Source organism: Euprymna scolopes, chromosome 8 (assembly GCF_053919585.1).
Source record: "Euprymna scolopes isolate OS-2025 chromosome 8, ASM5391958v1, whole genome shotgun sequence".
NCBI lineage: Eukaryota > Metazoa > Mollusca > Cephalopoda > Sepiida > Sepiolidae > Euprymna > Euprymna scolopes.
Window position 1 is genome coordinate 169,615,430 of NC_136489.1, and position 61,628 is coordinate 169,677,057.

Here is a 61,628-nt window from a genome sequence, read left to right on the forward strand (position 1 = left end):
TGGACTTAGAAATTTTTCAATTGAATACAATCTGAGAAGGCTTGGTCTATAGGATTCTCACCTACGTACATCCCCTCTTGTTTGGACTTAGAAATTTTTCAATTGAATACAATCTGCGAAGGCTTGGTCTATAGGATTCTCACCTATCTATACCTACATCCCCTCTTGTTTGGACTTAGAAATTTTTCAATTGAATACACGTTGAGAAGGCTTGGTCTATAGGATTCTCACCTATCTATACCTACATCCCCTCTTGTTTGGACTTAGAATTTTTCAATTGAATACACGTTGAGAAGGCTTGGTCTATAGGATTCTCACCTATCTATACCTACATCCCCTCTTGTTTGGACTTCGAATTTTTCAATTGAATACAATCTGAGAAGGCTTGGTCTATAGGATTCTCACCTATCTATACCTACATCCCCTCTTGTTTGGACTTAGAAATTTTTCAATTGAATACACGTTGAGAAGGCTTGGTCTATAGGATTCTCACCTATCTATACGTACATCCCCTCTTGTTTGGAATTGGAAATTTTTCAATTGAATACAATCTGAGAAGGCTTGGTCTATAGGATTCTCACCTATCTATACGTACATCCCCTCTTGTTTGGACTTAGAAATTTTTCAATTGAATACAATCCGAGAAGGCTTGGTCTATATGATTCTCATCTATCTATACCTACATCCCCTCTTGTTTGGACTTAGAAATTTTTCAATTGAATACAATCATAGAAGGCTTGGTCTATAGGATTCTCACCTATCTATACGTACATCCCCTCTTGTTTGGACTTAGAAATTTTTCAATTGAATACACGTTGAGAAGGCTTGGTCTATAGGATTCTCACCTATCTATACCTACATCCCCTCTTGTTTGGACTTAGAAATTTTTCAATTGAATACAATCTGAGAAGGCTGGGTCTATAGGATTCTCACCTACGTACATCCCCTCTTGTGTGGACTTAGAAATTTTTCAATTGAATACAATCTGAGAATGCTTGGTCTATAGGATTCTCACCTATCTATACGTACATCCCCTCTTGTTTGGACTTAGAAATTTTTACAATTGAATACACGTTGAGAAGGCTTCGTCTATAGGATTGTCACCTATCTATACCTACATCCCCTCTTGTTTGGACTTAGAAATTTTTCAATTGAATACAATCTGAGAAGGCTTGGTCTATAGGATTGTCACCTATCTATACCTACATCCCCTCTTGTTTGGACTTAGAAATTTTTCAATTGAATACACGTTGAGAAGGCTTGGTCTATAGGATTGTCACCTATCTATACCTACATCCCCTCTTGTTTGGACTTAGAAATTTTTCAATTGAATACAATCTGAGAAGGCTTGGTCTATAGGATTATCACCTACGTACATCCCCTCTTGTTTGGACTTAGAAATTTTTCAATTGAATACAATCTGAGAAGGCTTGGTCTATAGGATTCTCACCTATCTATACCTACATCCCCTCTTGTTTGGACTTAGAAATTTTTCAATTGAATACACGTTGAGAAGGCTTGGTCTATAGGATTCTCACCTATCTATACCTACATCCCCTCTTGTTTGGACTTAGAATTTTTCAATTGAATACACGTTGAGAAGGCTTGGTCTATAGGATTCTCACCTATCTATACCTACATCCCCTCTTGTTTGGACTTCGAATTTTTCAATTGAATACAATCTGAGAAGGCTTGGTCTATAGGATTCTCACCTATCTATACCTACATCCCCTCTTGTTTGGACTTAGAAATTTTTCAATTGAATACACGTTGAGAAGGCTTGGTATATAGGATTCTCACCTATCTATACGTACATCCCCTCTTGTTTGGAATTGGAAATTTTTCAATTGAATACAATCTGAGAAGGCTTGGTCTATAGGATTCTCACCTATCTATACGTACATCCCCTCTTGTTTGGACTTAGAAATTTTTCAATTGAATACAATCTGAGAAGGCTTGGTCTATAGGATTCTCACCTATCTATACCTACATCCCCTCTTGTTTGGACTTAGAAATTTTTCAATTGAATACACGTTGAGAAGGCTTGGTCTATAGGATTGTCACCTATCTATACCTACATCCCCTCTTGTTTGGACTTAGAATTTTTCAATTGAATACACGTTGAGAAGGCTTGGTCTATAGGATTCTCACCTATCTATACCTACATCCCCTCTTGTTTGGACTTAGAAATTTTTCAATTGAATACAATCTGAGAAGGCTTGGTCTATAGGATTCTCACCTATCTATACCTACATCCCCTCTTGTTTGGACTTAGAAATTTTTCAATTGAATACAATCTGAGAAGGCTTGGTCTATAGGATTCTCACCTATCTATACGTACATCCCCTCTTGTTTGGACTTAGAATTTTTTCAATTGAATACACGTTGAGAAGGCTTGGTCTATAGGATTCTCACCTATCTATACGTACATCCCCTCTTGTTTGGACTTACAATTTTCAATTGAATACACGTTGAGAAGGCTTGGTCTATAGGATTGTCACCTATCTATACCTACATCCCCTCTTGTTTGGACTTAGAAATTTTTCAATTGAATACAATCTGAGAAGGCTTGGTCTATAGGATTCTCACCTATCTATACGTACATCCCCTCTTGTTTGGACTTAGAAATTTTTCAATTGAATACAATCTGAGAAGGCTTGGTCTATAGGATTCTCACCTATCTATACCTACATCCCCTCTTGTTTGGACTTAGAAATTTTTCAATTGAATACACGTTGAGAAGGCTTGGTCTATAGGATTCTCACCTATCTATACCTACATCCCCTCTTGTTTGGACTTAGAAATTTTTCAATTGAATACAATCTGAGAAGGCTTGGTCTATAGGATTCTACCCTACGTACATCCCCTCTTGTTTGGACTTAGAAATTTTTCAATTGAATACAATCTGAGAAGGCTTGGTCTATAGGATTCTCACCTATCTATACGTACATCCCCTCTTGTTTGGACTTAGAAATTTTTACAATTGAATACACGTTGAGAAGGCTTCGTCTATAGGATTGTCACCTATCTATACCTACATCCCCTCTTGTTTGGACTTAGAAATTTTTCAATTGAATACAATCTGAGAAGGCTTGGTCTATAGGATTCTCACCTATCTATACGTACATCCCCTCTTGTTTGGACTTAGAAATTTTTCAATTGAATACACGTTGAGAAGGCTTGGTCTATAGGATTCTCACCTATCTATACCTACATCCCCTCTTGTTTGGACTTAGAAATTTTTCAATTGAATACAATCTGAGAAGGCTTGGTCTATAGGATTCTCACCTACGTACATCCCCTCTTGTTTGGACTTAGAAATTTTTCAATTGAATACAATCTGAGAAGGCTTGGTCTATAGGATTGTCACCTATCTATACCTACATCCCCTCTTGTTTGGACTTAGAAATTTTTCAATTGAATACAATCTGAGAAGGCTTGGTCTATAGGATTCTCACCTATCTATACCTACATCCCCTCTTGTTTGGACTTAGAAATTTTTCAATTGAATACACGTTGAGAAGGCTTGGTCTATAGGATTCTCATCTATCTATACCTACATCCCCTCTTGTTTGGCCTTAGAATTGTTTCAATTGAATACACGTTGAGAAGGCTTGGTCTATAGGATTCTCACCTATCTATACCTAACTCCCCTCTTGTTTGGACTTAGAAATTTTTCAATTGAATACACGTTGAGAAGGCTTGGTCTATAGGATTGTCACCTATCTATACCTACATCCCTTCTCACCTATCTATACGTACATCCCCTCTTGTTTGGACTTAGAAATTCTTCAATTGAATACACGTTGAGAAGGCTTGGTCTATAGGATTGTCACCTATCTATACCTACATCCCCTCTTGTTTGGACTTAGAAATTTTTCAATTGAATACAATCTGAGAAGGCTTGGTCTATAGGATTCTCACCTATCTATACGTACATCCCCTCTTGTTTGGACTTAGAAATTTTTCAATTGAATACAATCTGAGAAGGCTTGGTCTATAGGATTCTCACCTATCTATACGTACATCCCCTCTTGTTTGGACTTAGAAATTTTTCAATTGAATACAATCTGAGAAGGCTTGGTCTATAGGATTCTCACCTATCTATACGTACATCCCCTCTTGTTTGGACTTAGAAATTTTTCAATTGAATACACGTTGAGAAGGCTTGGTCTATAGGATTCTCACCTATCTATACCTACATCCCCTCTTGTTTGGACTTAGAAATTTTTCAATTGAATACAATCTGAGAAGGCTTGGTCTATAGGATTCTCACCTATCTATACCTACATCCCCTCTTGTTTGGACTTAGAAATTTTTCAATTGAATACACGTTGAGAAGGCTTGGTCTATAGGATTCTCACCTATCTATACGTACATCCCCTCTTGTTTGGACTTAGAATTTTTTCAATTGAATACACGTTGAGAAGGCTTGGTCTATAGGATTCTCACCTATCTATACGTACATCCCCTCTTGTTTGGACTTACAATTTTCAATTGAATACACGTTGAGAAGGCTTGGTCTATAGGATTGTCACCTATCTATACCTACATCCCCTCTTGTTTGGACTTAGAAATTTTTCAATTGAATACAATCTGAGAAGGCTTGGTCTATAGGATTCTCACCTATCTATACCTACATCCCCTCTTGTTTGGACTTAGAAATTTTTCAATTGCATACAATCTGAGAAGGCTTGGTCTATAGGATTCTCACCTATCTATACGTACATCCCCTCTTGTTTGGACTTAGAAATTTTTCAATTGAATACAATCTGAGAAGGCTTGGTCTATAGGAGTGTAATCTATCTATACCTACATCCCCTCTTGTTTCGACTTAGAATTTTTCAATTGAATACAATCCGAGAAGGCTTGGTCTATAGGATTGTCATCTATCTATACCTACATCTCGTCTTGTTTTGACTTAGAAATTTTTCAATTGAATACACGTTGAGAAGGCTTGGTCTATAGGATTCTCACCTATCTATACCTACATCCCCTCTTGTTTGGACTTAGAAATTTTTCAATTGAATACAATCTGAGAAGGCTTGGTCTATAGGATTCTCACCTATCTATACGTACATCCCCTCTTGTTTGGACTTAGAAATTTTTCAATTGAATACAATCTGAGAAGGCTTGGTCTATAGGATTCTCACCGTCACTAGTTTATATATTTACAAAAAATTTTAATAAACCTATTTAAACAAAAATTTGGATTTTTATTTTCATAAGAAATAAAAATTGCAATAAGTTTACCAAGGTAATCAAAATGGTAAACTTAAAATATATTATAAATATTAAAGCGTTAATATTTACAAGTGAAGTAGTCTCAACCAGATGTAAAAGCTCAATAAAACCGAAAAGGAAATAGAGCTTATGATATGAACAAATGATTAATAAAACATGTTAAAAAACATCTTGAAAAAGAGTTAAAAACATATTTAGTTTTAAAAAGGAAGCACAAGATAAGTGGATACGCGATTCCTTTGGGACTTACTTGTTGGATTGGAAGTTTTTAATTCGACCGTGTTTGGATTTTACCATTTTTGGATTTTTTACCCTTCACCGGACTATCCATTCATGTGAAATCTTTTTATCATTTTTTCTTTTACCTCCTATTCCCCTATCCTCACCTTTTTTTTAACCAAGTAAGATCTGTGACTTACTTGTGGTTTCATTAAATACTTTTACATGCAAAATCCGATCCCGCATTTTGCTAATTCCTGCCTGCTGATGAGGAGGAGAGTATTTCTTCGAAACTCCGCGGATTAAGAACTATCCACTTATCTTGTGCTTCCTTTTTAAAAATAAATATGTTTTTAACTCTTTTTCAAGATGTTTTAACATGTTTTATCAATCATTTGTTCTCGTATATATATATATATATATATATATATATATATATATATATATATAAATACAACAGTAATAATAATAATAATAATAATAATAATAATAATAAAAAAGCAAATTAGTTATTTGTGGCTTGGTAGACCAAATGAAGACTTACAATTAAAAAAAAATTGATTTTTATGTGTATTTGGATCTGTTTTGAACGAATATCACATTTAAAATTTTCAGCAAGTAATTTACAAGAAAGAGGAAAAAGTCAACCCGGTTTCATTTTTGATTTTCCCAAATTTTATTTTTGGAGGACGGGGAGAGAAATCGCCATTGGAGGTATCATCAGTGCAAGAAAAGTTTTTTTTTTTTTTTTTTTTTTTTTTTTTTTTTTTATGCTCTCGTTTATAATTTATTCGGGAGGGAGGGGGCACATAGACCGTAAGAGGCTATTTGGAACTATACCTATATTTACAGACGAGCAAGATGTTTGTTTACATTACATTTAAATTTCTGCATGTCAGGGAAGCAAGTAAAGCTGATTAGAAAAAAGTCCATTTTTATGATGATGCACGACTAAGTTTATTCAGATTTTATCAAAGAATGGGACAATAATTTTATCAAAGAATGGGACAATAATTTTATCAAAGAATGGGACAATAATTTTATCAAAGAATGGGACAATAATTTTATCAAAGAATGGGACAATAATTTTATCAAAGAATGGGACAATAATTTTATCAAAGAATGGGGCAATAATTTTATCAAAGAATGGGACAATAATTTTATCAAAGAATGGGACAATAATTTTATCAAAGAATGGGACAATAATTTTATCAAAGAATGGGAGAATAATTTTATCAAAGAATGGGAGAATAATTTTATCAAAGAATGGGACAATAATTTTATCAAAGAATGGGACAATAATTTTATCAAAGAATGGGAGAATAATTTTATCAAAGAATGGGAGAATAATTTTATCAAAGAATGGGAGAATAATTTTATCAAAGAATGGGACAATAATTTTATCAAAGAATGGGACAATAATTTTATCAAAGAATGGGACAATAATTTTATCAAAGAATGGGACAATAATTTTATCAAAGAATGGGACAAGACTTATGAGGCAATAATTTTGCAGGTAAGTTCTTTCTCCAAAGTTCTTGAAAACTGGTACCAAATGAAGGGAATTGAAATTTCTGAAGGATTTTCTATCAACACATTAGAAATATCTTGTTTTGAGTAATAACACTTCAGTTTGAGAGGGGGTAGATGGTTGTCTAGAGGTTGACGACATGAAATGACCACCTGGGTGTTCCAAGTTCAAATCCAGTTCATTCCACAAAAATCACTTTCACTTACGATGTTGGCAACCTTCATGCGGTACTTCCCATAATCCCTGATGTCTTTGTAGAAAGAATTCTACATACTTAATACATGCCTTGTGTCCTATCGGTTCTAAGAACCAAGCTCGACTCTTTAAATCTGTCAAATGTAAAAAAATGTTGGAACAACCGAGAGAGAAAGAGAGCAAAAATGTTGAGAGTTGCTGCTGTGGTATGGTTTACGTAAAGACGATTTTTGCGAATTGGTCAGCGGTTCAGACTTTTTTTTTTTTTTTTTTAATGTGTGTAACATGGCCATAACGTTCAAACTTTGTTCATTAGAGTTTAAACCTCTCTTGGACCTCAGCACCATTGAAAAGGACCAAGCAAAAATAAATTTAATTCTGCTTTTCTCCCTGATTTAGCAAAAGGCATTTATTACCAGTACTTTCCAAACAATGCCTGCTTCTTGTTTTTTCTCACTGTTTATTTCGTCTGTCATGAAATTAAAACTCCACCAGTTTAAGTCATTGCCACTGCAGAGCCAAATGTCCACCTCACGTGGCCGTGTTTTTCTTTCTCTCCAACCGCACACCAACCATTTCTCGTCTTCGACTTTATACGTCCATCTTGTTCAACGTGCACTTCAATTCTCTCTACCATGTGGTGTCCTTTATTTTCTTTTTGTCATGCAAGTCCGTGCACACTTTCTAATTTGCATATGTGCTTTTTTGGCTACTGCTAATATCTTCATAAGTCAGCCGTCTTACAGCTCCTGCTGATATTTTCTCATGCACTCTGTTACATGTCATTTCATTCACGGTGAGTTTACGGTCTGTTGGGGGAGAGGAAAAGAAGACCGCTGCTGCTGCTGTATAAAACCCAAAATCCGACTCTTGTTTGCGATTTGTCGACTCAAATGAGCTTAGGTGAATGAAATGAGAATTAATTCCTTAAAAATATGATTCAATCATGGAAAACTTTGTAGCTTCGTGAGGGATGCCCTTATCTCTTCCCTGCAACTTCTTTCCCACAGAAGAGACGTTGCGAGCCTGTCTCTGCTTTATCATTATTTTCATGGCAAACGCTCATCTGAGCTTCAATCCCCCCTCATCAAACTTTCACGGAAAACACTTGTCTGGCCAAAAAACCACTATCAATAATTTCCCATACTCCTTGTCTGTGCATAGACCTAAATGTAGATTCCACGAACAAAGCTTCTTTGTGGAATTCTCTTCTGATTGCCTGCTTCCCAGCTGACTACAATTTGATTGTCTTCAAGTCCAACATAAACAAGTTCTTGATGAACCGTCCCCTAAAGTAATCCAATTTACAAAGTTCACACTACTTATGTTTACTACACTATAATCACATTGACTAATGTATAGTATACCCATTAACCCTTATCCTCGAGTGGCCTCTGGGTCTTGATAAGTGGTGATTCCTGTGTTAAAAAAAACACTAGACAATCTTTCAATATTTGTAAAAATGTTTTGTTTCTTATGCTTGAAATTTTTTCATACACAACAACCGTTTTTATCGTTTATTTTATTTTTTTTTGTCCATTTCAACTTGTTTTACATTTTAATTGTTCCTGTGAGTCATTAAAACCAAGATCCATTTAAGCAAGTACCAAGGTGAATTTAGCACTTAAATGGTTACCCGTGCTAATCACTTCAGCATAAGTAGATTTTATTTTCTTAATTTTATTTATTTATTTTTTTCAGAAGTCTCCCAAGATTAAAAAAATTGAAAACTCTCCTCCTGCTTCTCCTCCTCCTTCTCCAGTGCAGTTAGCCAGGGCAGAAGAGAATCGTATAATCGCTCTTGCAAAGTTGCATCAGTCGCGTACGCAAGGTTTGTTTGTTAATGTTGGGCCATCATGGATGAAGGTACTTGAACCAGAAATCAAAAAGGAATATTTTCAATCTGTAAGTATCACAACCCCCCCACGCCTCCTTTTTTTTTTTTTTTTTACATAATGGACATAAGTTTTTATACTGTTCACTTTTGGCTTTTTATATATTCTATTTCTCTGCTCCCTTTCCTTTAGGAAGTATTGTTGGTGAACGGTGTCATAAATCCAGACTTTTCCAAAATCCTTTGAAAGTTTTTTTACACTTTCATAAGATTTTAAGTTATAGTCAACTAACATATTTCCTAACTTCCGGTGTAGCATTACCGGAAGCAGTGACAGGCAAATCAGTTCCTTCACTTTTTTAGGTACTCATGCACTTATTGATCCATGCTGAAATAATAACGTTAATATTTAAATAGCCATTCTTAACATGGAGAAGGGAGGGTGTTTTGTACCTATTCTGTACTTTAACCTTACAATTGAATAAAAAAAACATAAAACTTTAATTAAACTTGGAAATACGATTTAAAAAATAGTGCAGATCAGTAAGTGCATTAGCATCTTTTTTTTCTCACGCCTATATCTCCCCATGTGCATGTACTTTTCTTTCTTTTTTTTTTTTTTTTTTTACTTTTTTCCATTCTTTGATATATTTTTGAAAAAAAATTTATTTATTTATTTTTTTTTTTTCCAGTCTTCTTTTAATTAAGAATTATTGAAATTAGTTTTATTTTATTTTTTAAGAATTAATGAAAAAAACTTTAAAATATTTTAAAACTATATTTTAGGAATATTATGTATACATAATGTTATTTTTATGTTTGAAATTTTGTTATTGTGATTTCAATAATTTTATTTTCATACTTTCATAAACATTTATTATATAAATGCAAATAAAATAATTTTTTAAAATTCAAAAAACTTATTTTTATAATTTCATAAACATCTTTCGTATAAAATTTCAAGTAAAATAAAAACTTAAAAACTAATTATTTCTATCTGTATAATTTTAACTTTTATTGTATATTTTTCAATACTGAAGAACAATAAAAGTGAATGAATTGATTTGATTTGTTACCATTTCCGGTAGCACTATGCCAGAAGTCAGGAAGTATGTTAATTGATTATAATTGGAAGTTAAATTTAAATTTTTTAAATTTCCTACTTTGTTATAAACTTATGAATCAAACGAAATTGTTATAAAAGTGTAAGTAATTTTGTTTAATATTGCTTATAAACTGATTAGATGTGAATGGGATTTGCTGAGAATTTTAAAGCAAGAAATGAACAGTTTAAATGCTTCCAAATTCCTTTGAATTTTTGAAAGCATACAATACAAAGTAATTTAAGTATTAGCAAAAAAGTAATCGCAAACTTGTGGACAAATAAACCAATATGTAATCTAGTGGATTTAATTCTGTAATTAATTTTTGTAAATGAGATCTTTTTAGAGTTTTTAGTACATTATGCTGTTTTTTTTTTTTGTGTTTGATGACATATTAGCCCTTTTCCAGATTCAGTCATTTTCAAGTTCTTAACATTTAACTAATTCATTCATGATGTAAATGTATATCTGTTATGGTGTAAATGTCGGAAAGAATGAGAAGACTCGCAAACAGTAAAATGAAAAATATATTAAACAGAAAATACAGAAACGACGTTAGTTGAGTGGGAACGCCACTCAACTGTAATGTTACAACTGCCTCTCTCTGAGTATTGGGTTCACCGCATGTGACGTCAGGAATAGTCCATTGTCAGAATCTGTATGGGTGCCCCCCCCCCCAACAATATCTATTGTTTCATGTTCTTCGCAGGAAAGATTCTATTCAACTCACAGACTAGAGTTTAGTAGGTACTACCACTTGGTCAGCGTGGAGGTGGGAGTAATGATTACTAAAGGAATGACTCCCACCACCATTAAACAGTTCAGTGCTATACCCAGGATGGTTAGAGCTAGAGATATTGGGTCGGGAAATAAGGTAGGTAGAATGGGGGGGAAAAAAACAAAGTGTGGGAAAGATAAATTTTGGGGTAGATGAATACCTTGCTCAAGGGTTTCTGTGGCAAATTCAAATAACACATGAAACATTGATGGGTATTACAAGTCAGAGTAAACCTGAGAGTAATGATAACTTGAAATTGACACAACAATAATAAACTCATAAATTTATGCGTTATCACTGGGTATGCTTTAATTCCATATTAAAATAGAATAACTAGAATTTCATTTTTTTTTTTTTTTTTTTTTTAACAATGTTAGGTTTGTGTGTGCTAAACAAAATGAAGAAAAAGTTAAAATCAGTATTTTAGATTAGGATAGATTTATATAAAAAAAAAAAGGGTAGAAAATTCCAGTAGAAGTATAATCACAATTAGAATTATACTGTAAGATATTAAATGACGGACAGGAAGTCGCAAGTGATACATTGTGAATAAGCTGATTGTATCATTATCTTGCTGAATCATGATGAAAGTGGGCAGATTTTTCGACAGTTTGTACCTTGAGTGGAGGGGTCTTATGCATATATATTATTACAATAGAAAAATGTGAACATGAAAAGTAATATGGTTAAGCTTAAACATCGAAAAGTAAAAGAACTAGTTAAAACTGGGAAAGAAAACAAGATATTCTAGTAAAAAAAAAATATAAATTTATAACTTAAAATATTGCAGCATTAAGAATTTTTTTTAATTCAATTTATAACATTATATAATCAAGTCTTAACACATCAAAAAAAAAAATGCTGCAATATTTTAAGTTATAAATTTATATTTTTTACTAGAATATCTTGTCGTTTTCTTTTTCAGTTTTAACTAGTCCTTTACTTTTCCATGTTTAAGCTTAACCATATTACTTTTCATGCTCACATTTTTCTATTGTAAACCATGATTTTTCCAGGCTTCCAGTAAATTTATTTGTTCTTTGTTTAATTTGTCTTATTTTTTTGCCTCCATAAACATAACATACACATATGTACAGCAATTGTCTGCTTTCAATAAAATCCCTCAATTATCTCCCTTTCATTCTGTTTCACTTGTTACTTCTCTTTTCGTGAGAGCAGTGAATTGGTAGCAACAGTAGTCTCTATGGAAACCAGTTTTTTATGATTTTGAATACCAGTAATTGTTTTAAATTTGGTCGAAAAATGAGTGAGCAGTGAAGCTTTAAAGCAGTTCTAAAACTGTCACTTAACCATACATTCCAAAACTACCGTGTTTGAATGATAATCTTTCAGATTTGTCTAAGTATAGATCATTCAGCTTTAGGTAGAAAAATTCTTGACAGATTACTTTACCTTCATCAAATGAATGCAGTTGATGTAAATATAATTTCATAAATCGCATTGGACCAAGAAAAGAATAAGGACTTCAACTGACTCATGTCAAGTGAAAAAAAACAATAGAACAGATTTTGGTCTTCGTATGTGCAAATGACTTCTGTAAACAAATATAAGTTGATTCGTGTAATACTTTTTTTTTACAAAGGAGTCACCACTTATGAAGGTCCAGAGGCCATTTGAGGATAAAGGTTAATGACTGTACAGTAGTCAATGGGACAATAATCATAGTAATTGTCAGTAGTGGAAATTCGGTAAATTGGATTACTTAAGGGGACGACTCATCTTATGTTGGATTTGAAGACGACCATATTATAGTCAGCTGGAAAACAGGGAAACGTAAAAGAGTTCCACAGACGTGCAGTTCTAAGAAAGAAGCTTTGTTCATGGAATTTACAGTTGGGTTTAGGCACAGATAAAGAGTGTGAGAAATTATTGATAGTAGTTTCAGCTAGACAAGTGTTTTTAATGAAAGTTTGGCAAGGTGGGGACCATAGATTGGGGTTCAGACGAGCACTTGCCATGAAATACCTAAGGAATCAATAATTGGGTTTAGTTTTCGACCAATCCATGGTACTCTTACTTGGACAAAAGAAGACAACTGAGTTTTCTGTGTGTCATGAATTGCAATATTATAAATATTTAAAAAGGTTGTCCTTGTTTAATGTCTTTTTTCGTTTTTTTAATGTAGCTTTGCAAATTTATTGCAAGTGAAAGGAGCAAGCACACAATCTATCCACCAACAGATGAAGTCTTTTCCTGGACCCGCATGTGTACATTAAATGAGGTAAGACTTCTTATTCTAATATTGATTTGAACTATACTAGCAGGGAGACCCAACGTTGCCCAGGATTGAATGATAACTAGGGCTATGACAACAGCATTTTTTTCAGTTTTGTGACTCTAGTGGGTAAAACTGTTCACTTCTTGTAAATAAAAATAAAAAATACTCGAGCTATGAATAACGCAAGGTCTTAAAAGCATCGATCGCTAACAAACAATCGCCAATTTTCTTTGTGTAGCATGCTCTGTCATGCTGCACACATGACTGCTCGTGTCTCCCACTCTGCCCAGAGGTTGTGGAAGTTTGCCAGCGGCAACTTTTTATTTTTTTAATACCATCCAATCTGCCCACAGTGTCTCTGTGATCGGCCAGTCAATCGTGATCAACGTAATGGGCACTCCTGATCTATTATCTGCAATGTCTACTATTTTTATGCAACACCAAAACATGCTGCACACTGCATATTTATGATGCAACATGCTTTTTTTCTTTTCTTTTTTATATGGTAGTCATCACTTATCAAGGCCCGGAAGCCACTCTGTGATAAGGGTTATTGCGTGTACAATAATCAATGGGATAATCATTAGTAATGGAGATTTGATAAAGTGTCTTAAGGGGGCGGTTTATCAGGAATTTGTTTATGCTGGACTTGAAGACATCCAAGTTGTAGTCAGGTGGGAAACAGGCAAATGGAACAGAGTTCCACAGGCGTGCACTTATAAGAAAGAAGCTTTGTTCATGGAATCTATGTTTTTATTTAGGCACAGATAAAGATTGGGGAAAATTATTGACAGTGGTTTCAGCTAGACGAGTGTTTTTCGTGCTTCTATCTACATCCTCATGTATGTCCTTATGTCAATTTGTAATAAGGTGAGCCAAGTTAGTAGACGTTTAAGGACAAACCATATAATGAAAAACAAATGTAAAAGTATTATGTTGGATTCTTTTGGTATGACCTCAGTCAGCGGACAATGATCAATTAGTAATGAAATAGTTAGCAATTCATGTTATTTAAAATATTGCATTGGAAATTCAAAACAAATGTAAAAATAACATGAACAGAATAGGAAGGGACACAGAAGTCTGGAGAAAAAGAATTTATGCATTAGGTTGGAAACTTTAGGCAATGAACAATGTAGCTTAACAGACTCGCACTTATATATATACTAGCGAGGGGTACCCGGCGTTGCCCGGTTGTTTGGAGGTGGGGGGGGGGTTAAGAAAAAAAATAAGTATGAGGCTCGAACCCTTGAGGCAAAGTTGTGGAAAAAAAAAAAGTGCAACGTTAACCATTGCCCCACCGCGACATGCTTACGGAAACACGTTTGAATTTATTTAATTATTTGGATTTAGCAGGTGCACGTTTTAATGAGTTAATGAGGTCAAGTTTGACTGCGGGATTTCATTTACTGCTAAACACTTTTTTTTTCCCCCCCCAAGACGTTATAGGTAAAAGACTAACCCACATGCGGCGAGCGACAAATATTGAATATTTATCTTCCCGAAATCGAGCAAATTAAATAGGCAGGTGAGCTTCGTTAAGTGTGAGATATTACGATTTATGTGATATAAAAAGTTTTAAAAAGTTGTGAACCGAGCGACTGCTTCTCTGAAAGAAGCCTTTTGTAGACACAGAAAAAGCGAACACACATACATACATACATAAATTTTCGCTTATATATATATATATATATATATAAACAGATATTTACAAAATAGATTGTCATCTAAAGAGATTTCAATAGTATCAAATGTTAAACAAAAGCCAATATTGATTACTATGAACTATAGTTTGTTTATTTTTATTTATTTATTTTTATTTTTTATATTTTTTTTTTGCACGCTTGGAATCTGCAATAATAATAAACACTAGTAAAGGGAAGCACTTTTCAACCAACAAATGAATAGTTTGAGTCAGGATTACTACCGTAGTATCAGTTCAGTTTCTATTATCCAGCAGATCATTAACTCACTGCCCATCACATTACAAAATCTCATTTAATATTCTTTCTCTCTCTTTAGAATTTTGTTCCGACACATCTGGTTAGATGTAAATAAACTCTGTTGAAACTCTGAGTTTGGCATTAGTGTAATAATGTTACCAAGAATTCATGATTTTGGTTTCGGTTTTGATTTTAGCTGAAGAAACTCAAGTTATATATATATATATATATATATATAATGATTGCATCGCTTGGTTTCCTAATGAAACTTGCATGATTATTCAAGAGTGCTCAATATATATAATTGTTCCCATTCCACTGATTGGAGGTCATCCTCTAGTGTTTCTGCCATTTCCTTAGATATGTGTTCATTTGTTTTCCCCTCGTGCCTGTTATAGAGGGTGATGTCATCTGCAAATATACCCATCTTAGAGACAATTTTATCAAGGAGGTCATTTATGAATATTAGAAATAATGAAAGTCCAAGGATAGACCCCTGTGGTACACCCGCATTTATATCCTATTGGTTAGATGTACGACCATCGAGGACAACCGTGACTTTTCTCTTATTTTTCTCTTGATTATGTTAAGTATTCGTCCCGCGATACCATATGATCTGATTTTCCTGAGAAGATCATTGTGCCAAACCCTGGCAAAAGCCTTAGATATATCTAGGGCTACTGCTCTACCCTCCCCTGCTTTGTCCAGTGTATGGTATATATGTTAAGAGATTACAGTTAGGATGTCTGCTGTAGAAGTGCTTGCTTAAATCCGTATTGTTGGCCAGTCAGAAGTTTAGCAGTTGTAAGGTGATGGACTAGAGCTTGGTTCAGTAGGGACTTGAATATTTGGGCGGAGAGCGGGAGGAGGCTAATGGAGTGATAATTTAACAGGTCAGGTCTTTTGCCAGAATTTTTGTAAACTGGTACCACAGAAGCAGTTTAAAAAAATGTTTTCAATTGCGTGTACTTATGTTACAGAACTGTAAAATAAAATGGTGTTTATGTATTTGTTACCATGCTATTTTTTTAAATAGTATTTTCAAGTTAAATTCAAGTTTTACAATATCTTTTTGTTTATTAAATTGTTAGGTGAAAGTACAGAATAGTTACAAGACACCCACCAGTTCAGTAATATAAGTGCACACAACTGAAAATGATTTTTTTATACAAATTTAAATCATTGTGAATTTATTCAAACGGTCCTTTATCTCGCTAATTTAATTCCTCCACCCCCACCCCCAAAATATATATAATAAAATGAATTCAAGTTTTACGATGTCTTTTTGTTTATTACTTTCTTAGGTGAAAGAATAGTCACAAAACGCCCGCCGGCCCGGTAACATAAGTGCATAAAAGTACCAATAAAGTGATTTTTTATATCATACTAGACTACCCGTGACCCGTTGGATCAGTATGTTATATTAGCTATGGAATTCATGTATGAGCGTGACACTTGTGACGTAAAGAAAATATTTTTTTTTGACATAACGGACACATTTCTATGAAAGTATATTAAAATGAAAAATCACGGACGGATCACTCAAACGTGAAGAAAAAAGTCCTCCCTATTCATGTAAAGTTACCTATTTTTCCCAATAATCGCTCAAAAATAAAAAATTAAGCATTATTTACCTACGAATCGAACGCCGACAAAAATCATTTAGCAGCAAAAACGCACCTGAACCTACCAATGAGAAATATAAGAATGAAAAACCCATATTTGGATCCTTCAATCAAGTTATAGAAATTGATATTTGATTGTTTTAACATTTTTTTTTTTTTTTTTTTTTAATAATATTTAAACAGGGTTGTTACTTATACACCCCCCCCCCTCCGTACACACATCTACAAACACCCGGGCAATGCCGCTAGTTTATAATATGAAGGGTAAAAATATGTGTGTTTGTATGCCTGCTAAAAACTTTTGACAGACACTTCGGAACGTGACGAAGCCGGTATGATTTTAAATCTCAAACTTTCTGACAAAAAATATCGAAAAATTGGCGAAAAACATTACTTTTTTTTCACCCTCAATTGGAAAGTTTTCTACAAATTTTCGCAGATATTTTCACAAGTCATCCACTCTTCGATTGAATAGCCTTAATTTTGATGTTTTCCACTTCTGGTTTTGTGAGGAACACAACAGCAAAAATGTCATGTTTTTTTTGGGTTTTTTTTCACATTCTTTTCCTCCTTTGAATTTGAGCCTGCCTACTACCACTTTTTTTGTCAACACACACCTCCAAACATCCAAGCAACAGTGGGCATTCAGGCTAGTTTTTTATATATTGTCATTATTTTCCATATTCATGTTATCAAACGTATCGATACTTTCATACATCTTTTGGAAACGATACATTATATATTTGATACCAATGCCATTTAAAACGTTGCTATTACAAAATCAAAATAAATATATAAAGACCAATGTTTATGTATGTATGTGTGTATGTGTAATCTATATATATAAAAGCGAATATGTATGTATGTGTGTTCGTTTTTTCTGTATGTCAACAAAAGGTTTTTTTCAGAGAAGTGGTCGCTCGCTTCACAACTTTTTAAAAGTTTTTATATCACATATAAATCGTAATATCTCACAGTTAACAACGAAGCTCACCTGTCTATTTAATTTGCTTGCATTCGGGAAGATAAATATTCAACATTTGTTGCTCGCCGCATGTGGGTTAGTCTTTTTCCTATAGCATCTTGAGGGGGGGGGGCGTTCAGCAGTAAATGAAGGTACCATCCCGCAGTCAAATTTGACCTCATTAACTCATTAAAACGAGCACCTGCCAAATCCAAGATATTAAATAAATTCAAACGTTTTTCTGTTAGCAATGTTGCACTTTTTTTCTTTTTTTTTTCTTTCACACTTTAATTATTTACAACTTTGCCTCAAGAGTTCGGGTTCGATCCTCATACTTACTTCCCCCCCCTCCCCCAGAGGTTTCACACACACCTCCAAACACCCGGTCAACGCCGGGTACCCCTCGCTAGTATATAATATACTAATCTAATATATTCTAATATAGCATTGTGAGAAATTCTCCATTGTTTTGGAAGACTATTATTTTGGGAATATACAGCATAATCATGTTGACACACTGGTTAGATCACCAAAGTTAAGCACTGTTGAATCTGGTCAGTACTAGATGGGTGACCATTTGGGAATTCTAGGTGCTGTATGTGCTCTCCGCTTATCTCAACATTGTTTCCAGTCATTGAGCTACTGGACTCAAACAGTGCCAGTTGAGGAGAGGTGTGGTTGGAGATTGTGTTACCCTTGCCTCACAATTACACGCACAATTACCCTTATAGGCGGTATCCATTGTCTTTCAAGAGTAAACAGAAGCATGGATTTTGGGGATTTTTGGTTTCTGTGAAGATTACCATCCATGTTTTTCAATTTGTGTTTTTACAGGTTTTGCATATCTCCTTTTCCTTCTTCAAATTCTAATTTTTTACATTTCGTATCTTGAACTTTGCAGCAGGTTTTGAAGAATATCTATTCATCTCCTCGGTGTTCAGTGATACAGGGGAAATAATTTCCGCTATCCAACGAAAGACGTGTAAAATGCAAATATAATAAAAAATTTAGGTGGTCTGGATCACCAGTTTCTAAGGAATGCGTTCTACACCAGTTTTGTGGTCTTTAAGTTGTTTTCTAATGAGCTAAGTACTTTTGGGGTGACCTGGCTGCAGAGAAATATTTTCAGCAAAAAAGATTTGCAGGTTTTATAACCAAATATAAGAAAAAGAAGACCTTATCATAAGCTAAACAAAACAAAATTAGTTAAGAAGGCATATAGAGGTATTTTCTACGTTTAAAATGAAAGTTTACAGCAATAAGAAAACATAGATGTGTGGATATTTATTTTTTCTAATTGCATTTTCACCCCGAACAAGGCACAGTGCCACTTTGATGTAGAGGACTACTATCAGGGACATCAATTGCAGGGATACTATGGAGGGAGTTGAGCAACAAGATGTCTGTTCACATTACACTTGAACTTCTGCATGTCAGTAGAGTTGAGGAAGTAGGAACTCAGAAGGGGATTCCAAAGTCTAGCAGTTCTGGGGAAGAAACTATTAGAGTAGAAGGCTTTCTTACATCTAGGGATCTCTACTGTGTAGGGGTGGGACTTTGCTGCTTGCCGGGGTATTTACGTCGAGTGGGGTACAAGGGCTTGTAGTTCATCAGAGCATCCATTAAAATACTTGTAAAACAAGGGTAAATTCATTAACTGAGACATTGAAGAAGTCTGAATTTATTAAGAGCCTTAAGTTAGTTGGGTCAGAAAAATTATCAAAACTTTTCTGCTCTCATTTATATAAATTGTAATTCATTGAAAGTTGTTCATATGAGTCAGTGTTCATTTGTTTTTATATTAGAAAAGTAGTTCATTGAGAAAAATCGGAAATAATTCGATGAATGAAGTTTCTACGGATTGGCAGACGATAATAAGTCGATCATTAATGTTTATGAGTGGAGACATGGTAGAGATGAGAACCCAGCTCAGGGGTGCCCAGCAATATCGATCTATAGATTCATGTCAACTGGATTCCATTGGTTTATTGAATAAAAATCTGGCTTTTTAAAGGACTTAGGTGGCTCCCAGAAAGACCATATCCAATAAATTCAGAAAGTTCTCAGATGGGTCCAAAATATAATTTGGTGTTTTTATTCAGGCTAGTGTATGTGCGCATGACGTGCATACAAACGAATTTACGTATTTTGATTTTGGATGCTGAGGTGTAAACATCAGCCGCTACAAAAATTGAGGCATCTGCCTAACATAGGAGTATGTAAAGATAAAAATAAAAAATTAAAAAAAAAAAAATTTATGAGTCAATTAATTCCATCTTTTGACATTTGGAATGAAAACTACTGAGATATATATATATATATATAAGTAGATTGTAGTTTGCTTGAAGCATTGTTGAAGAAAATTATAAGGTAAAATTAAAAGCCAAGAACAATGCGAGATTTTTTTTTTTATATATATATATATAGAGTAAAATTAAATGAAAACAAAAGAAATAAATTTCTTTTTTTGTTGTTGTTTGTTTTTTCTTTTTCACACAAATTTTAACTCTAAACAACAGTAAATTTTTTTTTTTTCTGTTGTATTCGATGGTGTTATAAATCTCAATATATTTCAGACCTATTAGTCCTTTTTCAAGAGAAGTCTGAAATATATTGAGATTTATAACACCATTGAATACAACAGAAAAAAAAAAAATTTAATGTTGTTTAGAGTTAAAATTTGTGTGAAAAAGAAAAAACAAGCAACAAAAAAAAAGAAATTTATTTCTTTTGTTTTCATTTAATTTTACTCTATATAAAAAAAAAATCTCGCATTGTTCTTGGCTTTTAATTTTACCTTATATATATATATATGTATATATATATATATATATATATATATATATATATTTACTATAATAATTAAATACCTACAGACACTAGTGTTTCATCCTTTCGGGAATCTTCAGTGTAGGGTGTCACGATTAACACCAGTTGACAGATTCAAACTCAGCACCACGAGCCATCTCTGGCTTGATTAGCAAAGACCGTATCCATTCGGACACCATTAACCGCGTGAAATAAACGTTGAATTTAAACATTTTTTAATTTTAAACGTTCTTACACACGCACTTCTGTCACTCAAAAGTTAGCAAGACATGCCTTTTTCTAGACCTTGGATAAAATCACTTTCAAGTTATGAGAGGAAGTGAAAAACAAATTGGACGAACCACCTCAGACTTAGTCAAAACCTACAAAATATTACATTTATAAATAAGATTAGAAATCTTCAGTTTCCAGCATTGAGACCTCTTCCCCATTTACGTAGGTCTTATTATATTGTTTTAAATATTCTTTATCAGTTATCTGAATCTCTTGCATATCTAATTTCCCGCTAAGTTCAGTTTTTGTTTTTTTCTGTAGGTTTGTGTTTTAGTGTGAAGCCTGGTGTTCAGCGTCCCCCAAGGTCAGTAAACATTCTTATAATAAATCTTAAATTAATATAATGAATTAAAAAATATTTGAATACAACGGGTGAATCAAAGGTTTTGAAATAGGTTGCAGAAGTGCAATACTAACATTTCTGCCAAATTGTATTTGCAGAAATGCAAATATAAGCCCACAAAAGTTTTTTATGATCAAACAGGATGCAAGGCTGGAATCAAGTTTTACAATATTTAGGTGATTTATTTGTTTTTTGTTAATGTTTGTGTGTATTATTGTAATAGTTGGGGTATCAGTTGTGTGGAAACGCAATTTTTTTTTTTTGTTAGCTGAAAACATTTTGTATAGTCCTAATGCTATCAAATGAACATGCCTAAGAAAACAAGAAAAAATCGTTCAGATTTACATGAAATTAAATTTTAACATACTATTTGTAAAAGGAACAATTGAACAAAGATATATAAGCAGTTAATGTCTCATTAAAATATAAATTTCTAAACTCTGCTTATGTTTGAGCATTGAATATTTCCATTTGAGAAAAGGAGGTAAAATACAAAATGACTTTCACTTGGTTTGAAAGTCCTCTAAATGACTGCAGATATGTTTTTAAAGGTGAAATCAGTTTCCACAAACGTAGCAACATCTATGCCTACACACACACACACACACACACACACACACACACACACACACACACACACACACACACACACACATTTTGATTGGTGGCTTTCAGGCTTAAATTAGTGGAGTATGGTTCTGGTTCAGTCCTTGAAAGCCATCCTCCTGAACATTACCTCCTCCAAGTAATACCAACTGGTGTAATCCTGGCATAAATTTTTCACCAATCTAAAGTGACAAGCATTCAAGATGCATTTAAAAAAAAACAAAAAATGTGAACTTAATCTTTTCACCATTGATTACATGTACATGTTCGGAGTGATTATTTCTTTTCCTACTTTTACCACTCCATTTATTTATTTTTTTTTTCCTTGGCGATCAATACAGCGGACATTAAATTGATGTCTATCTACCATCCAGAAGCATATAAATTACGAAAGTAGATAGATCAAAACATTAATAAATTCGAATATATATAAAGTAAACAAAACATTTGCATGGCCTTACTCTCAAGTAGATATGAGTTAGAATAATATGTGTGTCTTTATTTTTTCATTTTCTTCCTTTGGAGAATGTAATGTTGGGTATAAGGCAGCTAAACCAGCTGCCAACATTGCTCTGCTTTTTATTAAAACCAGTCGAGAGCTCTTTTTAGTATCCTCGTTGTTCCTTTAAGTGCAATTGCACTTGGTTCACCAGAAATATTAGTTAGGTAGGACTTCAGGTTCTTCTTCATAAGCTTTGTGGCACCTATAATATGATTGATATCTTCCCAAGATCCCAGTTTCTGAGTTCATGTTGATCACTGGTGGTATCAAGCTGTCTAAAGATATTGGCTTCCTGAGATGAAGGCCCTGTCTGTGGGACATTAGAATACACTGACTCCTCCCCCCCCCTCCCCCCAGAGGGTAAAAGTCCCTCAATGGGTGTCCTGGATATGGCCTTAAACTATATCCAGTGGTGAGGCCCCAGCTTGCGGGCTTTGGGGAGTGTGGAGCCACCCTTTAATTACTATTGCTCCCAGGTCCACTCTGACCCGGAGTGGTAGTACCTGTTAGAGTCCCAACTATGGGTTAAATAGAAACTGACTTGAAAACAACAAATATATTCTATTAAAAAATTTTTCTTAAATCTTTGGATTCGGCATTAAATAACCCGAAAAGGGTTGATATGCCATAAAACAAAAACAACCAACCAATCCTGAGATGCTTTTTGTTTATCTACTTCCTTTTGCAAAACTTAACTATGTTCTGCAAAACCAAAAACCATATATATTGTTGAATATATATATATATATACACTTTTCCTTCCCATTTTTCCTCTCTTTCTATCTCCCCCACTTCCTGACTAGTTTCCTAACTTCAAATGTACCAAAAATTAATTCTGTAACCCTTTTTCCTCTCCCATTGCAAAACTCCTTCATGTTCTGCAGGACAGGAAACAAAATCGATAAAATCCACTATCAAACACTACAAACTAATGATTGAAAATACAAAAAGCTTGAAGAATAAAAACCTTCTACAAAATAACTGAATGCAACATGAATACTATTTCCAAAATAACTGGATTCGGCATTAAATAACCTGAAAAGGGTTGATATGCCATAAAACAAAACATTGTTTGTCCTGGTGCCCATTCGTTGTGTGTAATACAAAAAAATGGAGAAAACCTACAAAGTTCCATGATGTGGCAAAAATGAAGTTAGATGAAATAAAAATAAAATGAACAGAAAATTTTAAATTCATCTACATAGTCTCAATAACGGTGATATGCCACACGGAAAATACGAACAGTCGGTTTCATTTCTTGACCGAGTCTGTTGACTCATTCAGAAAAACAACCTTAATAAACAAAGTTAATTTTGGTTTAAATAGCATGTTCATCAGTTCGAATGTCACATTAATGAAAGAAATCTCATTATTTTTAAGTTTTTCTTATTTATTTTAAGCTGGGGATGGGGCATCCTACCAGATGTAAGACATTTGCCTGCTATCTCGTATATTCCAGCAGAGAGATCTTTTTAGGATTCTAACTGCCCCTTTAAGTGCAATTATTTGAATCTCTCTTGCACTTGGTTCACTTAGTATATTTATCAGGTAGTTTTTGAAATTCTTTTTCATGGGTCCAGTTGCTTCTATAATTACTGGAATGATAGAGATCTTCCTAAGATTCCAATTTCTTTTTATGTCGTACATAAGACCTTTGTATTTTATCTTTTCCCTCTCGGCTGTTTAATCCTTGGGAACACTTTAATGTAGTTGGCAAAATCATCCTCTCTTGTTAGGTATGAGATTGAAGAAAAGTCACATGGTCTCCTTTTGCCATGAAATGAAGACACGAAATCTGCTGATATTAATATTACAACTAAAGTAAATTTATTTACAGCATAGTTACAAATTAAAGATTGTAAAAGTTCATGGTGAAAGATGTATGAGTAATGTTACTTGCGTTTTGACCTTAAGAATCCTTGATGAGAGGTCGAACATCGGTTTGGCCATTTGCCAAAACTGGGAAGTTGTTTTCTGTCACATCTGCACTGAGGTCCAGCGAAAAGAGAATGAATATAAACTGAAAGTGAAGGTAGGCTGTATCGCCATCTTGTGGCAAGGAATGATATTACCAGAGTTAAAGAGTGATAATCATGTTTGGCTTCAAGTCATCCGTTTGTGTTTGTGTGATCGTTTGTGTAGAGAACTCAGTTCCTATACACTAACTTCTAAGGTTGCTTCTTTCTATGTCGGGTTTAATAGCTCTGTTTTCTAGATACGTAGCTGTAGGAATGGCATAATCATAATAGATGATGTATGGCTTATTTCCTACTGTTCTTCATGGTCTGAATTTACAAAGATGGTCAACACAAGTGTACAAAATCACTTAACCGTAGCGCCCTCTTACTTTAAAAAACATCTAAGGGAGATAATTCTGGTTCCCAACACTTGTATACAGAATGTTCATTGTACAATAACTTTTGTTTTTGTTTTTTTATACCAACATTTTGTAACTATTTTTTTCTTTTTTGTATAAATGTTTGTACTTTTTAATTGTCAATTAAATGGTTATTCTTTTTCTGCAATTTTAAAAATAATTTTCTTTCTCTTTTTTTTATTTTTGCTATCAGCTTAGCAAATATGTATCAAGAACTTTCCAAAGATATTCCTGAATTTAAATCTCCAGATCATGGCTGCTTGACTGGCTGGGCAAGTCAAGGTAAGTATATTAGCTTTGAATTGATTTGGTCTATATAAGTGGTTCCCAAAAGAATATAGGCACGTTTTCTTTTAGGGAGTCAACAGAAACATTAACTTTTTTTTATAACTTAATTACTTAACCTTGAAAAACTTTCTGGCCAAGATCAAAGTGTAGCATCTGTTCTGATGCTACACTTCAATTTTTTGTTCTCGGTTAGTGGAGGAGAAATCTTTCACGACTGAGACCATTTTTTTTTTCCTTAAAAACCGACCTAGGAACCTAATTCTGAAAGCTCTGCAGTTACTTTCCACAAAGTAATGAATTTCTCAGAAATGTGAGACTGTCACTTTTTAGCAAATCAGAAAAAATAGAAGTCTCAATTTTTATTTATCTTTTCTTTCTTTGAATTGCTAGATTTACATCCTCTTTTTTGTCATTTTGCTTGCTTGATTGAGGGGGAGTCTTGCAGGATTGTTTTTTTATTCTTTCATGAAAATTTAAAAAAAAAAAAAAAACAGAAACAGTGTTTTGAAAAATGTCTACATCTCTTTATTCTAAATTTATCTTTTTAAATAAGACTATAAGAAAGGAGAAATCGATTCACTTGAGTGATGGTGTATGTTGGGGCAAGAGGAAGAACATTTTTAAAAAGGAAATGTTGGTATTAATATAGTGAGGGGACAAACAAAAAAGAGGGCAGTCATGTCCAATATGAATTCTTATGCTTTATTGGTATATCTTTTTAGCTAGTTATTTATATTGGTGATTTTTTTTTTTTTTTTTTTTAAACCAATTGATTTCGAATGAAAACATTATGTACTTATCAATCATGAGGAAATTAATATAAATTACAAAAAATGATTCAGTAGAAAAATAATTACAAGTAAAAATACAATTTATTGAATTACGAGGTTTGTGTGTGACAAGTCCGTGTGACAAACAAGGGAGATAACCCTTGACCTTAAATTAAGGAGCTGCCATTTTTAAATCAACATTTTCAGAATGTAATTGTGACTGATTTTTTTTTTTTTTTTTTTTCAAATACTTCTAGTACATGTTCTAATGGATCATTTTTCATAGTTTTTGCAGTTTATATTGATTTCATCATGATGCGTGAATACATAATGTTTTCACCCGAAATGTGTTGGTTTAATCACCAATATATTGGTCCTGGATATGACCTAAAACTATATCCGATGGTGAAGCCCCACCTTGCGGATCTTGGGGAGTGTGGAGCCACCCTTTAATTACCATTCCTCCCAGGTCCACTCTGACCTGGAGTGGTAGTACCTGTTAGGGTCCCAACTATGGGTTAAATAGAACCTGACTTAAAAAAAAAAATATACTCCATTAAAAATCGTTCCTCAAAATAACTAGATTCGGCAGTAAATAACCTGAAAAGGGTTGATATGCCGTAAAACAAAACCAACCAACCAATATATTACTTTCATGGAAATTATCTCCCTTGAAAATTAATGAGCATATTTTAAGTTTTTTAATCCACCCCACACACTTTTTCTTTTTTTTTTTTTTTTTTTTTTTAAATCACTTTAGTTTAACTATCAATATCAGCAAAACTATTGTATAGGAAAAATAGAACAATAGAATTACAAACACCAACATTAATTTATTTATTATAGGCTGCTTAAAAAATATTTATGCAAGTTAGGCATTCAAATAATCTGTCTTTGGGTTGTTCATCTGTATATGTTCCTATCTCTACTATTATATAAAATGAATTTTGTATGAGTACCCTATGGACTTAAACAGCTGTGCTGATTTTATTTAAATTTCACACATATGGACTTCATGTGTCTGGGAATGTTCTTGCATAGGTTTTATATCGGAATGATTTCAATAAGTATCGATAATCCAAAAAAAATCTTATTAAAGAAGGAATTCTGATTTTGACCAAAGTTAACACTTTTATATAATTTAACATCAAAAGTATATTTGAAGTTTTATCACCACACAAGCAGTAAGGCCCGGTGTATAAACTCAACAGAAGGTTCTTTAAGACAGTGGCACGTTCAAATATAGGAGTGATAAATGAAAAAAAAAACATTTGAAGCTTAAATATCACCAGAACCCACCAGCCTTTTTTATTTTACTTAATCATTACTTTAATATCAATACAGAATAGTTTCAAGATTTTTCTTTTAATTCTTTGCTGCTTTCATTTATGTATTCTAGTATAAACAAAAATTAGATGAAAAGGTTCAATTAAGTAAGAATAAAGATTGACTACAAGGGGAGATAATTCGTTTCTCATTAATTAATGTTTGATATTTTTTTTTTTTTTTTATTTGTGATACTGGATGTATGGACAAGTAAATTAATATTTAGGAGATTATCAATCCTCATCTCAAACTTTGAAATCTAATTTTTTTTTTTTTTTTTTTTTTTTTTATAGGTGTTTTATTGCTGAATGCGTGTTTAACTGTTCGTGCGTCGCAAGCAAATTCTCACAAGGACAAAGGCTGGGAAAAACTAACTGATGCCGTCATCAAATGGCTGAATAGCAACCGTTCTGGTCTTGTCTTTATTTTGTGGGGAGCATATGCTCAAAAGAAAGGATCTTTTATCGATCAGGTAAATCATTTTTTTTAATCCTTTGCTATGAGGCTCCATAATTTGTGTATTCATTATTTTTGCGGACTTCATAGTTTTTGTTTTACCACGCTTCAGCCAATTCCTCTTCTGGCCTTCTTCAGGTGATTAATTGCAACATAGGAATGCCGAGTTTTGTAACTTAGCCACAGTAATTACTGTCTTCTATAGTTGTTGTCTTGTCATGTTTTTCGCCAACCAATTCTCTGGCCTGCTTGAGCAGGATTGAAATCGCTATCTTCGGCCAATGCTCACCTAGAACCATAGAGACTCGGTTCCTCCATCTACTGTGTCATGGGCCCTGAAGCAGTGGATAAAGGTGTTGCATCTCTATGGTTCCAGGTGAGCATTATCTGATTTCCATCCTGGCCAAGCAAACCAGAGGATTAGTTGGTTGAAATGTGGTGAAACAAAAACTATGAAAACAACAGTCCATAAAAGGAATGGATGCATAGGTAAGTCTTGTTATCCTAACCAGCAAGACCGATAGAAATTTCACAGTTTAATCAAAATAAGTTTTAAAATTATCACAGTGTCAAAAATGATGGTATACTTTTTCATGTAGTTTTATTTATTGTATCATTAGTTATCACTAGTGATAGGACGATTCTAATATTTTCCCCAATTCCGATACAATTCATTATTAATCTCTAAATATTTAGCTATAGAAGTGTTATTTTGTCCCGATTACTGTAAAACCACATCTTAAATGTGCATATATTTTATCAAACGTAAAACACATTTGTGACGGTGTGATCAAGAGATTTTAGTCCTACTGGAAGTTTAAATCAATAAATATTTATTTTATTATTGCTACAAGCAGTGGAAGATGTTTCTTAAACTAAAATCAAATAAAGATAATTTAAGGAATCGGTTTTGGCATCAGAAAATAGGCTCAAAGTTTTCCGATACCGATTCTGATACTGCAAATTAATCATCCCAACACGAGTTATCACACGGGTATTTATAAATAGTGCGTAATTTTTATTGATGAATTGAGTGTGGTCAAACTTAAACATCCATAAAGAAAAAGAAAATCTTTAAAAAAAAGAAGAAAAAAATTAAATACCTAATACCTTTCTCTTTATGTCTGTATTTTGAATTTTTCAAAGAATATAATTATATGAAAAGTTATGGCATCAAATGATGCTGATATTGTGATGAACGTGTACTACACTTTGATCTTAGCCAATTTTTAAACAAATAAAACCAAGAAAACTATATATTTAGTGTGTGAACATGCATGTTTTTAAATAATTTTATTTATTCATGCCAATAATATTGTGGGGCCTTCGTTTGCACAAAATTGAATGAGATGTAAACAATGTACTTACATGCATCGTGATTATTTCGCATTTCCATCAGATAACACGTTAGGAAACATGCGGCTAGTCAGTACTGAGACCTGTGATAATTTTGGAATACCTGTTGCTGTAAGTTTGGAATTCAAAGTAACTATAAAGTCATTTTCTCTAATCCGTGATAAGTGTTTTGGGATTACAGGTTTTATCATATGGGAGATATAATTGTAGGCTTCAAGTTGAAAGGGGAAAACTGAAAATTTAAAGATCAAAGAAAACCTTCACAAAATCTGCTAAAATAACAATTCCCAAACTTGCACAATGATGAAAAGGAAACTGAAGCAGAAAAAAAAAGTTACAGAAATTAAGGAGAAAAAAAAAAAAAGAAGCAATCTCATATGAAACTCGTGTCGTGTAAACTGAAATTACATCTTTTCCAAAAATGTCATTTAATAAACTTTTGGTACTGGTACGGTTTTTGAATCAAACTAAATTAGTTTTTGTCGACGCAGAATTATGAGATGAAAAATACTGAATCAAAAAGGACATTGAAATCAAATTGGAGGTGGCATTCCAACATGAAAAAAAAAACATTTAAAGCAAGAAAAAATGTCTTTGTTTGATGGAAAAAAAAAAAAAATGACGTGTGTGTGTGTGTGTGTATATATATATATATATATATATGGTGGATTCTCTCATCGAAGACAATGAATGAGGATTCGGTATGCAATCTTCAGCAGCTTCTAAGCTCTGTGCCACCACATGTATAATTGCAATCCTGTAGACATCCGGCACACTCCTCCGCAGATGGTGAACTTTCATATGCTCGTCAGTCAAAGATGCCTTCTCGAGTGAACAGATAACCCTGCTTTGCTGCGTGCTCTGAAACCACAGTGGCATACATATTCATTTTTAGGTGGATTTTTCTTGTGTTTTGCCTTCATATTTGTACGAAGGGTGTTCCTATGACAAAGGCGGTTATGTTCAAATTCTTTGATTCCCAGGAAACACATCTTCCTCCATTCTCTGTGATCCCCTGCTGCACTTTCCCAGGAACTCACAGAAATTCCACAACGTTTCAGGTTGTCTTTTAGTTTATCTTTGTAACGAAGCAGGGAACGGCCGATTGAACAGCAAGAATTTGTCAGTTGCCCATAAAAAAGTTGCTTAGGAACTCTGAGTCATCCATTCTTACAAGATGACCCGACCACCGCATTTGTATCCTGATCAAAAATGATTCAATACCAATATATATATATATATATATTTTTTTTTTTTTTACAAGGAAATCAAATTAAAATTTATTCAGTACTGGTCCAGTATTTAGACCAGATAAAAATCAAACTGTTTTTTTTTTTCTTTTTAATCCCCAAAACGAACCTACATTATAGTTGTAAAATTGCTCCCAAAATCGTTTGTCCGTTTGTTTGTTTGCACTTGTCTCAATAACCACACCTTGGATTTTTTGAAATTTTGCACAAACATTAGTCATAGTGAAAGTAAATTTTTCACTAATGGAGGGGGACTCCACATGCTAGTCTTGTTCCACTTGAAATAAAATTTGGAGCTCAGCAGGAGCTCCTTGTATTTCATGTAATTTTTTTTTTTTCAGATTATCAATGTGTCATCACCTACCTCCTAATGTTTTCAGTTTTTTTTACTTTCATCAATGTCTTATCTACTAGAAGATATAGTGATATATCCTCCAGATGCATCATTTAATATGATTTAGTTTTATGGTTTGTCACTTTTTAAGATGTTGGTTTCTTTTTTATCAAACAAAGGCTGGCTTACTAGTAGAATTTGTATGATGCCAAAAAACAACATGCTTACAATGAAGCATTAAGTTGTGTTTTTCAATCTATAAACTTTTGTCGTATTCAGAAAGCTTAAAAAAAGTTTTATTTTTTTGTATTTGTTCAGAATTCTCCTCTCATGAACCTTCAAATAAAAATCTGAAAAAGGATGTGCTTGCCAGTGATGGAAAAAAGCATTTTGTATACCAAAAATCATATTAAGTGGTTTTATTTTTAAATAAGAAAATCAAATTTTATGACTAAACTACTAGTGCCGATCTTGCAGCAGTATCTTGAAAACAGTCTGAAGGAACAATGGAGATAACTCCATATCAAGATTTTAGAAAACTATTCTTAACGTGGGTTATGGAGAGCATTGAAAAAACTCAATTCACTTAAAAATTCTTTTTTTATAAAAATAAAATTACTTGATCAATTTATGTGGTCTTTTGTGAAAGATATTTTCTTTTTGTCATGGGTACGTACATCATACAGATTTTTCTATATATTTGTTTTTTGTTTGTTTCGTAGGGCAGGAATTCTGGATAAGTTGGTTTTTTTTTTTTTTTTTTTTTTTTTTATTAATAGTATCTGCCACCACATAGGATTCATGTTTGACGTCACTTTCAAGATAAGATATGTGCTTGTTTTCTTATCAAGGGTAGCTTATTGGTAGAGTTGATATGTTTTTAAAACTTGAAATGAGTGATGAAACATATTAAAGTGGCTTTCATTAAGAGTCACACTTTATTTACAAAGCCATTTGGCAGAAGTGACATCAGAAAAATTTTAAGTTGCAAATGACCAGCACTGTATGTGATGTAGTTTTATTCAGTCTTTGTTTGAACTTTTATAACAAAATTATTGAACTTTCGGGTTTGTATTACTGTACACATAGATTCGAAAAAGTTGTCAAAAAAACAAATATGTAACAAATAAATGTTATCAAAGGCAAGATAAGTTACTTTTCTACCAAACTGGATATATTTTTCGTGTTTTTAGTCAATGTAACATGTTTATTCAGTCCCAAAAACATAGTGTTTACCGATGTATTGGAAAATTCAAGATGGCGCCCGACTCTCTTTTTAACACGGTAAGTTTGGGAAAAGGTGTTATAAATTATAAACTAGACAAAATACTATTAAAAACCCACCGAATATATGTCAACCTATGTCACGGTAACATATTGAGCAAGTTTCTAACAGTATTTTGTCTAGTTTTATATTTATAGCACCTTTTCCCAAACTTACCGCGTTAACGAGAGAGTCGGGCGCCATTTTGAATTTTCCAATACATCGGTAAACACAGTATGTTTTTCGAGCTGAATAAACATGCTACATTAAATAAAAACACAAAAAATTATCCAGTTAGGTAGAAAAGTAACTTATCTTGCCTTTAATAACATTTATTTGTTATATATTTGTTTTTTGACAACTTTTTCGAATCTGTGTACAGTAATACAAACCCGAACTTTTATAACAAAATTATAACCTTTTATTATAGAAATATGTTTATGAACTGTGTTCTTTTTTTTTTTTTTTTTTTTTAATCAAACATTAGAGGTGTTGGTAATTTATTTTTTTTTTTTTTTACGTGCTAGAACTGGATGACAAATCAAACTTCATCAAGCGCTGCATCAACACCAACAATTTACACCTATCTTCATTCCTCCACTTACCTAAATTCAAACCATCACGAAACCTCAAACTGCATGGAGAAACTCCTTTAATATCTTCACCAACATATTGAAGAATTCAACGCCACTGAGCCTAAACTAATGATAACTTCTATATTTATGCGTCATAAAATAATTACAGCCTTAGACCAATGTTACCACTAGACAAATTCACATGGCTACTACACAAAAACAACCCCACACACCCTCTTGGACAAGAGGGCACCACTCCTAATATTCATGCACACCCTAGTCACAGACCTCAGGAATTTTGTCACACACGAGGAAAAGGACCTTCTTAGTATCCAACCCAAATTCATTATCACCTAGAAAATTAATGACACTCTTTTCAACTTAATAGCACACTTCTGCAGTGCAGTCTACAACCTAAAATGGCTATCCACTATCAACACTCGCACTCCCCACACTACTGGCGGATTCCCCAACTAGATCACCCGTTGCGTTCTCCACCCAATGACCCAGAATTAGACATCAAGTTCTCAAGATTGAAACACAACATTTTCGACATTATCAAACACAGACAAGCAAGCATTGTACAAAACATCTCATACAAACAACGCTGCCTACTTGAGAGCCTCAAAAATGAAGACTTTCTCTTCCGATAAAGGGAAGGAGTTCTACATCATACCCCAAGACACATCTTGCACTCACACACCTAAGAAATGACACCCTGTGCGCCTAAGAAATGACACCCTGTGCGCCTAAGAAATGAAACCCTGTGCACCTAAGAAATGACACCCTATACACACCAGTAGCTGACCTCACATCCACACATATCCAAAATCATATAAACTCTGCATGGACCAACATATGTAGAAGTAAAAACCTCCCCAACAAACATAAACAGAACTTCATCACTAAAAATAGCTAGCTCTCTACTTTTTACCACCTCATTAAAACCCACTAAACCACGTCAACCCCACAAATTAGACCAATAGTGTCAAGTATCGAAGGACCTTTGTATAAGATCTGGCTTTTCATGCAACTATTCAAATCCTTACGCTTCTCCTTCCCTTGACATGTCATCAGTTCCGATGAAGTATTCAGATGTCTACACACCCTTCAAACTTAGACAAAACAAATGCACTTTTGGTCTCTATGTAGTTACCCTTTACACTACAGCACACCCAGCTTCACTGACCACATCTCCTCCGATGACTTATAGTGCTTCAACCTTACTCCCTCAGACATCCACAAGCTCTTACTCATAATAGTCGATAACACATTCTTCATATTCCAGCACCAAACAGACAAATCACAGGACCGCCTATGGGATCCAGTCTCTAAGAATTTCTTGCTGTTTTTGTACATGGACAGATTTAGAATGTCGAGCTCTGAACACCTGCAATTTGGTCGCATTTCTCTCAAGATATGTCGACAACGTCCTCATCCTCAGATCATCACGCGCTGATGCTGAGAACATCTACGCCATGTTCTCTGATACCGACCCACAAATAGAATTCACCATTGAACACCCTGGCGCTGATTGATCCTTTTCACTCCTGGATTTTAACATCAAAATCTCAGACGAGGGGACTATCACTACAAAATTCTAAAGACCGATAGCCAGCCAAAACATATTTGTAAATTATAAGTCAGCCCTCCCTACTAACGCCATAATCAGATACGCAGCGAATAGTCATCCGCATACAAAACAAGTGCAGTAAAACAGCAGACAAGATAGAATGCACTAAACAGTTCTTTCAGGTGCTGGAAACGAATGGATATCCCAACACTCACCGAACGCCTCTGGGGGAAAAAAAAAAAAAAAAGAGCAAAAAGCTTCCCTTCCAATACCTGCTTCCTTAAAATACCCCACCTCAGCGACTGGATCACGACACCTATTTGTAGGACTATCAGAAGAGATTGCTTTAATATGCAATTGGCCCACTCTGGTCCATTCCTTAGACAGCAGCTCTCTAAACAGAAGCACAATGATGGCCCATCTCTATACACATTGCTCTATATACTCCACAAACATTTGTCACTGCACACATAAGTCTATAGGTTAGAGTGCTCCATCTGCAAAAAATTTTACATGGGTAGCACTATGACGCTCCTACATATAAGAATCAAAGAACACACACAGATACAAGCATCATCATTCCACAAACACCTCAGCAGAAACTTAAATAGATCTATTAAAGTTGATATTTTAACCACAGAACACAACGTTGGAAGTCTTTGTATAAAGAAATCACTACAGACGGAACTTAACAGACTAGAACTCAGTTCATGATTCGTTATGTAGCATTCTATATAGCTTCCACCACGACCATCTCCCCATACTCTACTATTCTAACAAGAACAGATATGGCTATACCACTACATCCCTCTCTTACATCTAACCTACTAGTACAAATATGGCTTTACTATTAAAATATATATATATATATATAAAAGGCAAAACGGCTGTGCACATTTTTGTATGTACAAAAAAGGCTCTCTTTTTTCGCGGGGGTTCTCGACAAGGTTACTATTTTAGAGAAGTTTCCTTATACTCCATAGATTGTAATATCTCCGATTTGCGGACGGACATCGTCTCTATCTTTATTTTGATCGACTTTTTAACAAATCCCTGATTTCCAGTGTTTTTCTCTTTCTCGTGTAAATAAAGCGAAACTAACTGAAGCAAAGTCACTCGCTGGCCTTCATGGCCAGGACATCTTGAAGGCGAACAGCTTTGATCAATGTGGGGAAAACCCTTCATATCGGACAATTGCTATTCCTTTGGACACTGCCAGCATTTCCCCTTCTTTGTGGGGAGCTGGTTTTCCCCAACATCATGGGGAAACAATTACAAGGCAGAAAGCTGAAAGCTTAACGCTTGTGTGAACTCATTTACTTAACTATCCATTTCTGCAACTTTTTGATTGCCATCAACAAATTTGAACGCTTTTTGCTTCCTGTCGCGTCATAGCATAGCAGTAAGATGTCAGGTTTTCTTTCACTTTCTTTTCCTTCTTTGCGTCACAGGTTCCAGCCTGCCTGCCTGCCTACTACCACTTTTTTTTTTTTTTTTTTGCTCGACACATACCTTCAAACACCTGGGCAATGTCAGGCACTCCTGCTAGTAAATTAATAAAACAAAATATAAATACATAAATAAACTAATAACCCTAATCTTAAAGTTAAGCTAACATGCCTAATCAAATCAAGGTATCTAATAAACACAGTTAAATATGTTTAATTAAACTTCCTGAAAGGAAAATATCCAAATAACATTTAAATAGAATAATAAAAATAATACAAAATAATAAAAAAAAAAAAAGGTAAAAATTAATTTGAATTATAAAAAAAAATAAATAAAATAAAATTTAAAAAAATAAAATAAATTAAAATTGGTACTAATTTTTTTTTTTCTTTTTTTTTTAAATTAGCGGAAGGGTTAGGGTTTCTGCATTTCGGTTTGGTACGCTCACTAAGAAACCATCCTTATCAGTGGGGTCATATCCAATGTGAGTAGTCTGCCGAGGTTGTGTTTGCGTCTGTTAAAAACGGACTCATCTGTCTCCACCATATGGCGTGGGTCTCCTATCTGCCAGGGATTCCTGACAAAATAATCTCGCCAAATGTAAGGTGGAGTTTTTTTTTTTTTCTTACAATTGGTATCCAAATTCTTGTTTGCTGCTCATGCGCACAGCGTTGTGATTGGCTGATTTCCATGTTACGTCCAACAGCAGCTAAACCCGAACTGTTGACGTTGTGTTCTGGAGAAAGTTGAGCGAATGCTGAGTTACATCCAGTTCAAAGGATGTATAAGTATTAAAATTAAATTAGTTAATAAAATCAATATTAGATAGCAACCACTAAATGAACTACTAAAACCACATATCATGACTGACACAACTATTAAATATTATAATATTCTTTTATAGAAACATTCCCATCAATAACATAAAATCCCGTAAATAAGATAAAAAATAAATCATTAACAATTAACTAGTCAACAAATTTAGGAGTAATAATTAAATAGTTCAGGCTGGCATATAAAAATAACCATTGTTATTATGGGACTACTTATGACAAAAAGATAAACAAATTTAAAAAAATAAAAATAATAAAAGAAGACCCTTCAGATATTAAGTGGCTAATATACAGGGTGTTTCAAAAGTCTTGGGAACATTACAAATGCGTATATCTCATGAACTATTCCAGGTAGAAAAATGAAACTGGTGCCATTTTAAAGCTTGCTTAATCAAATTTTTGGTCATACTAATGATTTTCGTCTTATCTTTCCATGTGCAGTAATGGCGTTCTCTAAACAAGACAAGGCGTTTTGCGTCCTCCAATTTGCAAAGACTGAATCGTGGACATGTGTTCAGCATGCATTTCGCAGGAAATTTAAAAAAGAAGTCCCTGAAAGGAAACCCATTGTCAGATGGCATGCTAAATTTGTGAAAGATGGATGTTTATGCCCAAGTAAGCGAACAAGTCGCCCTTCAACTTCAGAAGATGCAGTTGAGCAAGTCCGGAAGCCTTTCAGCAGAGCCCCTGTAAATCAGTGAGAAGAGCCAGCAGGGAACTTCAGCTTGCTCCAGCAACTGTCTGGCGTGTCTTAAGGAAACGACTGCAAATGGTACCTTACAAGCTCAAGTTGGTCCAAAAGTTGAAGGACACTGATAAGCCACTTCGCCGTGACTTTTGCATTGCAATGCAAGAGAAGTTGGAAGATAACGGCTTTGATGACCGGCTTGTTTTTAGCGATGAGGCGACCTTCTATCTGAATGGCAAAGTTAACAAGCATAGCACTCGCATATGGGGTACTGAGTGTGACTTTTTCCTTTGGGGCTTTGTCAAGCAACAAGTCTATGTGCCGCCCCTTCTAAGAGATATTGACGAACTAAAGGCTCGAATAACGGCAGTTGTGGGAACCATTGACGTCAAGATGCTGGAACGCGTTTGGCAGGAAATGGACTATCGACTAGATGTCTGCCGTGTGACGAATGGTGCTCATATTGAGCAAGTTTTAAGATTCCCCACAAAACTTGAAACTTTAACCTTTCCAACGGTACCAATTTCATTTTTTAACTCCTAATAGTTTTTGAGTTATTAAAAATCTTTATGTTCCCAAGACTTTTGAAACACCCTGTATAATGCTCCTTATCTTGAGTTGAACATATTGGGAAGTGATTCACGATATACCATTAGTGTATTAAGCGATGCTCTTTGTGTAAACAAAACGAGCTTAGGTATTCGGATGATGTCAAAACTTCATTAATTCACTACCTGCACAGCAGCGGCAATTTAGCGTAATTGGTCGAAACTCGTACGGGCAGTCGAACTGATGAGCTGTGATACATGTCCAGTATCGTGACCATGTAATTTTATCTATATCAATAAAAATATATCTTGTTTGTTTTTTTTATTGAGCACTCTTAATAACTTGTTAAATTTGTGAGTTTTCTCTTGAATACCTATTTCTTCCTCAACACCTACTGCATTCAATTAGCTTTCTAAATCTCTTGTATATACCTATCTCACACAATGCTTCAAGCAAACTACCTCTCATTTTTATAAATATAACTTATGAAAAATATTTATGAACCATTTTTTTTTCTTTTTTTCCCCCAACGAGATATTGTTTAAAAAATATTTTGTTTTTAAAACGAAAAAAAAAATCATAAACTATAATATTGGGGGATAAAAACAGTACATAAATAGATTAAAAAAAAAAAAAAAAATAGTTAAATATTTTTTTTTTTAAGTTCTATTTCTATGTTTGATGTGGAAAAAAATTAACACCTGATATTTGATTTTTGAAAGAAAAAAAAATGTATAAACATGTTTTTATTAAGTTTATAATTTTGTTAGAAGTTTTATTCAACTTTTCATATTTTTATATTTTATTTTGGTCATCCGTATTTAAAAAATTTTCTGACGTCATTTCCACCAAATTATTATGCAAACCAACAAGTGTGACCCTTAACGAAAGCTGTTAAAGTTTGATCTTATGATTTTATTTATTTATTTATTTTTTTTTTTATAGAAGAAACACTGCGTATTGAAAGGAGTTCATCCATCCCCGTTATCTGCCCATCGTGGATTTTTTGGTTGTCACCATTTTTCCAAGTGTAACGACTACCTGGTACAACAAAACAAAAAACCAATTGACTGGAATATGTTACCAGCAGAATTGATGAAAGAAAATATTAACATCCAAAATTGAATTCATAGAAGTAAACAAGTGGAGAAGAAATTTTAAGCATTCATTTAATTTCCTTGCACTTTTTTGTACTTTTTTGTTTGGAGAACAGTTTTGTTTTTATTTTCAAAGAATTTAAAGGGGAGATAATTCAAGAAATTCTTAAAGTTTATAATTTTGTAATGATTATTTTGATTTATTACAAAAGATGAATTTTGTAAAATGGCTTTACAAAAATTTCTTTTGAAGCCGTACATTTTTTATATGATCAATTTCATTTATTGCAGAATTTTCTTTTTTAGAGAGACTGTTCATTTAAGAGTTTGTTTAAAAAGTCATACATTTTCAAAAAGTTCTTTTTGATTTATTTATTTTTTTAATTTTTAATTTTTATTTTTTTTATTATTTTTTTTTTAATTTTTTTTTTTTTTAGTCATAAATTTTTATTTAATACAAAGAATGATAATTGTAATTAAAAATCTAAATTTTATTTTAATTCAATAAATGTTCAAATGTTTTATTTTTGTTATTTCTAATTCAGTGTGTTTATCTTTTTCTAGTGTTATCTGAAACTTTTACAAATGCTTGAATCATGTAACCCTTAGAATTCTTCAAAACTGAAAACCAAAAATATGTCCTCCGAACGTAAAATGCACAATTGAGTTTTTTTTCCTTCTTTTTTTCCATTCCATTTTTCTGGATAGTTGTCAAAACTTTTCTCTATATTAAAACAAAAAATACAAATCTTTATCGTGTACATACCTGTAACTGAACAAAAAAATCATATTTTAAAAAATCATGTAAATGGGTCAAGTAGTTATGTTTTTATACAGAAAATAATTTTTGAGCGATTTTAAGTGTGTAATGGGATGTAATACATTGCCGGGTTATCTGCCCTTGTTTCTTCAAGATGTCACACGATACAATCCATTTTTACTTGCTCATAAAATTTGATTTTCTTAAAACTACTTGATCAATTTATGTGAGTTTTGGAATATGACATTTGTTTTAGATGTTTGTTTAGATGGTTGTTTAGATGTCTGCCGTGTGACGAATGGTGCTCATATTGAGCAAGTTTTAAGATTCCCCACAAAACTTGAAACTTTAACCTTTCCAACGGTACCAAATTCATAGATTTTTTTGTTTTTTTCAAATATGGGGGAATTTTAGACAAACTTTTTTTCTGTATGTTATTTCACTGAATTTTGTTTCTTTTTTCAAATCTCATATCCTTCATCGAATTACGAAAGATGGGCATTATCTTTTTCCTTTGATTTGTGGTTAGCGTTGGATTGAATGTGATCAACATTCAAATGCACCTACTTGAAACAAAATCCTCAATAGTTATTTTGGTGCTACTATATTATAATAACGAAAAAATATTGAATTTCAAATAAAAAAAATGGTACCTACATAATTGTCATGTGGCAAATTGTAACATATCCAAAAATTACGAAAAACGATAGGTAGAAAAATTATAAATGAAAGTTTTCGATAAAGTTTAGATGATAAATAAAATTTGTCCGACATTTTGAATTATTTGATGTAAGCGACAGAACTTAATTATCTCCCCTTTCAACTTATCTCTTTTCTTTTTAGTAACCGTAACAATGATTTCGCTCCATTTCAAATTTCTTTTTTTCATTAAGAATTATTTTTCTATCATATCGTTTTTCGTAATTTTTGGATATATTACTATTTGAGACCTGATAATTACAAAGGTACCATTTATTTCACTTGAAATTCAATATTCTTCCGTTAATATAGAAGCGTCCTTATTTTGCTAAGCAACCATTTGCAATTTTGGTAAAAGTACATGTATAGTCGGTTATACCTTATGACTACCAAGAGATAACCCTACAAATTTAAGCATATATAAAGATACACATTTTGACAAATTTTGGTATTGAAATAACTGTTAAAGAACAAAAATGGACTGACAAGAGTTTGCGTTTATCATAGAAGAAACTAAAATAATAAACAAATTGTTGGAAATGGATTGAAGCAAGAAATTTATTCAACAGGTGTGTCTTTTGATCAGTAACAAGGGTGACGGCAGATGTGTGTTCAATCACATGCAAAGGGAAGTAAGCTCTGTCCAAATATGTAAGGGAGATAACTCTAACCTTACCAAAACTTTTTTTTATGAAATATGATTACTATTAATGTCAGTTATTAATTGACATGTTTGACACGTCTCTTTAAAATCCTTTCTGTTGTTACTTCAATTCTAGTTAATTATTCTCAACAACTGATAAAAACAGAACCTTTATATATCCTGCATATTTGCATGGTTCTTACACTAGTTATGTATATGCATTTTTTCCAAATTGAAAATGGTAAAATAAGTGTGAGACATTTTGTGTCTGATGTAATTGTTCATCATAACGTAAAAGTAAATATAACTTGCTTATAAACAGTATAAGAACTATAACCAATTTAAGTGTCATTCCCCTAGAGTTATTCCCCTTTAACTCTTTCTAACAGTGCTTGAATCTGGCATGGTATAATTTCTAAACGTTTTGTAAAAAGATCAAAATTTGTTTTAAAAAAAAAAAAAAAAAAAAAATTATTTCAAATATTTACCTCAAGTTGGTGCTCTTAAGAACATCTCATTATTACTAGGCAGGAAAAGTGCTCAAGTTGGTGATATTTTTATTTGCATATTTATATATATATATATATATATATATATATATATATATTATTCTCTTTTAGTTAAATTGTCCAGCAATCTGCAAGCATTTAAAATTTCTCAAATCATAGTTTTCCAGAGGTTTGCCATTGTCACAACCTGAGGACAATACATAATTTAAAAAATATTTATAAACTTTTGATAAATTCATTTCCTGGGCTGCACGTCGTAAGAATATGCCTAATAATCAGTTAAATTTGTAAAGGAAATAAAAAATTGGAGGGAGGGTGCAAGAAGAAACTGATGTTTTCTTAGTCTTTACTGGCAACCATGATATTAACAATATTTCTGTTTCTGCTTCATATTTAATTGATTGGGTGTATACTGATAAAATTTTATGAATCAAATTTATCAGAAGTTTATAAATATTTTGATTAAAAACTGTATTCAATCATTCACTTTACATTATTTTATGTAAAAATTAAGCTTTCTAGAATAATTACATTTTCTACTATAAGAAAAATGTTGGCCTTGTTGCCACTTTTAATCTCTGTTCACTGATTTGATTTTCAATGTTTGTTTTATAGTTGTGAAGAATTTTTTGGAGATGCTATGCTCTTCATGTGAGCCCCCATTAATGATTTTTACAAATTCTGGTGTTTCTAGTATTTCTTTCAGTTACTTATTAAATGATCTGAAATGTTTACAATCAAAGAAGTTTACAAAATTTATTCTTTGTTTAAATTCTTCAAACAATTTTTTTTTTTAATCTTTTCTGTGGTGATGTTACCATGTGGAAACCTATTGGTTACTTTTGAAAAATTAGTGATGCTAACTTTTTTTGTATTTTGTTATAGTAAGCATTAATTTTCCAAGATTTTGGATTTGAAAAAAAAAATGAAGAAAAAATATTTGAGTGTCTAAATTTGGGCAATTTTATATTGTGTGTGATGCCCAAATAATCTGTTTTAAAACCATTTTGTAATTATTCAATCTGTTCATTTAAAATCATTTTTATTTTCTTGAATTATAATGATCAAAGCAGCATTTAAAGATTTTGAGAAAGCATTACATATATATATATATTATGAGACTAAACTATATTCTAAAATATCACATCAACCAAAGACAGGGATTATTTCAAATAGCAGCATTTGTAGCTAAAAATATAATAAAAACAAAAATATAAATTTCCATTTTGTATTTAAAAAAAAAAAAAAAAAAAAAAAAAAAAGTCTGCATCATCACTTCAACTTTTTTTCTTCCCTTCTGGTCCACCATTCAACATATCATTCTATCTTACTCTTTTTTTGTATCCAGCTGCCTATATGCACCTCTATCATCTATGCATTAAATCTTTCATCTTTCACATACCTTTTATCTACAACCCACCTCCATCCTCCAAGAAAAACATTCTCCCATTCACGCATCCATCTTAAAGATTTTTCTCCAAGCTTTTGTATATTTCATCTGACTTTGTACAATAAAATGCTATTCTTGACAAAGTTTCATAACTGAAGTGAAATATTGAATCAAGAAATATAAGTATGTACATTTTGTTCATAATTTGTCAATACTCTCATTTGGTAACATGCTTCTTATCTCGGGAAGAGCTCATTGTATTCGCATTTTTTTTTTTTTTTTTTTTTTTTTTTCAGAATTTTTATTTAAACGCATAAAAGACAAATATTCTATCTTCAGATCATAATTATCAAAATGTCTTTTTTTTTTCCAAATGTTTTTAACTTCACGAGATATAATTATTATTCTCGATTTTATTGTAAATAATTTAAATCTTTTTTTTTTTTTTTTTTCAAAATGATTTTCATGGAACCAAAGTTCAAAATATCAATCATGTGTAGACATTTTGTATTTTTTTTATTTTTGTCATCTGAAAGTCCAAAGATGAAAAGAATTTTTTTATTTTTCTATTTTCATAATAAAATTGTGCAAAAAAACAAAAAAAAACAAAAAAAAACTTCACTTGTCTCTGTAATGACTTGATGGGGAGGTGGTTGTTAAAGGATATTCTTAAATTTGATAACGTTCTCAAAGCAATAGAAGCTTTCTATTAAAGCATTTATAAAAGTTTGAAACGGCAGAGGCTATAGAACATTCCAACTACTGCAGTGCTTGACAAACATGATACTTATAAAAACAATGGCAATGGCGTCTCATCTGGCCATGGGATCATTAAAGCATACTTTTAATTCAATAAGTAATTTCCAACTAAATTTCCACAACATTAAATAAAATAGTTCAGACCTAACGTAAAATGTTGGGTCAGTTTTTGTTTTGCATTGCAAATATGTTTGAACGGATATGAAAAAGATTCAACTCTTCAAAGTTCTGGGGCCTTTCGCATGTTTTATTTTTAATTTAGACAAGATGGTCAACCTGGAAATAAAAAGACCATTTGGAGCTGATTAAAAAAAAAACACTGAGCAGTTTGGGTCAGCTTGAAACACAGATGAACCAATGCATCAAGAGAATATATCAAAATATTCATCACTTCAGCAGTTGGAAATTTTCTATTGTTGCAGAAACAAATAACTGGAGAGTGTCGCATCACCGCAATAAATATTGATGCTGTTATAATTGAAAGGTCACGAGGTCACAGTATATTTATTTGTCTTTTTTTTCCTTGCTACTATCGGCTTTACATAACGGGTATAAGTTGTATTCTTCAACAAATATCCAAAATCTCTTAGTAACTTTTTTTCTCCCCCCCCCAAACTAGCCTGGATGCCCGGCATCTCCCGCATGTTTGGAGGTGTGGTGATCAAAAAAAAAAAAAAAAAAAAAAGTGTGGTAATAGACAGGCAGACTCGAACCCGTACTGTGAAGGAGGAAAATAACGTGAAAAAAAATGTGATGTCTTTGCTGTTGCAATGGATTGCCAAACCGGAAGTGGCGAAGGTTTAAATCAAAACATCGAAAAAAAAAAAAACTAACGTAAGGCAAACGAACAATGTTAAATGTAAAAATCGAAAAAAAACAAAAAAAAAAACAGAAAAACGAACACGTGAAAAATGGCTTAAATAAGCCTGTTTCGATATTAAAATTTTTTAAAAATCTGTGGGTACCCGGGTGTGTGGTCGGGGGTGGATAAGCGAAGTAAAAAAAAAAAAAAAAAAAAAAAACAGAAAAACGAACGTTACGTGAAAAATGGCTTAAATAACACTGGTTCAATATTTAAATTTAAAAAATTGAAAAAAAAAAAAAAGATATCTCACACCACGATTCGAACCCAAAACGTTTAGATAACGAACCAACGCGCTAACCAACTGAGCTAACATGACCTACATGAAATTTAGTCATTTTTTTTTCAACTATTTAAAGTAAATCAGGTCATGACGTCGTCACAAGAGGACCGTTTTTGTTGACACCCTGTCAAAAATTGTCGATTTCGGGGTGAAAAAAATTTAATGTTTTTGGCCAATTTTTTGATATTTTTCGAGCAAAGGATGGGGCTTCAATATGATACCGAGTTTGTGAATTTTCGTCGTGTCTGTCGAAAGTTTTTAGCAGGCACACATACACACATTTTCGCTTTTATATTTATAGATTAGGCACATTGTAACTGAGACATTAGGAGTCAGGTTTATAGGGAGTATTCTGAGTTGGGCAGCAAGACGTTTGTTCACATTACATTTAAATTTCTGCATATTGGTATAGTTGGAGAGCAAGGAGGGAATTTCAAAGGCAAGAGTATGTTTTCTGGCATCTGAGGGACCTCTACAGTGAAAGGATAGTTTGTCGTCAGGTGTCAAAGTACAGGAAGTTCATCGGGGCACATTTTCATGAAAGTACTAGTGGACGAAGACCATGGATTCAACATTGTGGTGATGGGGCTGGAGTTTGGTAGACAGTACCTGATTTATTAGATTAGAGAATGTTTTTATACTCTAAAAGGGATAGACTAGAGGTTGGTCTATCAGCCTGGATATGACCACAATAGTCAATGTTTTTAAGCATGTTTTTTTTTTTTTTTTTTTCAAAGTGATTTGTTACTCTGTAGTAGCTATATTCTTTTCCCAAATACTGGACATCTTGTTTGCTTATGTATGTGATCCGAGCCATTACACCCGTAGCATTTTGCAACTGTTTTTACTGGATTGTTTTCATATGATGATTTGCTATAATAATATGCAAAAATATTAGAATATAAGTATCTGAATTTCAAATTTCGTAAACACGTGGACGACACTGCTATGGCAGATTGTAAGATATTTCAAAGTATGGAAATGTAGCCATATCTAAATATTTAGGCATTTCCATAAATTTTAATGTACCTATTTACTTTGCCTCCCCACGGGACAGAGTTAGACACCAGGGTCGTTTTTTAACGTGGAGAAAAGGTACAAAAATAAAAATTGTCTCAGTCGTGAAGGATTTCTCCTCCACCGAAAGAGAACAAAAAATGGAAGTGCAGCATCTGAAGAACAGATACTACACTTTGATCTTGACCAAAAGGCCAATAACCAAACAAGCAAATACCTTTTTTATTTATTTATTTATTTATTTATTTTTTTTACGTTAATTTGAATAATTAGGGAATTAAATTCAGTGGAGTATTTTATTTAAATTTCTTTTCGGGATTGATTCTCAAAATTGCACACACGTTAACTTTTTTGTTTTTTGGTGGAGGGTAAGTTTGTACATTAGATCCACTTCCACAATTTTCTTTAGAATGACGCCTTTTATAGGTTTTTCTACTATGATTATTAAGAAAATCTCATTCAAATTTTGTGGAGATCAGTACTTATAGAGACATAAAGACCTGTATCATACATTGTATTCATTAGCTGCCAGGTTTGTACACACACACGTGATAAACAAGTCTATTTCTCTCCTACTGACACGGTCCTGGATATGACCTTAAACTATATCCAATGGTGAAGCCCCAGCTTGCGGGCTTTGGCGAGTGTGAAGCCACCCCATAATTGCCACTGCTCCCAGGTTCACTCTGACGCGGAGTTGTAGTACCTGTTAGGATTCCAATTATGGGTTAAATAGAAACTGACTTGAAAAAAAAAAACATGTTCTATTAAAAACTTTTTCTCCAAAATCACTGGATTCGGCATTAAATAACTTGAAAAGGGTTGATATGCCGTAAAACAACCACCCAACCTACTGACACTACCACCCCCTCAATTTTTTTTTTTTTTTTTTTTTTTTTTTTTTTTAAGCATTTGCGGAGTATGTTGACAATGATTATTACGGTTAAAATTGGGAATTATTTTTTTTCTTTTCAGTCAATAACAAACCTTTTTTTTTTTTTTTTTCCTATTTTCAATAACCTGAAAAACAACGCTTTTAGACCTTTTCAATATTTTAGCAATCTTTTTTTTTTTTTCATCATCTTTTTTTTTCATCTTGAAAATCCGTCGCCTCTGTCGAAGTTTTAGGCAGCCATACATACATACATTTAAACAGACAGGTGAGATTTATATTATAGATATAGATTATATATTACAAGGAATAATTTGCTTGGTTGACTAATTCGCAAACAAAAAAATAAAATAATTAAAAATGATAATCTCATTCATCAAATTCTGTCTGTTTTTGTTTACAATATCACGTCAGCTGATATTTGGGCTTGACGATGAATGCCCTGGAAAAGTCACTTTTTATTAATGTTTAGTTTTAAAATATGCAAACAAATGATTTGCAACAATTTTAAATGGTATCTCTTTTATCGTAAATTGAATTTATTAATAAGAAAAAATTAAAATAAAATGGTGAGGTACACCTGAGCTTGAACAGGGGATCATTCGATCTGCAGTCGAATGCTCTACCACTGAACTATGTTTCCAGATGTCAAAAGGTCTGGGGTCGTTTTCTAAAAAGAAATTATTTGTTGAGATTTTATTATCTCCTTTGCCAGTGCAACCTAAAATATTCTATTAAATCCTTTTCTTACGATAAAAAGATGTGCAGAAAACATTGTTTAAGGAAGCATTTTTGTTGCCTCTGTAAGCTTGAAATGAAACTTAGTTGAAGGATAAGTTTGGTTAAAAAGAAAAGTTTGTTTTATATTATGTAGATTGTTTGTTGAAGTTCATTATCTTCAATCTTAACCAAACTCGGGTATTTTCCTGCATGATCATTTTTTTTTTTAATATTTCACTGAGAAGTAGTCGCTTTTATCATGCCCCTCCCCTACACACACAGACCAATACTTCTATTATCAGTTATATATGTAGACTTAACAATAACTGTTTTTGGTTATGGGTATTCATTAAATTCGTATAGGAAAGCAATCGTTCCCTGTAAAAAAAGGAAATATTGAAATGATTTTGTTAGTTTCTATTTTTTTACTGATATTTATTTGTGACCCGTTGTATCGTATGGGTTAGAACTCTATACCACTTTTTTTTTTCAAACCACTCTCAGAAATTGTCTTCAGATAAATGAACTGTCGCGTAGCCTTTTTCCAGTCAGGTGACTCGACAGTTTAGGATCAGGTGGTCTGTGTCCTGGTGAGCTTCCTTGCACTTTGAACAGATTGGGGAGTCTATTTGTCGCTACCTGTGTTTGTTTACTGCAGTCCTGCAATGTCTTGTTCTGATACAGCTTGCAGCTACTCACTGCTTCGTACTATTTGTAGCAAAACCTGGGAGGCACAAAGTTGGGTCTTCAACAATGTCCTCTCCTTTGGAAGTATTGTTTCTCCATTCCTGCTTTCATGTCTCAACTGGGTAGAAATTTTTGCTTTTTGAGTTGTAGAAAAGCTTTCGGGACTTGAGTCTGAAGGTATCTGAGGGCATCTTTTGAAAGTTATTGGATTGGTAAGTCCCTGATGTCCTCAAAATTTTGAATCCATTTTTGTGACTGTTTACATGTAATGGAAGGAAATTGTTTGACAAGCATGAGTGTACGAACTATTATTGGAACCATGAAAAGTAATGAAAAAAAAAAACTAATCCAATGCAAATCAATAATCAAGTTTACATATCTTTGAGTATTTTGTTTGCTGATTCCTGATATCTGTCTTTGAATTTGAAACATTGGGCCTAATCACGATATAGAAGCCCCAGTGTATTTTCTACTTGATATCTTCTGCTTCACAAAAACAAATAATCCCAGTTGATTTTGCCAGTTTAATTGTCTTTCTTTATTTTTTTCCATTTTTTTTTTTTTTTTTTTTTTTTTTTTTTTTTTTTACTTCCATGTATAATATAACCCTACCCCTCTCTCATCCGAGGACCAGGCCGCATCCGTCGCTATCCTGGTTCACTGGAGCATACTTGTGATGTACTTCTGGCCGTGTTCGTCGCTCCCAGCTCACAGGACCATAGATGCAACCCAGCAGGGCTACATTCTTACTTGTCTAGTGGTGGACCCCTCAAGGGTGACCAGACTCTCACTGGTCACTGGAAAATATCCTTCTGCTGCTCAGGGCACGCGAAATGTGCATGACCCTAAGTCCGTGTGGCAACATCGTTAATTTCGGCCGTCACTCTGGCTTCGTGCTGGACCCAGTCTGTCTCCTTCATCATCTGGCGTCAGGGCATACCTGAAACAAACTGCATTTTCATTCAGGCCGGCAAGCGAGAAACAAGGAAAAACTCTGGGACATTTTTATATAACGAAACAATAATTTATTCATAAATCGTTTTACACTTGTTTAGTCGAGTTCTTTGATTCAAGCTTCATGATGCAGGTTGCATACTTTAGTTCCATTAATCAATTTCCCAGCTAAAAACAAGAGCTTTTCAACTTAGCTCTTATGAGGTTTCATAACTCTCAGGCCAATCGATTTTCTATTCAACAGTTTTAATGCCTTAACATCACTTCCAACAATATTTTATTCACATTTCATGAAGACTCTCAGGCCAACTGATTTTTTATTCAACAGTTTAAATGCCTTCACATCACTTCCAACAATATTTTATTCACATTTCATGAAGACTCTCAGGCCAACTGATTTTCTATTCAACAGTTTAATTGCCTTCACATCACTTCCAACAATATTTTATTCACATTTCATGAAGACTCTCAGGCCAACTGATTTTCTATTCAACAGTTTAATTGCCTTCACATCACTTCCAACAATATTTTATTCACATTTCATGAAGACTCTCAGGCCAACTGATTTTCTATTCAACAGTTTAATTGCCTTCACATCACTTCCAACAATATTTTATTCACATTTCATGAAGACTCTCAGGCCAACTGATTTTCTATTCAACAGTTTAAATGCCTTAACATCACTTCCAACAATATTTTATTCACATTTCATGAAGACTCTCAGGCCAACTGATTTTCTATTCAACAGTTTAATTGCCTTCACATCACTTCCAACAATATTTTATTCACATTTCATGAAGACTCTCAGGCCAACTGATTTTCTATTCAACAGTTTAAATGCCTTAACATCACTTCCAACAATATTTTATTCACATTTCATGAAGACTCTCAGGCCAACTGATTTTCTATTCAACAGTTTAATTGCCTTCACATCACTTCCAACAATATTTTATTCACATTTCATGAAGACTCTCAGGCCAACTGATTTTCTATTCAACAGTTTAAATGCCTTCACATCACTTCCAACAATATTTTATTCACATTTCATGAAGACTCTCAGGCCAACTGATTTTCTATTCAACAGTTTAAATGCCTTCACATCACTTCCAACAATATTTTATTCACATTTCATGAAGACTCTCAGGCCAACTGATTTTCTATTCAACAGTTTAATTGCCTTCACATCAGTTCCAACAATATTTTATTCACATTTCATGAAGACTCTCAGGCCAACTGATTTTCTATTCAACAGTTTAAATGCCTTAACATCACTTCCAACAATATTTTATTCACATTTCATGAAAACTCTCAGGCCAACCGATTTTCTATTCAACAGTTTAAATGCCTTAACATCACTTCCAACAATATTTTATTCACATTTCATGAAAACTCTCAGGCCAACCGATTTTCTATTCAACAGTTTAAATGCCTTAACATCACTTCCAACAATATTTTATTCACATTTCATGAAAACTCTCAGGCCAACCGATTTTCTATTCAACAGTTTAAATGCCTTAACATCACTTCCAACAATATTTTATTCACATTTCATGAAGACTCTCAGGCCAACTGATTTTTTATTCAACAGTTTAAATGCCTTCACATCACTTCCAACAATATTTTATTCACATTTCATGAAGACTCTCAGGCCAACTGATTTTCTATTCAACAGTTTAAATGCCTTCACATCACTTCCAACAATATTTTATTCCCATTTCATGAAAACTCTCAGGCCAACTGATTTTCTATTCAACAGTTTAAATGCCTTAACATCACTTCCAACAATATTTTATTCACATTTCATGAAGACTCTCAGGCCAACTGATTTTCTATTCAACAGTTTAATTGCCTTCACATCACTTCCAACAATATTTTATTCACATTTCATGAAAACTCTCAGGCCAACCGATTTTCTATTCAACAGTTTAAATGCCTTAACATCACTTCCAACAATATTTTATTCACATTTCATGAAAACTCTCAGGCCAACCGATTTTCTATTCAACAGTTTAAATGCCTTAACATCACTTCCAACAATATTTTATTCACATTTCATGAAAACTCTCAGGCCAACCGATTTTCTATTCAACAGTTTAAATGCCTTAACATCACTTCCAACAATATTTTATTCACATTTCATGAAGACTCTCAGGCCAACTGATTTTCTATTCAACAGTTTAAATGCCTTCACATCACTTTCAACAATATTTTATTCACATTTCATGAAGACTCTCAGGCCAACTGACTTTCTATTCAACAGTTTAAATGCCTTAACATCACTTCCAACAATATTTTATTCACATTTCATGAAAACTCTCAGGCCAACTGACTTTCTATTCAACAGTTTAAATGCCTTAACATCACTTCCAACAATATTTTATTCACATTTCATGAAAACTCTCAGGCCCACTGATTTTCTATTCAATAGTTTAAATGCCTTAACATCACTTCCAACAATATTTTATTCACATTTCATGAAAACTCTCAGGCCAACTGATTTTCTATTCAATAGTTTAAATGCCTTAACATCACTTCCAACAATATTTTATTCACATTTCATGAAAACTCTCAGGCCAACTGATTTTCTATTCAATAGTTTAAATGCCTTAACATCACTTCCAACAATATTTTATTCACATTTCATGAAAACTCTCAGGCCCACTGATTTTCTATTCAATAGTTTAAATGCCTTAACATCACTTCCAACAATATTTTATTCACATTTCATGAAAACTCTCAGGCCCACTGATTTTCTATTCAATAGTTTAAATGCCTTAACATCACTTCCAACAATATTTTATTCACATTTCATGAAAACTCTCAGGCCAACTGATTTTCTATTCAATAGTTTAAATGCCTTAACATCACTTCCAACAATATTTTATTCACATTTCATGAAAACTCTCAGGCCAACTGATTTTCTATTCAACAGTTTAAATGCCTTAACATCACTTCCAACAATATTTTATTCACATTTCATGAAAACTCTCAGGCCAACTGATTTTCTATTCAACAGTTTAAATGCCTTAACATCACTTCCAACAATATTTTATTCACATTTCATGAAAACTCTCAGGCCAACTGATTTTCTATTCAACAGTTTAAATGCCTTAACATCACTTCCAACAATATTTTATTCACATTTCATGAAAACTCTCAGGCCAACTGATTTTCTATTCAACAGTTTAAATGCCTTAACATCACTTCCAACAATATTTTATTCACATTTCATGAAAACTCTCAGGCCAACTGACTTTCTATTCAACAGTTTAAATGCCTTAACATCACTTCCAACAATATTTTATTCACATTTCATGAAAACTCTCAGGCCCACTGATTTTCTATTCAACAGTTTAATTGCCTTCACATCAGTTCCAACAATATTTTATTCACATTTCATGAAGACTCTCAGGCCAACTGATTTTCTATTCAACAGTTTAAATGCCTTAACATCACTTCCAACAATATTTTATTCACATTTCATGAAAACTCTCAGGCCAACCGATTTTCTATTCAACAGTTTAAATGCCTTAACATCACTTCCAACAATATTTTATTCACATTTCATGAAAACTCTCAGGCCAACCGATTTTCTATTCAACAGTTTAAATGCCTTAACATCACTTCCAACAATATTTTATTCACATTTCATGAAAACTCTCAGGCCAACCGATTTTCTATTCAACAGTTTAAATGCCTTAACATCACTTCCAACAATATTTTATTCACATTTCATGAAAACTCTCAGGCCAACTGATTTTCTATTCAACAGTTTAAATGCCTTAACATCACTTCCAACAATATTTTATTCACATTTCATGAAGACTCTCAGGCCAACTGACTTTCTATTCAACAGTTTAAATGCCTTAACATCACTTCCAACAATATTTTATTCACATTTCATGAAAACTCTCAGGCCCACTGATTTTCTATTCAATAGTTTAAATGCCTTAACATCACTTCCAACAATATTTTATTCACATTTCATGAAAACTCTCAGGCCAACTGATTTTCTATTCAATAGTTTAAATGCCTTAACATCACTTCCAACAATATTTTATTCACATTTCATGAAAACTCTCAGGCCAACTGATTTTCTATTCAACAGTTTAAATGCCTTAACATCACTTCCAACAATATTTTATTCACATTTCATGAAAACTCTCAGGCCAACTGATTTTCTATTCAACAGTTTAAATGCCTTAACATCACTTCCAACAATATTTTATTCACATTTCATGAAAACTCTCAGGCCAACTGATTTTCTATTCAACAGTTTAAATGCCTTAACATCACTTCCAACAATATTTTATTCACATTTCATGAAAACTCTCAGGCCAACTGATTTTCTATTCAACAGTTTAAATGCCTTAACATCACTTCCAACAATATTTTATTCACATTTCATGAAAACTCTCAGGCCAACTGACTTTCTATTCAACAGTTTAAATGCCTTAACATCACTTCCAACAATATTTTATTCACATTTCATGAAAACTCTCAGGCCAACTGACTTTCTATTCAACAGTTTAAATGCCTTAACATCACTTCCAACAATATTTTATTCACATTTCATGAAAACTCTCAGGCCCACTGATTTTCTATTCAATAGTTTAAATGCCTTAACATCACTTCCAACAATATTTTATTCACATTTCATGAAAACTCTCAGGCCAACTGATTTTCTATTCAATAGTTTAAATGCCTTAACATCACTTCCAACAATATTTTATTCACATTTCATGAAAACTCTCAGGCCAACTGATTTTCTATTCAATAGTTTAAATGCCTTAACATCACTTCCAACAATATTTTATTCACATTTCATGAAAACTCTCAGGCCCACTGATTTTCTATTCAATAGTTTAAATGCCTTAACATCACTTCCAACAATATTTTATTCACATTTCATGAAAACTCTCAGGCCCACTGATTTTCTATTCAATAGTTTAAATGCCTTAACATCACTTCCAACAATATTTTATTCACATTTCATGAAAACTCTCAGGCCAACTGATTTTCTATTCAATAGTTTAAATGCCTTAACATCACTTCCAACAATATTTTATTCACATTTCATGAAAACTCTCAGGCCAACTGATTTTCTATTCAACAGTTTAAATGCCTTAACATCACTTCCAACAATATTTTATTCACATTTCATGAAAACTCTCAGGCCAACTGATTTTCTATTCAACAGTTTAAATGCCTTAACATCACTTCCAACAATATTTTATTCACATTTCATGAAAACTCTCAGGCCAACTGATTTTCTATTCAACAGTTTAAATGCCTTAACATCACTTCCAACAATATTTTATTCACATTTCATGAAAACTCTCAGGCCAACTGATTTTCTATTCAACAGTTTTAAATGCCTTAACATCACTTCCAACAATATTTTATTCACATTTCATGAAAACTCTCAGGCCAACTGACTTTCTATTCAACAGTTTAAATGCCTTAACATCACTTCCAACAATATTTTATTCACATTTCATGAAAACTCTCAGGCCCACTGATTTTCTATTCAACAGTTTAATTGCCTTCACATCAGTTCCAACAATATTTTATTCACATTTCATGAAGACTCTCAGGCCAACTGATTTTCTATTCAACAGTTTAAATGCCTTAACATCACTTCCAACAATATTTTATTCACATTTCATGAAAACTCTCAGGCCAACCGATTTTCTATTCAACAGTTTAAATGCCTTAACATCACTTCCAACAATATTTTATTCACATTTCATGAAAACTCTCAGGCCAACCGATTTTCTATTCAACAGTTTAAATGCCTTAACATCACTTCCAACAATATTTTATTCACATTTCATGAAAACTCTCAGGCCAACCGATTTTCTATTCAACAGTTTAAATGCCTTAACATCACTTCCAACAATATTTTATTCACATTTCATGAAAACTCTCAGGCCAACTGATTTTTTATTCAACAGTTTAAATGCCTTCACATCACTTCCAACAATATTTTATTCACATTTCATGAAGACTCTCAGGCCAACTGATTTTCTATTCAACAGTTTAAATGCCTTCACATCACTTCCAGCAATATTTTATTCACATTTCATGAAAACTCTCAGGCCAACTGATTTTCTATTCAACAGTTTAAATGCCTTAACATCACTTCCAACAATATTTTATTCACATTTCATGAAGACTCTCAGGCCAACTGATTTTCTATTCAACAGTTTAATTGCCTTCACATCACTTCCAACAATATTTTATTCACATTTCATGAAGACTCTCAGGCCAACCGATTTTCTATTCAACAGTTTAAATGCCTTAACATCACTTCCAACAATATTTTATTCACATTTCATGAAAACTCTCAGGCCAACCGATTTTCTATTCAACAGTTTAAATGCCTTAACATCACTTCCAACAATATTTTATTCACAATTTCATGAAAACTCTCAGGATCACCGATTTTCTATTCAACAGTTTAAATGCCTTAACATCACTTCCAACAATATTTTATTCACATTTCATGAAGACTCTCAGGCCAACCGATTTCCTATTCAACAGTTTAAATGCCTTAACATCACTTCCAACAATATTTTATTCACATTTCATGAAAACTCTCAGGTCAACCGATTTTCTATTCAACAGTTTAAATGCCTTAACATCACTTCCAACAATATTTTATTCACATTTCATGAAAACTCTCAGGCCAACCGATTTTCTATTCAACAGTTTAAATGCCTTAACATCACTTCCAACAATATTTTATTCACATTTCATGAAAACTCTCAGGCCAACCGATTTTCTATTCAACAGTTTAAATGCCTTAACATCACTTCCAACAATATTTTATTCACATTTCATGAAAACTCTCAGGCCAACTGATTTTCTATTCAACAGTTTAAATGCCTTAACATCACTTCCAACAATATTTTATTCACATTTCATGAAAACTCTCAGGCCAACTGATTTCTATTCAACAGTTTAAATGCCTTAACATCACTTCCAACAATATTTTATTCACATTTCATGAAAACTCTCAGGCCAACTGACTTTTCTATTCAACAGTTTAAATGCCTTAACATCACTTCCAACAATATTTTATTCACATTTCATGAAAACTCTCAGGCCAACTGACTTTCTATTCAACAGTTTAAATGCCTTAACATCACTTCCAACAATATTTTATTCACATTTCATGAAAACTCTCAGGCCCACTGATTTTCTATTCAATAGTTTAAATGCCTTAACATCACTTCCAACAATATTTTATTCACATTTCATGAAAACTCTCAGGCCAACTGATTTTCTATTCAATAGTTTAAATGCCTTAACATCACTTCCAACAATATTTTATTCACATTTCATGAAAACTCTCAGGCCAACTGATTTTCTATTCAACAGTTTAAATGCCTTAACATCACTTCCAACAATATTTTATTCACATTTCATGAAAACTCTCAGGCCAACTGATTTTCTATTCAACAGTTTAAATGCCTTAACATCACTTCCAACAATATTTTATTCACATTTCATGAAAACTCTCAGGCCAACTGATTTTCTATTCAACAGTTTAAATGCCTTAACATCACTTCCAACAATATTTTATTCACATTTCATGAAAACTCTCAGGCCAACTGATTTTCTATTCAACAGTTTAAATGCCTTAACATCACTTCCAACAATATTTTATTCACATTTCATGAAAACTCTCAGGCCAACTGACTTTCTATTCAACAGTTTAAATGCCTTAACATCACTTCCAACAATATTTTATTCACATTTCATGAAAACTCTCAGGCCAACTGACTTTCTATTCAACAGTTTAAATGCCTTAACATCACTTCCAACAATATTTTATTCACATTTCATGAAAACTCTCAGGGCCCACTGATTTTCTATTCAAATAGTTTAAATGCCTTAACATCACTTCCAACAATATTTTATTCACATTTCATGAAAACTCTCAGGCCAACTGATTTTCTATTCAATAGTTTAAATGCCTTAACATCACTTCCAACAATATTTTATTCACATTTCATGAAAACTCTCAGGCCAACTGATTTTCTATTCAATAGTTTAAATGCCTTAACATCACTTCCAACAATATTTTATTCACATTTCATGAAAACTCTCAGGCCCACTGATTTTCTATTCAATAGTTTAAATGCCTTAACATCACTTCCAACAATATTTTATTCACATTTCATGAAAACTCTCAGGCCAACTGATTTTCTATTCAATAGTTTAAATGCCTTAACATCACTTCCAACAATATTTTATTCACATTTCATGAAAACTCTCAGGCCAACTGATTTTCTATTCAATAGTTTAAATGCCTTAACATCACTTCCAACAATATTTTATTCACATTTCATGAAAACTCTCAGGCCAACTGATTTTCTATTCAACAGTTTAAATTGCCTTAACATCACTTCCAACAATATTTTATTCACATTTCATGAAAACTCTCAGGCCAACTGATTTTCTATTCAACAGTTTAAATGCCTTAACATCACTTCCAACAATATTTTATTCACATTTCATGAAAACTCTCAGGCCAACTGATTTTCTATTCAACAGTTTAAATGCCTTAACATCACTTCCAACAATATTTTATTCACATTTCATGAAAACTCTCAGGCCAACTGATTTTCTATTCAACAGTTTAAATGCCTTAACATCACTTCCAACAATATTTTATTCACATTTCATGAAAACTCTCAGGCCAACTGATTTTCTATTCAACAGTTTAAATGCCTTAACATCACTTCCAACAATATTTTATTCACATTTCATGAAAACTCTCAGGCCAACTGACTTTCTATTCAACAGTTTAAATGCCTTAACATCACTTCCAACAATATTTTATTCACATTTCATGAAAACTCTCAGGCCAACTGACTTTCTATTCAACAGTTTAAATGCCTTAACATCACTTCCAACAATATTTTATTCACATTTCATGAAAACTCTCAGGCCCACTGATTTTCTATTCAATAGTTTAAATGCCTTAACATCACTTCCAACAATATTTTATTCACATTTCATGAAAACTCTCAGGCCCACTGATTTTCTATTCAATAGTTTAAATGCCTTAACATCACTTCCAACAATATTTTATTCACATTTCATGAAAACTCTCAGGCCAACTGATTTTCTATTCCACATGGAAGAGAAAGACAAACAAATACGGCAGTTGTTAAGCATAGAAGTACTTGTAACTTGTCATCCGCTCTTTCTACTACACTCACAGAAAAAAAACATAAGTCTATAAAAAGTAAGTTAAAATATCAGTTTGTTTAATTGATTTTAAAAGATAAATATTGACTGAAAGTTTTAATGAGATGAAAGATAGTAAACAAGCCATGATTTCCCCCCCCCCGCCTCCTGACAAAAGAAGAATGGACCTGTAAATTTACCCGTCTGTCTTGTACACCAAAATATTCGGTATGTGTATTTTACAACTAGGTAAGTTTCTTTGAGCATGAAATAAATGGTAAGATGGACAACATCTTGGAATTTTGAATATAGATACATTGTCATTTATTTATTTATATATATATATATATATATATATATATATATATATATATATATATATATATATATAGTGCATCACATAAGTGAGTATACCTCTTACGTTTCTGCAGATATTTAAGTATATCTCTTCATTGGACAACACTGACAAAATGACAATGAAAGTAGTCTGTGTGCAGCTTATATAACTAAGTTAATTTATTTTCCCTTCAAAATGTAACTATTAAAAGCTAAACTCCTTCCAACAAAAATGAGTACACCCCTAAGAAACTACACCCCTCAATGTCCAAATTGAGTACTGCTTTTTATTTTCCCACCAAAATGTCATGAGACTCATTAGTGTTACTAGGCTCATGGGTCCATAGGGAACAGGTATGTTCAAATTTGTAGTGTAGTTCTCATACTCTCTCTCATACTGTTCACTGACAGTCTCAACATGGCACCATATGGCAAAGAACTCTCTGAGGATCTTTCATACTGGTCACTGACACTTCCCACATGGCAAAGAACTCTCTGAGGATCTTAAAAAGCATATTGTTGCGCTACATGAAGATGGCCAAGGGTTCACGAAGATTGTCAACACCCTAAAACTGAGCTGTAGAACAGTAGCTAAGATAACCCAGCGTTTTAAAAGGGCAGAATCCACTCAGAACAGGTCTCAGATAGGTTGTCCAAAGAAGCTGAGCGTCACATCCAAATGGTTTTTTTTTTTTTACATAGGACTTCTGTCAGCATTGCTGCAGAAATTGAAGAGGTGGAAGGGGTCAGCTTGTTAGTGCTCGGACCATACGTCACACTCTACATCAAATTGGTGTGCATGGTGGTCACTCCAGGAGGAAGCCTCTTCTGAAGACGATGCACAAGAAAGCCATGAAGAGTTTGCTGAAGACATGTCAACAAAGCACATGGATTACTGGAACCTTGTCCTATGGTCTAATGAGATGATTAATTTGTTTGGTTCCAATGGCTTCAAGCATGTGTTGCAGCGACCAGGTTAGGAGTACAAAGATAAGTGTGTTATACCTATAGTCAGGCAGGGTGGTGGGAATGTCATGGTCTGGGGCTACATGAATGCTGCGAGTATTAGAGAATTACAAATCATAGAGAGAAATATGAACTCCAACATGTACTATGAAATACTGCAGCAGAGCATGATACCCTCCCTCCAGAAACTGGGTTGCACAGCAATGTTCCAGCATGACAATGGCCCCAAACATGCCTCCAAGACTATCATTGCTTTACTGAAGAGGCTAAGGGTAAAAGTGATGGACTGGCCAAGCATGTCTCCGGACTTGAACCTAATAGAACATCTTTGGGGGATCTCCAAACAGAAGGTGGTGGTGAGCAAAGTCTCAAATATCTGCCAACTCCGTGACATTGTCATGGAAGAGCAGAAGAGTATTCCAATTTCCAATGTACATCCTGTGAAGCTTTGGTAATCTCCATGTTCAGGAGAGTAACTGCAGTCTTGGATAATGATGGTGGCCACACAAGATATTGAAAGTTGACATGGTGTATGCTAATATTGACAACTTTCCCTAAGGAGTGTACTCATTCTTGTTGGCAAGAGTTTAGCTTTTTATGGTTATAAGTTGAGTTATTTTGAGGGGGGGGGGAAATAAATTAACTATGTTATATAAGTTGCACACAGACTACCTTTTATTGTGTCAAAGTGTCATTTTGTCAGTGGTGTCACATGAAGAGATATACGTAAATATCTGCAGAAATGTGAGGGGTGTACTCACTTATGTGATGCACTATATATATATATATATATATATATATATATATATATATATATATTTAATCTTCGCTTTTCCTTAATCTTCCTACCGTTTTAAATAATATTTAAACCCATTGTAAATTTATATCTTAAAATTTATAAATTATAAAAATCCTCCATCTTTAATAGAATCTCTCTCTCTTTCTCATATGTGTGTGTGTGTATATGTATATATGTGTGTATATCTATCTATCTATCTTCTATCTATCTATCTATATCTATCTATATATCTATAAAAACAGAGATGTGTGTGCCACAGACGATTTCTGATTGGTTAATCCAATAATCACATCTCCTAAAAAACAATGGTTTCTACGCTCTTTCCTTTACCATAAAATATTATGGCTTTATTTATTGTCCATCTTGGAAGGGTTTAATTTTTTAATAACTTGTTATTTACAAATTAAAAAAATACGAAACTCATATACGAAACTAAACTACACGAAATCAAATGCTCCTACAAACTTAGTAGTAGTACAAGCAAGCACACGCGCACACACGCACACACACACGTTCACTACCGTCACGTTGTTATGGCAACCAAACCCGCTGACTTACATAAACAGTAAACACACACAGTAAATGTGATTTTCTTCATTTTCTCATTTCACTCGTGGTCTTAAATTCATTTCGGGTTTGTATTACTGTACACATAGATTCGAATAAGTTGCCAAAAATCAAATATATAACAAATAAATGTTATCAAAAGCAAGATAAGTTACTTTTCTACCAAACTGGATATATTTTTCATGTTTTTATTCAATTTAACATGTTTATTCAGCTCGAAAAGCATACAGTGTTTACCGATGTATTAGAAAATTCAAGATGGCGGCCGATTCTCTCTTTAACACGGTAAGTTTGGAAAAAGGTGTAATAAATAAAAAAACCGGTTAAAATACTGTTAAAAACTCGCTCAATATATGTTACCGTGACATAGGTTGACATATATTCGGCGGGTTTTTAATAGTATTTTGTATAGTTTTTTTTATTTATAACACCTTTTCCCAAACTTACGGTGTTAAAGAGGGTGTGAGACGCCATCTTGAATTTTCCAACACATCGGTAAACAGCTTTTCGAGCTGAATAAACATGTTAAATTGAATAAAAACACGAAAAATATATCCAGTTTTTATCGGTTTTTTACCTTCTCTGCAGAAGTACAAAAAAAAAACAAAAAAAACGGAAGGTACTTTTACAGAATGTTAAACTAACCCTAACCGATGTTTTATGTTTAGTTTAGGAAAAGTCAGAAGAAACAAAAGTCATTATTGCATGAAATATACGTATTTAGTTGAAGTATTGTTTACGTCAATTCTTTCGAAGAAATTTAGCAAGAATACCTGTAAAATGTCATCATGGATGAATACTTGTCTATTTTCATGGCAGGTGCTCGTCTGAACTCCAATCCCTGGTCCCCCCTCGCCAAACTTTCACGAAAAACACCCGTCTAGCTGAATCCACTGTGAAAAATTTCCCCCACTCTATATCTGTGCTTAAATCAAAACGCGGATTTCATGAGCAAAGCTTCTTTCTTAGAACTGCACGCCTGTGGAACTCTGTTCCGTCTGCCTGCTTCCCTCCGGACTACAACTTGGATGTCTTCAAGTCTAATGTTAACAAATTCCTAATGAACCGCCCCCTAATTAAACACTTCATAAAATCTCCTCACTAACGTGATGTAGTTGCAATAACCCTTATCCCTGAGTGGCTTCCGGGCCTTGATAAGTGGTGATCA

At 33.1% G+C, this 61,628-nt stretch overlaps 1 protein-coding gene across 1 annotated transcript; it reads left to right on the top strand.

Annotated features, from left to right (window-relative positions):
* The first annotated feature begins 21,043 nt into the window (after positions 1 to 21,043).
* On the top strand, positions 21,044 to 38,471 carry LOC145284018 (uracil-DNA glycosylase-like). The gene is made up of 4 exons (XM_080133107.1): positions 21,044 to 21,081; positions 24,799 to 24,887; positions 27,283 to 27,461; positions 38,262 to 38,471. The coding sequence occupies exons 2-4, from the start codon at positions 24,809 to 24,811 to the stop codon at positions 38,439 to 38,441; spliced, it is 438 nt and encodes a 145-aa protein (XP_079989233.1). The 5' UTR covers positions 21,044 to 21,081; positions 24,799 to 24,808; the 3' UTR covers positions 38,442 to 38,471.
* The last annotated feature ends 23,157 nt before the right edge of the window (positions 38,472 to 61,628 follow it).

Coding starts and splice junctions, on each gene's coding strand:
- LOC145284018 (XM_080133107.1), top strand. CDS start 24,809: ATGTATCAAGAACTTTCCAAAGATATTCCTGAATTTAAATCTCCAGAT. Junction 24,888..27,282: donor GACTGGCTGGGCAAGTCAAG/GTAAGTATATTA, acceptor TTTTTTTTATAG/GTGTTTTATTGCTGAATGCG. Junction 27,462..38,261: donor AAGGATCTTTTATCGATCAG/GTAAATCATTTT, acceptor TTTTTTTTATAG/AAGAAACACTGCGTATTGAA.